Source organism: Emydura macquarii, unplaced genomic scaffold (genome assembly GCF_026122565.2).
Source record: "Emydura macquarii macquarii isolate MOO-44397 ecotype Brisbane River unplaced genomic scaffold, CSIRO-AGI_Emac_v2 contig_2768, whole genome shotgun sequence".
In the NCBI taxonomy this organism is placed as follows: Eukaryota; Metazoa; Chordata; order Testudines; family Chelidae; genus Emydura; species Emydura macquarii.
In genome coordinates this window covers 4361858-4431908 of record NW_027132905.1, presented here as the reverse complement: position 1 = coordinate 4431908, position 70051 = coordinate 4361858, and the positions used below count along the sequence as shown (strand labels likewise).

The 70051-nt window shown below is 52.8% G+C and overlaps 2 protein-coding genes across 2 annotated transcripts; both read left to right on the top strand.

Moving 5' to 3' along the window:
- Positions 1–8563: 8563 nt before the first annotated feature.
- CDX1 (caudal type homeobox 1) lies at positions 8564–32665 on the top strand. The gene is made up of 3 exons (XM_067566540.1): positions 8564–8993; positions 31439–31584; positions 32442–32665. Exons 1-3 carry the CDS (start codon positions 8564–8566, stop codon positions 32640–32642), a joined length of 777 nt encoding a protein of 258 aa, XP_067422641.1. The 3' UTR covers positions 32643–32665.
- Positions 32666–41449: 8784 nt separating this feature from the next.
- On the top strand, positions 41450–69297 carry SLC6A7 (solute carrier family 6 member 7). The gene is made up of 14 exons (XM_067566438.1): positions 41450–41487; positions 49665–49848; positions 51163–51294; positions 53032–53266; positions 54501–54639; positions 55094–55228; positions 56234–56337; positions 57153–57277; positions 59537–59649; positions 59747–59878; positions 60440–60539; positions 61056–61156; positions 63927–64094; positions 68228–69297. Exons 1-14 carry the CDS (start codon positions 41455–41457, stop codon positions 68435–68437), a joined length of 1911 nt encoding a protein of 636 aa, XP_067422539.1. The 5' UTR covers positions 41450–41454; the 3' UTR covers positions 68438–69297.
- The last annotated feature ends 754 nt before the right edge of the window (positions 69298–70051 follow it).

Below are 70051 nucleotides of genomic sequence, written 5' to 3'. Positions count from 1 at the left end.
GAGGCCAGGGCAGTGGGCACCATTTAACTCCTTACGCTCTGTTTGCAACGGATCTGTCCTCGGCTGCTCTGGGGCTAGGCGTTTGGTGGGAAAGGCCAGGCAAGCGGGGCCTGTGGGATCTGTTTGTAACTGGGGCCAGGGGCAGTCGGGTTGAAGGTCAAGGCCGGGTCATTTGCCCAAGGTTGCAGGATCCCAGTAGGTTTTGGCCCCCAGGAGTCTAGCACCAGATCTTCAGCCCAGCCCCACCCCCTTGGTACGGCTGCCGTGGGGAGCTGGCTAATCCAGCCAGAGGGGGATGCCCCTGGCACAGGAAAATCCCTAGGGGAGGTAAAGCTGGTGCTGCTGACTCTGGCCCCCAGCGAGTTAGAGAAATCTGTGCTAAGCCGTGCCAAGGGCGAGCCAGACGCTGCTGCCACAGGATGGGGTGGGGGCAGGAAGGCCACCTATGTCCTCTCCTCCCATCGCAGGTGATCCTGAGGATCTGGCCCCTGGCCCCTCCAAGTCGAACACCCCGGCTAAATCTTCAGCATGCACATCAAAGCTGCTCTGCTTTTCTTCCCCCGCAGGGGGCTGTTGCTTTGTCACCCAGTGAGAGAAGTGCTGCCTTGGAGCTGGGTGCACTGGCTAACCTAGAGAGCCCGTGGGTGCCTGGCCTGTTGGGTGCAGCTTTGCACAGACCGAGCTCCTCTCTCAGCCCCACAAGGGGGCTGGTTTTAGTTCCCGAGTGCATTTTTCCAAACACCGCCCTGAGTGGCAATAAAATGGACGGAAAAGAGACGTTATCATCCCTGGATCTTTATGGCACCATTGTCTTGGCACCATTGTCTTTCTCACGTATTTCTCCCTGCCCCCCCCCCCAGCCCTTCCCACCAAGGGAAACGCCCTGCTGAGGGAACTGCACAGAGTCGGAGGACGGGTTAGCAAGCGCCTGGCAAGTGGGTGCTGGGCTGTAGCTTCCACTTGCTTCTCCCCAGCTGCAGGGGCAGGTCCCTGTGTGCAAACACGCACAAACGCTGCCAAGCTGAGCGCTTGGCTCCCCACGGCCGCTGATGTTCCTAGAGTCTGACAGGAAGGTTTTCCCGAGGCCCTTGGCCATTCCTGGGGGCTGCCTTTGCTTCAGAGCCTATCTCACAGATCAGGAGCTTTGTGGCCTGATGAGGGCAAATTTCCCACTGACTTCTGTGGGAGCCTTTCCTGCGTCCAAGGGGGAGGATCATGGTGTCCAGATGCCCAGGACACGGGAGCAGCTCCGTGGAAAGAAGTGGCTTAGTTTCCTTTCTCCACCTGCGACCCAAGCCCAGCGCTGGCAGTCGGGCTGGTGGGAATGAAGCAAAGGGGACTGCAGAAGGAATGGACTGAAGGGGGAGGAGAACGGAGCAGAGAGCACAGTGAGGTTTGCTGCGTGCGTATCATGCTCCCTGCTTTTATAAACCCCAGTCCTCTTCTCCCCCTGGAGGTGCTTCCTGCAGCTCCCAGCTGGGGCACAGTGGCAGAGGCAAAGGCCTCTGGGCCAGTGGCTGAACTTAAACAAGCGCTTCAGCTGCTCTAACTCTCTCTAGGGCTGGCACATGCCAGCCTTCAGGAACAGCAGCCATACCCAGCTCACTGAACTTCTCCCCTGTATTCTGCCCCTGCGCTGAGTGGAACCTAGCTGCAGGAGAGAATCCAGCCCTATATAGGCACCACCTCACCTATGGCTGAAATGCAGCCATCTCTGGGGAGGAACAGAGCAGCTGTTTAACAGTGTCTAACGTCCACTTGCTCATCCCACTGTTCTTTAGGTTGGTATTTTCTTTTCTTTTCACTCTGTCCAACCCAGACTTTCATCCCAGGCAAAGGAGAAGGAGCTAGGGACTTCTTTGTGTGAACGAGCAGGAGGCGGCAGAGGGCACAGACTCTTGTGTTTAAGCAAAGCTGTAAGGAAGTCTAGGGTCTGGGCGAAATGGAATTATCCTACCTATCAATCAATCAAGCAATCGACCGGTAGATATGAGAGAAAGCAGACACGACGGTGTGGGGATTACTGCATGAGTTTGGATGGTCATATTTTCCTGTGCATGATGGAGCCTGCTTACACTATGCAGAGCATCCAAGGCCCAGTGAAGCCTTTGTACCAGGCCATGCCATCATGCACTCTGTATGTGCCACCTTGATGCAGGGACCACTGGATGAGGTTCTGTGCGATGCAAGAGGTCGGGTTAGATCATCTAATCATCCCTCCTGGCCTTAAACGCTATAGAGCAGCTGTGAATCTGACAAAAACCAACCCAACAAATACATTCTTTGAGGAAAGTTTGACATGTTTTAAATTGGGACCCTTTTTTATACTTTCCACCTGTCAGGCCAGGATCCTCTCCTTACCAGGCTCCGACACCCACCCCCCATGCCAGGTCCATGCATGGGGGTGATCCCTCCTCATGCAGATCTCCTGACCCTGCACAGCGGGTGGGTTCAATCATCTCTGCACTGCTGTCCTCCACCTCCGGAGCTTGCAACGGCTTCTCCACATGTCCGGAGTCTGTGCTGCAGGAGAGGTAGCCGGGTACGGGGAGGAGTGGGTGAGCATTACAGTGGGTGGCATTGGAGGAGGTGGGGTGGATGTATACCATGCCTGCTCTGCCCTGCTGATAATCCCTGGAAAAGGTGGCAGTATAGTCTAGGGTCTCTCTGTGGAGACCCCCTCCTAGGTCTCCAGGGGAAGCTGTGGTTGGGATCTGCTGCCACATCTTTTCCAGCATTGTTTCAGGCTGAGCTGCACTTAGCATTCCCTGAAGGGCACCCTTGCTCTCAGTTACACTGCAGTCAAAGGAGCTGCACAACTCTCCCAGGGCCGGAGGCAGAGCATCACCTAATGTGCTTTTAGAATCAAATAGCCAGGAGCGCATTTCCAGTAGCTTCGTCCCCTCCTGTGAGTCACTCTGCTGCAGGGTTCGCCTTGCAGTCCCATCCCTTATCTTGCCCTCCTATTTCCCTTTAATCTCAGGCTGGACTTTTCACCCTTTCATAGGGAGCCCCTGTGGCTTGCGCTGCTTCCCAGCCAGAGAAGATAAAAATGGGTTTCCAAGCCCGTGAAATATTTGTGCCCAATCTCAGGCTGAATCAGGGCTGAGAAAAGTGAAGGAAACCAGGCTCAGATATGCTGGGACCGCCTCTGAAATGCAGTGTAATGTGCCCACAGCTCCGGGGTTGAGACCTGCTGCTGTGGCCTGACCAGTCTTTAGCCATCATCACATTTAGCTGAACTATTTTTAGTAGCAGGGTGGGATTTTCAAAGGCAGGGGCCGAACTGTGTGCGGCGATAGCAGAGTTAGGCTGACACGGAGCCCCCTGGAAAAATCCCACCTTAAGCAAATAGATAATTGCATCTCCACAGCGTCGCTGGGCGTCTCAGAGCTCTGTACTAACAAAAGACAGTTCAGCCTGAAGATACCTTTGAGGAGAACCTCTTTTATGTGGAGAAGGGGAGAGAGGCAGCAGTACTCAGTGGGTAGAGCAACGGACTAAGAGTTAGGAGGGTGGAGTTTTGTCCCTGCCTGCCATTGATTCTCTGCTTGGCTCTAGGCAAGTCACTGACCAGTTCCGTGCCTCAGTTTCCCCATCTGGAATGTGGGTGTAATACTTCATGAAGCACTTTGAGATCCGCAGATGAAAGGGGTTTATAAGTTATTAATTATTATTATTATCCTTTTAACCCTCCTTTACCCCTACAGATCTTAGGGCCCAGTCAAGCACTTGCAAAAAAATTCCAAGTTTACCATTGTGCTTGGGAGAAACCCTGTGTATCTATTTGTCCATCAATCCAGGGTTTTATACCACCCTCTGTCCTGATCTTATCCTACAGGCTGGATCTCAGGGTTTTATACCACCCTCTGTCCTGATCTTATCCTACAGGCTGGATCTTCAAACAACCAAATAAACACCTGTGCAGCTGGAGGTGGGGAGGGGGGTGACGAGAAACAGCTCTGTGTCCTTGTTTGCATCTTTATTCTGTTTTTAAATGGGCTCAACGGGGCTTGATTTCTATTTTCCAATTTTTTAGGTCCTGTTTCTTTTTTACAGTTAAACATCAGGCCTGGTCTGCTTGGCAGGATGCTCTGGGCCATGGGAGAACTGGAAGAGTTATGACATCACAGACATCAAGGGATCATGTAGGAAGGGGGCAAAGGGGAACAGTCTGTGCACCCTACACTACAGCAGACAGAGCAGTGGCTGCTACAGAACCTGCTCACGTGTTGGTTGTGGCACACACCAGCTCCCAAAAGTCATATGGGAGCAGGGCCCCACATGGGGGGGGAAGGGTACACTTTACCAGGGTCCGGAGGCCCAGAGGGGCCTGGCCCAGGCTGCAACCCCCATGGATATGTGTGTGGGAGGGGGCCCATGTTACAAGTTTGTATTGGGCCTAAAAAAAATTATGCCTGGGCCCTGTATGGGAGAGTTCATCCTGAGTAACCTCAGGCGGGATCAGAGCCATCTTGGTTTTTAATATTCCACCGAGGAGCTAAATTTCCATGCCTGGGGATTATAATCCCTCTCCAGCCTATTACACGGTCAGTTGACCTACACTGTCTATATCCACATAAATGGCACCGGTTTCCCATTCTGGGCCCAATGATTTATTAATATTTAGTATCATGGTAGCACTTAGCAGCCCCTGCCATGGTCCAAAACCCCATTGTGTAGAAAGACAGTCCCTGCCCCAAGAAGCTTCCAGTCTAAGCCCAATTCTGTTCCAGTTGAAGTCAAGGGTGGTTTGCCATTAAGTCTGATAACAGCAGATGCAGGCTCAGTGCAGGAGATAGGAATCTCTTGCTCCTGGCATTGGAATAATTGTAAAGGATTTAAAAAAAAAAAAATCTTCAGGACTTGATGAAAATAATAATTTAATATCTGTGATGGGAATGATAAGATCCAATGGTTGGAAACTGAAGCTAGACAATATCAGACGAGCAGTAAATTGCAGGTTTTTAACAGGAAGGGTAATTAACCATTGGAACAGTTTACCTAAGGATGTGGTGATCATCCTTTGCTTGCAGTTTTTCCATCAAGACTGGACGTCTTTCTAAAAGCTCCGCAGTAGCACAACCAGAAGCTACTGATACAGAAATTGGGCTTGATGCAGAAATTAGTGGGTGAGGATCTTTGGCCTGTGTCATGCTGGAGATCAGGTTAGAACCCTTAGATGATCATTATGTCTCTCCTGGCCTTTGAATCTATGGATCTAGGACACTAAAAAAAGGAAGGAAATGCAAGTGTTTCACACTGTTGGTGCAAAATGACAATGGCTCTGGTGTGGTTTTGTTTTTTAAATGGGGGTAAGAAATAAACAGCAGGGCTTTGCTGTGCTGGGGAACGAACTGTCCCCCAAATCTGCATTCTGAGTGTCAGAAGAGAGAGAGAATGCCACAAGATTTAGTGCTCACATCATTAAAAATGAATGGATTGTTAATGATAATAATACAATATAATACAAATGTTCCTATTTTCTTTTCTTCTTATTTCTGTTTTAGAAAGCAATACAAACTTTTTAAACTGGGGGGGAGGGGAAAGGCTGAGAAAACATTTCTTCTTCACCTTGGCTGAAAAATTCATTCTGCTACACAGATAGCGAGGGTCAAATTCCATCTGCAAAAGCATTTAAAAAAAATATGGCCAGGTACTAAACAAGTTCTCAGACTGGACATAGTGTTCATGCTTAAAGGCTGAGGTGTTCAATCACAATGCTTCTAAGAAACGTAGGTGCTTAGACCTCGCCTTTTAATCACCAGAGGAGTTCAAATAGTTTGTTTGTTTTTAAAGGCAGAGAGTAATAGACATATAAGAGATGCTGTCTTTGTTCTCCAGAGTAATTACATGGCCAATAGCTAAATTATTGCTTTGTAAAGCACATCCAGGTCCTTTTACTATGAAATGTTCAGCCAACTCCAGGTAATCTAATACAGCATAGAATGTATTGGGTCAGGTCCTGGGTTATGCAGAAGGTCAGAGTAGATGATAATGGTCCCTCCTGGCTTTAAAACTCTGTGGATAGATTAGATTAGGCTGGGTCGTCATTACTACGGGCAGAGTTTCCATGTGTTTCTGCAGCACCTTGTTTATTTCATTCTGACACCAGCCCGGGCTGGGTTCTTCCCTTCTCTCCCGCTCGCCCTTTTTTCTGTCTCCTCGGCGCTCGGCGCGTTTCTTGAGCGGACAGACAGACCCACGCACCCTGAGCCCCAAGACTCCGATTCAGTCACTGGTGACCGGCCTCCAGTCCAGCCGGGACGGTTCGGGGAGCAGCGGCTGCTCCCCCACGGAAGTGAACGGGGATGTGGGTTGCCGCGTTCAGGGAGGTCTCCGGAGCCCGGAGCGGTTTGCAGGCGGTGGGGCTGTGTTTGGGGGTCTTCGCCTCTTCTGGGGATGAGCTTTTGGGCATGATCCCCTGGCGGGCCCAGGGGGTGCAGGCTCGGGGCCGGGGCTGAGCGGAGCCGGGGCCTGTCTTGTAATAAACACGCACTGCAGAGAGCAGTGCGGTCGGGACCTGCCTTGCCCGAGCCCTGGGCGAGCGCACGGAGGAAGGGGCGTCGGGCAATGGCTCCGGAGGGGCCCCGGCTCTGCATTTGACGATTTCCCCTGTTAGCACACCCCTCCCTCCAGCCTCGCCCGCCACAATAGCCGGGCTGGGGAGTTGCTCTGGGGCTGAGGTGTGAGCTGCCCCGGCTGGATGAAAGAGTGGCCTGGAGGGCGGGGGCAGGGGGGAGGCTGCCGGGCTCAATATTCCCCGCTCATTCATGGGGCTGAGTCCGCTCTCTCCCTCCATCCACCCCGGCACTGGGTCACCATCAGATCTGAGGGCTAAAACCTCCCCGCCAGCTCCTCTGGCATCCCCCAGGGCTCCGCGCAGAGCCAGTCCTGTCCGGGCACCGGAGCCGGGGGGACGCCCGAGTCAGGAACAGATGTTGGGGCAGCTCCAGGCGTCGATGCCTGTAGTTAGCTCTTATCTGCTGCCGGGTTTGTCTGATTCGGATTTGGACCTCGGGACGTCTAAACGCACAAGCCCTCCAGGAAACGAGAATCCCGTTCTCCAAATCGGTGTGAAATTGCCCCACTCCCGGGCGCGTGGGCGCTCCGGATGGGGCCCGGGAGTGACCAGTGTGGGTGGGTGGGTGGGTGGGGTTCCAGGCAAAGCCCTACGGCCCCGCCTCACAGGCAGGTAACTTCGGCATCCTTCAGCCCGACTGTTGCAGGCGCCGGTGCGGGGCTCCCCGCCCCGCAGCCGGGCCGAAATCCTGCCTTCACTCTGCTCTGCGCCCAGGGATGCCCTGAGTCGCTGTCACTGCCACTAACGCGCATCCATCGCGCCAGGTCTCCCCTGCGGGAGGCCGCCGCTCGCAGCTGGGCAGGCCGGCGTCCTTAGAAATCCGTAGACAGCCCAGCGTGTGTTGGCAGGTAACTGGACAGTGGCAGTCCTACCAAAGCCAGCCGTCTGCAGGCGCCTTCCCTGCCCGGGCCGGTCTGTTCCTCGGTTACTCACCGAAGAGGATTTCTCAGGCCAGGAAGTGTTTTGACACCAGCAACACTCGCCATTAGCTTCCTGGCATTTTCCGGCCCGAAGAGAAAAAAAGGCCAGAAATTGGAGGGATTTTCTGGGGGTAAAAATAAACTGGAATCTTCACTGCGGTTGGGCCCCGGAGCTTTGTGTCTGGGGGTGTGAAGTGGAGACGGATCGGTTCTGTGAGGGGCACCAAACCCCGTTCTCGATGTTCTTAGGAAGAGTGTAAGAGAGTCTTGTGTGCGCATTTCTCTGCTTCCCCTCCCCAGCCTAGCCATCCGCCCCCCCAAGTGGGTGGAAAATAAGACTCTTGACAGAAGCACCCACATTTCCCCAGTTGCTCAGGAGTTACAAGGACACAGAATCGGTGTCAGGCCCTCAGCAAGGCACTGAACCCAAATCTAGGCAGGCGCGTTATTTGGAAAGGGGTTAATATAACCCCGGCGCAGGCCTGATCCCCAACCTCACAGGAGTCAATGGAAAGACCCCACTGCTTTCATTGGGCTTTGGATCAGGCCCTAGCCGTGCTGGGTGCGGGGGCCACCACCAAGGGACTCGAGTCCCTGACAATAATGGAGGAGACTCGTTAAATGTCCTCCGAGCTCCGGTTCTCTCTCTTGAGCTGGTCATTGGATGGTTTTATGGTGCCTGCAGGTCTCTTGTGTTTCCTGGAGCCGCTCGGCCTTTCCCCCACCACTCAAACACACCCCACACCGTGGGCCTTCCCCGCCCCCCCCCCTCCCTTCTCTCTCTCTGGCAGGCAAATTGGTACCGTTTGAATTCGCCCCACTGCCTTCCACTTTGATTCCTGCACTTTGAAATGCAAACCTGGCTTTCCATGCAAATGCTCCAAGAGGTTGGCCCAATAAAAGCCCTTCGTCGGGGAGGTGCTTTGAGAAGTGGGAGAAAGCTGCCCAAGAAGTTCAGGTGAAGCGCTCACCAGGCAGGAGTAGGAGCTGAGTTGCAGGGAACTCGGGCCGAGCCAGAGGCAGTTGCAGAAGCACATTATGCGCGCAGGGCCATCCGGGGATGATGTATGTGGGCTATCTTTTGGATAAGGACTCCAACATGTACCCTAACCCCGTCAGGCACCCCAGCCTGAACCTGAACCCCCAGAATTATGTGCCGGCGTCGCCTCAATACTCGGATTTTGCCAGCTATCACCACATGCCAGGGATTAATGGCGACCCACACCACGGGCAGCCTGCGGGCGGCTGGGGCTCGCCCTACACACCCACCAAGGAGGACTGGCATTCGTACGGGACAGGAGCCGCTTCTTCCACCGCGAACCCGGGGCAGCTTGGATTCAGCCCCCATGATTTTAATCCGATTCAGCCTCCAGGCTCTGGACTCCTGCCTCCGCCCATCAGCAGCTCAGTGCCCCAGCTGTCGCCAAACGCGCAAAGACGCACCCCCTATGAGTGGATGAGACGCAACGTTCCAACCACCAGCAGCAGCGGTAAGGGCAGCCCCCCCACTTTCTAACCCCTTCCCCCGCCTCTCGGGGGTGTCTTCGGTCATCCGGCACCCCAGCACTCCCAGTGACTTCAGGAAGGGGGGGGGGGTTGGGCAGCAATGCTTTGCAAGCTCTGCTAAATGCCAAATGGCGTGCTGGAGTATTTGGAAGGGCGCAGGGGCTGTACGTGCAGTGTATATAGCTGTATTTACACGCACTTTATATCGGTAATTCCGTTCCTCTCTCGGGGGGCTTGCAACGCCTCAGCTCTTCCTGGGTGTCTTTTAACAAGCGGTTCCCCAGATCTGGCCGCCCAGTAAAGCTGCATAAACCTGCCTTGTTCTTGCTCTGTGCTATGGACAGGTAAACATTGCCATCCATTGCCATCCGCTCGGCGTGGCAGCTAAGGGGAACCCTATTCCAAAGACGTCTCTCTTCGACCCCTAGCCCTACCAGGAGCCCACCTGGACTGGAATCCGCTGGGGTTAACCACGAGTTGGTGGAGTTTAGCTCCGCAGTGCGTTTACACCATTCTGCTAAACACCCAAGACCGGATCCAACGCCCAGTGGGCCCCGGAGACTGCCCCAATCAGGGCCCCGTTTTCGAGGGCCTGCGTGTTTTACCCAGTTCCTCATCAAACCAGCAAGGAAAGGCCGGTGCTAGGTGGGCTCTTCCCAGCCTGGGGAACTCTCCTCTGAGCACCCTCAAACCCACCGAGTGCGGGGCGTGCAGGTGATGCAGGATCCGGCCCCTTTCCCCTGTCCTGGGCAGCCGAGGACCATGAAGCGGCCAGCTTCGATTGCAGGCCGGGAGCGGCTTTCCCTAGGCCGGTTGGCCATGTCTGCCACCAGCTCTGAGCAACAGGCTTCTGAGCACAGGGGTGGGAGCTTCTCCCAAGCCCCAGGCCCCCTGTCCCAGCTGGGGCTGGAGAGCTGGGAGGGGAGGGGCTGAGCGACACCCCAAGAGAAGTGGGAGCAGGAGGGAGAGAGTTTGTGATCGCTCCGACCTTTTCTGCGGGGAGATCCCGGCCTGCGGCCTGCACTAGCACCCCCCACCCTGCTGCTGTGTGTGTCTGTGTGTGTGTGGGGCGAGGTTGTGTGTGTGTGTGAAGTGAGGGATGGAGAACGGGGGAGGTTGTATGAGGGTGTCGGGGAGTTTGGGTGTGTGTAGGGGCTGTGGGTGTGGGAAGGGGTTTGTGTGTGTGCGCGCAGGGGTTGTGAGCATTTGTGTGGGAGGCGGTTTGTGTGGGAGACGTGCAGGGTGGTGGGGGGAGGGCTGGGTGTGTGTGTGTAGGGGTTGTGTGATATTGTGTGTGATTGTGAGATATGATTGTGAAGGGGCGTGTGACAGGAGGTTTGTGTGAGGTGTGTGTGTGGGGGGGCAGGATGTGTGTGTGTGTTGTGTGTTTGTCGGGGTGTGTGTGTGTGATCACCTCCCCTTTCCAGTTTGCGCTCTCCGGCCCGTAGCCCCGTGGGAGACGCGGGCTGCGGCTGAACTCCTGACCCTGGAGGCTGGCCGGGGGTCCGGGGCCGGGGGCCGGGGGGTGGAAGTCTCTCCCCAGGCAAACCCAAATGAACACGCTCCGCGGCCGCCCGGCTGCCCCCAGTTCAAAGGCAGCGCCGGTCGTTTAAGGCAGGGGCTGGAAGCGCAGCCACATTTACAAGCGCGGCGCTTTTTGTCATGCAGATCCGGATTGACTCCGGCTTGCAGGAAGGTGCGGGGCGCCCCCATTGTCCTCTCGGCCTTTGTCGCCCCTGCTCTGGAGTTCGCCGGGCGCTTTGATGTGCCCAGCCCCGCCGCGGGGCGAGCTTGGAGCGCGGCTCCCAGCCGGGACCGGCCCCAGAGACATCTCCTGCCCCGCTTCCCCTCAACCCCAAGGCCCGGCCAATGGCCTCCACCCGGGCCCTGGCCCAGCTCCGGCCGCCCCCGAGCTCCATCGCCGCTCCACCACGGCAGCGAGCCCGGCTGGCTAGGACCCGAGTCCGACACAAGTGCGGGAATCCGGGCTGGGCGTTACGGCTTGGACGCCCCTGCTGCCTGCTCCTCATCTCCAGCCACCCCTGGGTTGGGCTTCATCCTTCTCTGCTCCCTTCCCTGCAGCTCTGCCCCGGCCTTGCCTTCCTGGGGGGTCGAATCCTATATATGAGGAGCACAGCCTATTCCCACCGGCTTCACATGCAACGGGAAGCGGCCCAGAGTGAGCTGTGTGGACTAGAGCTGGTAAATTGCCCCATGTAGACAGGCCTTCGGTTGTCCTTACAAGGGGCGTCCAGGGTCTGTTTGTCTCCCTTACTAGGCTGAGTACTGCGGTACTTCTTCCTGGGGTAGTTATACAGCTGGGAAGCACAGCCGCTTTCAACTGGCTAATTCTCCTGGGAGTGGGACTTGTTGCTTAGTAAAAGGAGCAGATCTGGGCAAGAATAAAACTGTTTGCGCCTTGGTCCTGCTCTCTTGAAATGAGTAGGAAATGTTGCCCTTGATTCAAACAGGAGAGAGATCAAGCTGTGTGTAAATTCTACCTGTCTGAGTACAGTTTTCAGGATAATTCCCCTAGCACCCGCTCTCTGAAACATTAAAAACCTTCATTTACACACTAATAGTATCATCTGCACCGATGTGGCCATATCTGGGAGCAGGTAGAAACGTTACAGGACTAATTCCTCTTCTGATCTTTTTAGAATGGTTTTTATTGAATGGTTTGGTAGGGTAATCCAGCAGCTGAGACCGCAGTAAATGCCAGACAAATTAAAACGTTAATTTAAAACTAAACGAAAAATTAGAGCCCTTTGGAAAAATTGGCTTTAGACAGAAATAGTGTTTCAATCTTAATATGGTGCAGTTAGGTGCCACCCTGTGCTACTATGACACTGACTTAGAGTACTACACAGTACGGAATAAATATGGTGGGAAGGGGAGATTCTGATTCAAAAGTTGCTTTGGGGAATAGGTGCACGGCCTTATTTTCAAAAATTCCCCGCACCTACCTGCAATCGTGGATCTCTGAGAGAGCTGCTGGGTGATCACATTTGAAAAGCAGGCCAATCACGTCCAGTCATGCCCCTGATCAGCTATTCCCACTCACTTCCATCCCCATTGTGCCGGTTTAAGTCCCTGTTAAAATTCAGGTAACAAACATTTCCTGGCCAAGAGACGTTAGGAGGTGTCCTTTTGAAAAGGGAATTTTTACAAATCATGTGAAGCTGAGTGGTTTTTAGCAGCCCCCACAAAGTGGAGATGTCACTGCTAGAATGTGAGCCACCAGAAAGGAAGATCTTTTTCATTCATCTACCCAGATGCCACGGGGGTGGTGGTGATATAAGAACTTAAATAAAACAGAATAAAATTAAAGCCAGAATGTGACATGCTCAGTGTCTCATTTGGGCTGTGATCTAAATATTGCACTTCCTATTTTATGCAGCTTTTCTAAGTTTTGACAACAACCCCCTGAGACATGCTTGAGTGCTTTGCATCACATAATGATCTAGTGGATCAAGAGAGCGCTCTGCTCTGCCATGCAGGAGACCTGAGTCCAAGGGAAATGGGCTTTCAGCTGCAATCTCTGCTGGGATGTGGAGCCGGCAGATATGTCCATGTTGGGTCCAGTTGCTGAGCTGTGTTGTCATCTGTTGCTGCTGTCTACACTCAAATATCGTGCTGCTTTAACTGTACCTGCATTATTGCAGCAGTACCAACTGCCCGGTGTGGTATAAAGGCACGAATACTGGTATAGCTTATAGCTATTCCCATACGGGAAGGGGAATACGCCCTACTGGTATAGGACATTTTTATACTGATATAACTGCATCCACACTTGGGATGGCTCCAGTGTAATTATTTCAGTAACAAGTCACACCCCTAACTGACATAGTTCTAGTGACACAAAAACGACACGTAGACTAGGTCAGATGCTCTCTCCCCCTTACAGCAGGATGGGTGCAGCGACTGCAGCTGTCAATGCGTTGGATGGAGCAGTAGCCCAGGATATAGGGATGGTGACTCTTTCTCCTAGGTGACTGGCTTGGCGGAGGTCAGGGTCTCCCCTTTGCACAAGGCCCCTACTCAAGGTGGTGGGGCGGTGTTCTCATGTATGTCAGATGAGACCCTGTCTGCTCTGTGGGGACATTAAGGATCTGATGGCATTTCTCATGGTGAAGGGATACCCAGATATCTTTGGCCAAAAATGCTCCATCCCCTCAGCAGTGTTGTGCTGTGCAAAAATTGCTTGTGCATTTCTGCCCCAGAGGTGATCGCATTTCAGTGGTTCTCTAAGTGCGTCATTCGAGAAACACTTTGAGATTAAAGACGCTATAACAACAACAACTGATTACACAGGAGGAGTCCTAACTGAATTAATTGTATGTATAAAAGTTGACTAGAGCAGAGTCTATGTGAATCTTTTGTGGTATTCTGTGCCCAGTTTTGCATCTTGTTGCCTTCCGCTGGCTTCCGCATAGGCACATTCAGCAAATAGCAGGATTGAGGCCTTGGAGAGGACAGGTGATGAGTGAATCATGATATTACTATCTGGGTGGATGACTCCAGAGCCCCAGTTACCAGGGCAGGAATTTATTCCTGTTCTGATTAGTGCTCACTGAGATCCTGGAATGATCAAAACTCCATTATCCATTATCCTCCATTATCAAAAGAGAAGCCGAGCCAGCTGCACGTTGTAGTTTTGGACTCTCAGTTCAGCCCTTTGAGGAGAAACTTGGGAGGGGACAGAAGCTTGAAACAATTGATAAAGAGAGAAAGAAATCAATTGACATCTTCTTCTGGTGAACTTGCTTAATAATTTTACACCCAGGAGTGGAATTAAGATAAAACAGGGGCTTGAAAGCGCCTCCGATTGAGTTAAATGACAATTGAATTGAATTGTGAAAAATATCATTAGTTGCTCGGTTCATATCTCTTAGATTAAATACACACAAAAGGCCAAATAAAGTAGCCATTGTCTCCTTCAATGCATATTAGGAAATACCCCTCCCCAACCCCCAGCTAATGTCTCAGATCAGGAGGATGTAAAAGAAGCTGTGTGTCTGCCGGTGCATCGCTGGCTTTTAATGGCTTGCTCTCCTTACCCAGGCAAGAGTCCCGGGCAAGTTGGTCCTCCAGGCCTCACTTAAGATAAATTCCCATCAAAGTCAATGGGCATTTTCCCCAGGAAAGAGCTGCCGAACCAGACAATAGCCAGTAACACCAGCTCATTTCGTTCACAGGACAGATTAAAAAATTGGCTTGAATCCCTCTCCCCCTCCTCCATGCACAAGCACTCCGGGTGCAAAACTGGTTTCGATGGGACTTTTTGCCTGAGTAAGGACAGTTGGATTAGGCCCTCAGTAAGAACCTGCAGTTCTATCCTCTGGGGAAATCTTGGGTGAAATCCTGCCCCACCCAGATCAATAGCAAAACTCCCATTGACTTCAGTGGGTTAGAATTGCACCCATTAGATTTTATTTATATACCCCAGTCTTTAAGTGGGATTTGGGTGTGCAGTGTGTTTGCAGAATCGGGTCCTTTATACCTAATGGAATTAAAATATTAAGGGCTTTCCTGGGATATTCTTTTTTAAAAGCTGCAAATGCTTCAGAAACTTTCTTTATTAAGCCAAAAGTAATCAGCTTAGAGGCACAGGTTTGGCACAGATAAGGGAGAAATGCTTAAATGAACTGGTTTATTGCAATCAATAAAATGGACATTAATCAGCCTGGATTGATTAACTACCCACCTTGCTGCAACAGAAATAGGAAGTTAATAAGGGAACGTTTTTTTGCTATAAATATCAACAGTTTCATAATGAGTGCTATAAATCATAATACTTCAGAAGGTTATAAATTATGCCGTCCTCTCTGTCACTCCTTGAATAAACAGCTGCTAAGCTGTAGCTTGAAAGCTGCTGGGAAAGAGTTTTTTCTAGGTAATAACATGCTGTTATTACATCAACTTTTATATGGGAGAAAGGGGGGCTTAGTGTATCCGCAAGCCCAAGATGTACAGCTCAATGAACTCAGTAGAAAGTCTCTAGTGGAGTCATTCAGTGAGCTTTGGACAGGCCTTAAATAAGGGAACATTTTATACAATTATTGCTAAATATTTTCATGTTCTCCTTCTGTTGAACTATCAAAAGATGTCCGTTGTGTGTGTGTGTGGGGGGGGGTCCCAGCTGTCTATCCAGTGCAAGAAATTTGTGAGCATTCAGGGAAGGGGTTGTTGGGAAATGGTTGTATTTGGTTAAGAAACCAAGAATTCAGTAGAACTGAACAAACAATTCATAGCAAATCATTTGTCGAATGTCACCTCTTTTTTCTGTTCATAAAATGTTCACAAGCAGAGTGTGAAAGTCTCACACTTGCTCACGGTTCACAATTATTTGCAAACTTCCTTGTGAATTTCACCTCACTCTATAAAATAGCTGGGAAGGGCTTGCTGAAACTGTGTGAGATCTGAACTTTGAAATTAACATGGTGCTAATTAGCTACATAAATCTTGTGGCATGGATTCTCTTCTATGCTTTGTGTGACTAAGGAACATGATGTGAATGTCAAATGTTGCAGCTGAACGTACAATTAACACTTCACTTTTTGATGCATATATGTGTGTAAAAACGCGCTTTTTGCGACCGTTCATGTTTGAGCGCCTGAATGCTGGTGGCAAGCAAATATTAACATGCTGCAAGCACGGTCAAGTCAAAATGTATCTAAAATTCAAACATATATTCTCCTAACTTTCCCTACACTATTTTGCTCAGCTCTAGTATTAACCCCAAAATCTTGAGAAAAAATACCCTAATTGCTGAGATGAGGTGGAAACATTTTGCTCTGGAAATGCTGCTGCAGAGCGCATCTCTGGTGCTTTTGCAGACAGTCCCAATGTCTTCTTTAATAGGTGGATTTTCTCATCTGAGGAGGTCAATATATTCCTCTCAGCCCGCTAAATTGTGGGTTTTCAGTAAATGATGCACCATTGTTAAAGACCTTAACGCAATTTACGCCCCCCCCACTATATAAACACATGCATGCACGTACACACCCAAACCACCCCCTCCACCCTTAAATTATTAACCCAGGGATTTGTTGAGCAGCTAGTCTCCTGTCCAAGGTACAGACTTTTCAAACTTTCTTAGAATTGACTTTCCTTGAACAAAAAAGGGCTTTCCTTGAACATTAAAGATATCTATGTGACAGGCCAGGCCAGATGATACCCTGAGATTAGTGAAGGGACACTTAAAACCTCTGGCCAATGGATGATGTTTCCTAAAGGGGAACCTTCAAGGATGCCCACCTTAGGGCTCTGTCAACACTGTGGTTTCATGGTGATAAGGGAGCCTGATTTACACCAGTTTTCCACTGGGATCACTCCATGAACTTCAATGGCGTTGCTCCTGATTTGTGCCACTCTAAGGGCAAGGAGAATCAGGCCCTCTCTGGGCAGTTTGACTGCGGAGTTGAGCAGAAGTTGAGAAAATAAGAGAACATGCCGTAAAAATGGGTTAGTATCTTCAGGGACTGACTGCAGCTGCTTTGTAGGATGGCCTGTTTTTAGCACTGCTCCTTCTGACATGGGGTGCAAAATCCTGAGAGGTGCTGGATTAGGGTAGGCTGGAGCCGTAGGTCCATGCTTCATTAGCCAGGGTGTAGTGAACCGTTTGAAATTGATACACAATACACCCACTTTCCAGCTGATCTGTTTGTTGCCTCAACTCTGCCTTCCCACATATGGCATTACACAGTAGGCACGGCTGATGAGAGGTTTAGCAGTGCACTAACTAAAAGCCTGGTAAGCAATCAAAAGAATCTGCCAGGTGCCAAAACCAGGGTTGAACTCTGGGGAACTGGAAGGGGAGAGACAAGTCTGCCTGAAATACATGGCCAAGGTCTGCTAGCACCCAGTTTTACACCAGGCCCTGACCCAGATCTGAATAACTGGCGGAGGAGTGAAATGCTGTCTTCCGAACAGTTCATCCACCTATGTTAAAGAGAGAGCACCATTTTCAGTGCATTTTCCATTCAATAGGGTTGCGTGTGTCGGGGTGGGTGGTGACGGTTAGGGATGGGTGACATAGATCACCGTTGGGGTGCTATCGTTTCCTAGGCTGGATCCTGATTTTCTCTGTGGATTGTATTAAAAAATGCTTCTCCCAAGTTCTTGATTCTTCCTCACTGCCGTGAGACACTTTTAATTCTATGGCGAGTGCTATGCACTATGGACTGAGCCTTTGACGGCCATCTTCTGATAGGCACAGAACTGGGGAAATAATTCACATTTCTGGAAGCATTTTTTCCCCACTAAGAGAAAAGCCATAAAATCAGTTTAGTGATAAAATCGGTTAGTGGGGTCTTTTGTGTTTCCAACTCCAAATCTTGCAGCGCCATCCTTCATGTATTCCGGGGTGCTTTCTCTCTCTTTAACTATAAAGAAAAAAATGCTGGGCTGATCTTTATGCTGGATTGAACTGGAAACCTTCAGGCTCCATCGCATAGTTAAATGAGTGAACAATTCACAATTTATCCAGCAGCCTCTTTTTTGAGCAATATCCCTGAGCACCTCGTGATTTCCCTGAATGTATTTGTGATTAGAAAGAAATCTACAGTTTTGTAAACGACAGATTGACTGCAGCCCGTTCTCTGTGAATAGTTAGCATTGGCGATGTAGTGGTTAATGGTGATTGGTCAGATGAGATGAGTCACGTGGCATTATTTTTGTTCCCTGACTGGATGAATACTTGTGCATATGAAATGAAGGTTTGTTTGTGTGAAAACTCCCACATGGGAGGTTGGAATTTTCCCATTGGTGGACGTGAAAGTCATGCTGGAACAAGTACAATGTTGGCTGCTGGGCACTTTGGACTGGAGGAGCTTTCTTAGTATTCCCACACGTGCTTTTGGCTGCTCCTATGACCTGACATCTCCCTTCCCCTCAGGAAAGTAGATTACACCCCTAGTGTTTCATCCACCATCTTATTTTTGCTACTCTACTTCCTGCAGCAGGAAGCTGAGAAAGAGGCAGGAGAAGGCTTGTGAAAATCTGGCCTGTTGACTCATAGCCAGGTCAACGTCCTTCAACCGTTGTGTGTTTGGCTGTCCTACCCTGTAGGAGCTATTGTGCGAGCTACTCTCTGAAGTCAGCGAAATACAAGGGCAACAAAGGAGAGTGTGTCAGGGTTGGCAGAAATAGGGAAGCCAGCTGCTCCCAGCTGTTCAGATAGAGACCGTAGTATCAACCTTTCTTTTCCTTAAGAAAAAGTGGGTGTATTGACAGGGGAATGTGCTGGTTTGGCTGTCCTGAGGACTGATGTCTGTCCTTTAGCCAGGGAACACTTAGCTACATGGGTAACAGCTTCCCCGTGCAACCTCATTAGCAAATTAGATAATGTGCACGAAGCGTGTGGAATTCTTCTGAGGGGAAGCTCTTTTATGATTATTGCGCTTCAGTGACGACACATAGCCTGGGTTCTCTGTCCTCCTGCTTAGTTCCTGGCCTCTTTGGTGACACTCTAAACGAGGAGGCAATTACAATTATTTCTGGCTGTGATGTGAGCCCGTTTTCAGTGAGAACTGCACTGAGCCCGTCAATCATTCCGCATAAGTTACTGAGCAGCCTTCAGTTGGTAACAGCTTGTGGCTGCTATTGACCTGACGCAAAGCGGAATAACTGGCTGAGGGGTGAAATGCTCCGTATCCCATTATCAGTCCCTTGATAATCCAGCCCCCTACTACCTCAATAATAAAATAATCACCTCCCCCTCCAGGGATAGTTTAGACTTTAACAGGAAACCATATCTTTCTTGGCACATTCCCCTTCTCTCTCAGAGAGCCTATGGAAATACCTCAAGGTACTGATCCATAGATACTTGTGGACAACCCCAATGGATGGTATTGTAAGGGACTGTGATTCTCACAGAGCCTGATTGGATTTACCCAGAGCTGTGGGGTAAGAGCGATAAACCCGGTTGGTTTATGCTCTGAGGATCTATGGGCCTTGTGGAAGAGACTGGAACAAGTTGTGAAGGGTGCAGGCTCAGTGTTGCAAACTCTATAGTGTTGTACTGCAAGGATTGTCGGTCTTGAGCGACTGAAATGCTGCACAAGCAGGACAGCCTAGCTTCTTAGGACCCGGGGTAATGTTGCAACAGTGGAGGCTAGAGTCACTGTCCCTGGAGCGAGTTAGGGAGGTGTGCAGTGGTCGACAGCGTACTGTAGATTTGGCTTCTTGCTGCCTGTGGTGCTGCCGGAAGGGATGTGTGTTAGGGAGTGGCCATTCAAATCATACACTGGCCGAATAGCGCGAACGTCGAGGCTATCCACACTGAAACGGTTGGAAAATGCTTGGCTGCCACATGGGGTTAGAGTCCAAGGAGAGGCCTCCACGCCTCCTGAGAACCAATCAGCGTCTGGATGTGGAGTCTCAGGCACGTGACCGAGGTGGCCGCCATCTTGCCATCACCGTTCCGTCGTTTTGCCTGCTGCTTTCCTCACTGTGCTTCGTGCAGGAGATGAAACCCTCAGGCCGCTCCGATTCCAAACCACGAGAGAGACAACAGTTAAAGCTGGAGGAAGTAAAAGCTGGAGCAGGAGGAGTCAGCACAGGGTTTGGAGTCCATAGTGTCTGAGACCCAGTCCTGACTCTGCCACTGATTTGCTGTGTAGCTTTGGGCAAGTCCCTTTGCCTCCCTGCTTCAGTTTCCCCACCTATACAATGGGGAGGCTAATCACTACTTAGCTACTTCATGGGGTGGTGAGAATTTTAATTAGTCGACATTTGTGCCATGATTGTATTTGGACGTGTACTGATTTGCATCGTTAAAAAAAAATTAAAACAAAAAATGGTACCTAGATGCTATGGAAATGGATACATGAGACAGAGAGAGAGGGTCCCGATGGGGACAGACAGACAGTTCCATGGTTTCTCAGCCTCTTCTGCTGGCTGCATTGTTAGTGCAAGGTGAGGGGAGGAGAAGGCAGCGTTAAGAAGAGGTGGACACAGACACCCCACACTACACCCACGTCAAACACCAGGCGCTGAGCCTGTGCGTTAGCCATTGCTGAGTGGACAGCCCCAGTCGCAGACAGCTGGCTCAGGCGCTGTTGCTGCAGGTTCTGGCTGTTTAGTTTTGGATGTTTCTGACTTTCGACTCCTGGGCTCAGAGAGGGAGCAGTCTATTATCGTTTGACGCGTGTGTCAGGTTGGTGTAGGTTTAGTTTGAGCTATGGCCGAGCGGAGCCACGTATGCAGAGCGGAGCAGCAGTGCGACATGCTGAGGCATACGTGGCTGGACTCGGGGTTTTGTGCTCCTGGCCACATCCACCAGCTGGTGTTCCTCCAGTGCGCTCGCCCTCTTTGGAGTTTCCAGTATTAATTACTTGGGTTTAATAACCTACACCGTGCTCTCCTCACTGGCCCGTGTCCACACAGGGCTGCCTGTGAGAGGGTCCCCACCAGGGGCTGTCACTGAGCGTACAATCCTGAACCTTCAGAACCAGAAACACCAGCCTCTACCATTTGAGCTAACGGAGTAACTCCATGAGCTGGTAGCAGTAGTAAGCTCTTGTCCTCTATGTGGAGCAGCCATTGTATAGGGATCCAACACAACCTGCGCCCATCTGTGTCTCTTTCTATCACTGTGCTCATGAGTCCCTCTCCACCATAAAATGTTACAGTTCTCCTGGCCCCTCTGCAGTGTTTGCTGAATGCCTGTTATCCACCTGCCAATACAATGGTGCCCACCTCTGAGCCATTCCCATTTGCTCTGTCAGCTGTGCCCTTGCTCAGCTAGGGCTGGCTGGATCTCTCTGGTAACTAGCTCTTCAAGGAAACAGCCACCCCTCATAAATAAATAACCAGTCTCACTCCTCCTCTGCTTTCTGCCTGCTTCCCCGATGCCGCTCCTGCCTTCACACCCTTGCCCATCACACTTCAATGCAGTTATTTCCATCCAAATCAGAATATCCCCAAATATTTCCTGAACCTCCAGTTCCCAATAAGCTGAACATGGTTATATTCGCCGATTCCTTCACGTTTAGACCTAACGCCTGGAATCAGTCTCTTCTTTGCACAATTAATTCAGTGCCAAAGTATTCTAGTCTCATGGGCTCCTCGTGGAAGACTCTGCCTTGAAGCAGGAAGATGGGGTCAGTCTTGGGGAGAAAGACTTGAATACTGCTGCCTCTTTGGGCCCGAGCAAGTGGGATCCTCCGTTCACTTTGACCTCACAGAAGGCCAGATTCGACTTTCTAGCCCCAACAGAGATGTCTGAGATCCTCATTTATTTACTGGCCTGACGCGGCTGGTCTAGTCCAGAGTACGGAATAGAGGAAGCAGGAAGAAGTTGTTATTTCACCTTTCGTCCCCTGCTATCGAAAGAGGGAGCGACAAAGCGCGCCTTGTCGGGGGCGGCATGCTTCACAGCAGGTGGATGGAGATCCAGCGCCTCCGCCCGGCCCCAGCCAATCCCAGTCTGATGTGAGATGGCGAGAGGGGGGTTGTTCTGAGGGGATGTGGCACAATGGGGCATGATGTGCTGGGGCCGAGGTCCCTTCTTTGTCTCTGAGAGAGCGCGATGCGATCTCAGACAGCGCCCACGAGGCCTTCGGAAAAGGCCCTGCAGCAGGTGGATGTGAGGTGCAGCTCAGGATCTGTACCCCACCCACCGCCCCCGTCACGAGGGGGTTGTGTGTCTCTGCGGGTTTGCACAGCACATTAAAGCTACTCCCTTATCTAATCGTGGCTAAGGTGCGGGCTATTAGAGTTATACATTAACAAAGATAATGATACCCTCTCCCCACACAGACATTGGCCCTTTCTTGATTCCTGAGGTTCACCCGCCATTATTGTGACAAGGCAGAGAACGATGAAAAACACGTAGGCTTGACATGGCTGGAGAACTTGTGGAGCGAATCCAAGCGGACAGTTGAAGGCTCTAGGCCCTAGGAGGCCCACGGCTGCGCGGTCAGGAGAGCCTGGTTTAAGTCATAAAGAAGAGGGGGTGGATTGGAAAGCAAAGGTGGGGAGAGAGTCTCGGAGGCCAGGCAGCGGGAGCGAGGACGTGCGAAAGCTCTCTGGTTCCATGGCGCACAACTGGGCTTGAATGGAAGCCAGAGATCCCCACAGCTCTCAATTGGCCCAACGTCCCAGTGGGGGCATCCTGGAGATCCCCTCAGACCTCGTGGGGAGAGGGTAAAGAGAAGGGGGGCTGTAGGCAATGTGGCAGACGGCTCCGTCAGCTTCCTTAGCTGGTACGTGCCCACCCATGAATGGCATGGTGGCAAGTGCTTGGGGCCACCTCCGTTGTGGCTTCTGGGCCATTCAGTAAAGTGCAACTTCCCTGCTCCTGAGGCTTCGGAGTGGGCTAGGACACTGGGGAGCATTTGCCACTACTTTTATCTGGCGACTGGGAGCCGCGAGCTGTTAGTTTAAACAGCGATGAAGGGCGCAGAGCGTTGGGACCGAGGTGGTTGTGTTTTAACTGAAGATCCCACGTCTGTGGGTGGGCCACATACGCCATGCACGGGCCGCGGGGGGCTTGCATCATGCGTGCATGGTTCCTGCCTTTTGCCTGGTGTGGCCCGGGGCCCGCGCAAGGTGACAGAAGCTCTGCATTCTGACCCACACTTTGTACCGCTGCGCGCTGGGCCGTGTGCTGGGCAGCTATGGGAGTTGCGTGTAGGGGGAGGAATACACAGGCTGTGACAGAGTCATTCTGCAGCTGCTGTTGCAACACTGAGCCTGCAGCATGCCCCCTTTTGCCAGGAGGAGAGACCTGCAGAGCAACGTATCCTCTGAGGCTGCTCCATCCCAACCCGCTTGTGCCTTGCCCTTCCCCCCCCCCACTGTGTCCTGTGGGGCTGTGGGCTATGCAGAGCTGGGTTCTCCACCGTGACAGGGGAGCACGCCCTTTGTGTGTCCCAGGCCCTTCCTGCAGCAATGTGATGCGACGCCCTGCCAGGGAAGCCTCAGCAGCCACGAAGGAAGGGACTGGACTTGCCCCTAATGGTTTAAATGAAGCTTACACCCCCGGGGGTCCGCGGGGGGGGGGCCACACCTTAAGAGAGGCCTGGATGGGGGAAGATGGAGATGTGGTTTAATTTTGAATCGTGCACCATTCGAGTGCATCGATTAAGCCTCCCATCTTCACGGCTGTGAGTTCGGGGTGGAAATAAAGTCCTTTGGCACCGCACGTTTCTAAAGCTGTGGTCTTTCAAAACAGAGCAGAGGTGTCCTGAGGTGACATCTCGGGTGGCCAGAGGATTTTGTATAGCGCGTGGCTTCCTGCCCCAGACACCAATGATTTAATCCAGTGCAGTGCGACGGAACACATCATTCATCTCTCAAGTTCGTCGCTTTTCTGTTGCAAATAAGAGCTCAGCCCCAGAAATGCCTGAAGCTCTCTCTTTCGACACCCTCCGCTGCTGGGTCTGAGGGTATGTCTGCGCTGTGTTCTAAAACCTGTGGCAGGGAGTCTCAGAGCTGGGGGGGGGGGGCTTGCTAAACAGCTATGATGCTAAAAACAGCTGTGTAGATGCTTGGGCTGTGAGGCCTAGGGGCTCGAACTCGGGGTGCTGACTTGAAGTGGATTCCCTCCTATACAGGGTGTGCAGTTTGGTTCAATGGCTGTCAGCCCCCCTGCTACAAAAATTGTTCCAGCCCCCCGCTGGGCAGTGGGCCTGACAGCCGCGTCCGCACTCCTGCTAAGGACAAAAAGCATTGTAAAGATAGAGTTCGTTCACAGCTCTGCATTTGTATTCAGAGGTGGTTGAATTATTCATTGTGAGTCCTATTTTAGTCTTCTCTTCTGCCTCTAAATCTGCCACAATCCAGGTCAGAATTCAGCACACATGCTCGCATTCGGCCATTTGCTGGGATGAATAACTTTCTGTCTTTGGGTTGGATGTGCTAATCTTTGCTGCTTTATTTAGGTTGGAAGCTCTTTTTGCTCTGTTTGTGCAGCACCTAGCACACTGAGCCCCCCTCTTGGTCGGCCCATAGGCTATAACATAATAAACCAGGTTAATAATAATGTTTGTGGTGAGTGATTGGTCACTCACGTCACATGATATTGTTTCATCTGCCTGCTTAGATGACTGAAACAAAGAGGAGAATTAATTAATGCTGGTGAACAGCAAATAACAATGAATGATGGATTTCCCACATGGACTTTCGCATAAATAATAATTCCTGCTAAAATTCATGGACCATTCGGGATTCACCCACCATCTAATTTCTTGACTTTCAAACATTAATTTTTAATCGTATTTCCTCTCTTCCTAATGTTTTTTTCTTCCACAAACAACCACGTGCTCATAGTGTTATTTTAAATAAACAGCTATCTGACATGCACATTTAACACCAAAACAATGCCTTACAGGTTTTTGTTTGAAAATTTCCTTAATTTTTGAATGGTTAAAAAAAACCCAAAAAACAATGTGAGAAGTTTTGTCGGAACTGCTACAGTCAGGGGCAGAGAGAGTCAGATGTCAGACCCTTCTGGAGCACCTCTAAGCTCTGCAGGACAAGTAGAAGCCCTAGCTTTTGCCTCACTGGTCATGTGGAGTTTGTAACTTCTTCAGGAATCCTTGTGTTTATAAATTCTTGGGCTTGTAAGCCTGGCAGTGCTTATAAACTTGAAAGAAGTCTTTACGTAATAATTTAACTCTGCAAGAATCCCTCACAGAGCTTATAAACTACGCAGAGGACCCTGCAGAATTAATGAATGGCACTGATACATTTCAGGGCCTGGTGTGCCTGGCACAGGTGATGACTAATGTCAGGCTCCCTGCACACCTATGGAGTTTGTAAGGTTAGAGACTTGGAGCAATTAGGATCGCTTTGCTCACAAACTGTGCCTGGGAGAGTTAGAGGCACCCGCTGTTGCAGAGAATATGTGGAGCTGTGGCACCCAGGAGTTCCATTTTCCTGTCACTGAGCTAATAGTTTTTCAATAATCCACTGAGCGTAGTTGAATACACACCTGCACTAGTTCCCTTTGGAGCCCAGTGACTGCAACACTTCCAGCGTTCTCAGCTCGAGATGTTTATTGGTCATTTTTTGAAAGTCACATGTCGCATGCCCAGCGGTGCGATCCACCTCACATTTTGCAAAAAACCTTGCCAAAAACCCCCTGAGGCAGGAGAATAGAGATGCAAATTTCAGCTGGAAAAGGCTTATTCTGTGGAAGTTAGAGGGCGAAAATCAGATTTATAATGCAAATTGTCTTACAAGACTAAGCAGGGATTTGCTATGCTGGGTCCATAATATAATAAGGCCTCTCAACCTTGTTCGTCTCTCTAACTATTTACCCGTGTTGCACACACAAACATAAATCCCTCCTTTGCACAACTGTACTCACTCACATATTGAAATACATTTCTCAAGCGGTCACTAAGTGTTTGCTCTTGCTAACTATGAAGAGGAATTGAGGTAGGGAGCTGGAACTAGAGGTGCAGGGGGTGCTGGCATGAAGTAATAATAGCAACGGAGTGTGCGGTCTCCATCACACGTCGCGTTTAGCGTTGTGTTCAATGGCTTTCAATCATGGTGCTTTCTTCTGAGCAGATATCGTGTGAGCAGGTCTTACTACTCTCCTTGCTTCACTTCAAGGGATGAACGTGATGATCAAATTAGGTCTTTCCCACTACATGTGATTTAGTGGCTATTTCCCGGAGCTAAGAGACTTGGGTTCTATTCCTGGCGATGTTACAGACTTGCTGTGTTCTTCCCCAGCTCACCGAGTTGTTGAAAGACGTAACTGCTCCTTGTGACTTGCTTTGAGATCCTCTGATGAAAGGCTGCATAGATGTACACCTTGCTATTATTATGTAGATGAAAGGCGCTATATGAAATCTAATTCTGTTCGGTCCACAGAGGTGCTCGCACAATCCCGTGTGCCCATATGTGCATGCAGGTGGACCTCTGAACACATATTGACAGAGGGATGCGCACACATTGCTATGTGCACACACACAGGCTCCGCGTACGTGCCCTTTAGTGACCTCATCAGCCAGAGGCCTAGAGGGAGGCTACAAAAGCCTCTGTGAATGATACAGCAATGGGAATCCTGCTTCAGCCTGAAAAGAAGAGCGACTGCTTTTGTATCGGGGAGGGGGGTCCTCAGGTCACATCCCAGCAGGACCAGCCATCTCCCCACACATGCGCACATACGCATGGCATGCAGCTGGGGTCACACATGCGCACAAACGTATGCACATATTTACACATGCTTACGCTCCTGCATTTGGCTGGGTGGTGAGCAGGAAGTAAAGTGCCTGGGCTTGGTTACTCATTAGAAAAGCAGCTGCTTTTTGCCTGGGCGCTCATACACCACCTGTTGTGGCTGTAAATCACTCAGCGGGGTGACCCTCTCCTCAGCATCTCTCCTGCAGAGCCTTCCCTCTGGGGTCTTGTGCCATGGCACCGGGGCTAGCCCCAGGCCGCCACAGAGCCGCTGCCCTCCGGTGATACTCATCCGTCTTTACTCTCCTCTTTCTGTGAAGGAAACAGTTTACAAAATCCCCGTCTAGTTGAGATGGGGAAGGTGGGGCAGAGACACTCCCTGCTGCTGGCGGGGTGAGGCCTCTCACAGCTCAGCTTGTCTTCCACTCCAGAGGTGCCTTCTTTGGTGTACTCTGCAGAGCGTGGGCCCTGCCCTCCCCTCCCCCGTCCTCCATGGGGGCGGCAGTAGAAGCAGGAGAGGCTGGTAGGGGCAACTCGGTGGCTGCAGCCTGCTGGCCGGGGAAAGCGTTCCAGCTGCACAGGGAGCCCTGACTTGGCGTGAGGAGCTTCGTGCTCCCACCCTCAGACACTGGTGCAATCAACACCAAGCCGGAGGCAGGCGAGGCAGTGCAATAACCGCCGGTTAAAAAATCCCTTAGCGGGAAGAGCCTTTCCGTCGCCGTTTGGGGCCTTCCACCGGAGCGTGGGGCCCAGGGCAGCCATGCACAGGCTGCTTCACACACTTAAAAAGGACAGAATTAAATTCCCCCCCCGCTGGAAATGGGCTTGCTCAAATTTTAGGTGAAGGTTTCGCGGGAACGAGGGACCAGTGAATATTTTATCGGCCTGGGTTCACCGCCAGGCCTGTGCTGTCCCTGCACGGCCTTGCCGGCCGCAAGGTACTCAGATACCACGGCGATGGGGGTAAGGTCCCACTTGCTTCCTTTTTAGACTGTGCATAGTGTGTGCGTCCTCCTCTGGGACTGGCTCCTCCGCTGCTTGCTTCCTTTGGTGGGCTACCCTGCTGCGCCCGAGATGCTGTCTGCTAGCCAGAGAACACACAAGTGGCTGAGTGCCACCCTGGAGGCTTTTCTGACGCCGGGCCATTTTAAATTCCCAAACTGATGCACAGTGAACTTGTCGCAGTGGAATCCCCTGAATCCCTCGCAACTGGCTGTGCAGTTTGTTTACTGAGTCCGTTGGATTGGCCCTGCACTCTGCGTGCGAATCCTGCCCCTTTTTTTTCCACTGCCGCTTCTATGGCTGCTGCTAATTCTACTGACTGAGGCCAGGCTAAGTCCCCTTTGGCCAATAATCCTCTTTGGTTTCTGGTATTAATAGTAAGAGAATTCAATCTGCCCCACAGCACATCCTCTAGGACACTTCCACAGGAGCAATATATCTTCATCTTTTTCAGTGGCGGTCAGATACCACGGCGATGGGCATAGTACATAGACAAGCAGCCAAGCGGGCTGTATGTTTGTATTTCTAGCTCTCTTAAGAGCATGTTGCAGTCTGGGCAAGTACCCATGTACCCCGAAGAGCCAGGGCACAGGGAGCTGGGCACAGGGGTGTGAAGAGAAGGGCCTGAGAAGTGCTGTTGACAGGTTCCAGACTGACAGCCCCAGAAGGCTGAGATTCTCTCAGTGGAATGGGCACAGCACTGGAGCTCCACTGAGCAGCAAGCGTCTCCTCCGCTGCCCGCCAGGCACTGTAACGCCTCTTTCTATCTGTAGCAGTGATACTCAGACTGAGCGTCCTGAGCCCCACGGGGGGTCGTTAATGCGTCTCCTGCGGCTCTTCGCAGCGCGTGATCTTAAAACACTGCGTGATTTAATTATTAACCAGGCTAAGTTATTACCCAATCAGGATGCTTTTACTATGTTATTAATCAATGGTGGTTGATAAAATAATAATGCTTGGTCAGTCATTTTGCTGTGAGGATCATTTAAACGAGCTATTCCCCATCATTCTGCTTGCATATGACTATATAGAATGACAGTCAATGAAACCCTGAATTCGCGACTGTGTCTCTTTTGGGTAATGCTGATCGCTAATTTGGCTCCTGCATCACTGAGGTCTGAGTATCACTTCAGCGTTAGTGCCTTGGGCCAGATGTGGCCGGCTTTGTATCCCGTTACCAATCCCCTCCCTTGTCCTGCTCTGTGGGAATGGAGTTTGGTATCCAGGCCTGGATTTTCCACAGCAGTGGTATTGCCAGCGTCGTACACCACTCCCCCATTCCTTCGTCACTATGCCAGTCGTGCCGAGCGTGACTGGGGTCCAGCGCCACAGAGAGATGGCGTAAACAAGCCACACAAGAATCTTCCAGTATCAGACGAAAGGGAATTTTTGTATTAAAGAAGGATAAAGCCAAACAAAACCAAAGCATAACCTGTTCTTTGAAAAAAAAAAAAAGCCTCCCGAGAGATTCCAGTGAGCTGCTCACACCCCTTTTCATGCTCTTTTTGCCCCCGGCCAGATCCCCTGTCCTACAGCCCAGGACGGGGTGCTACAAAGCCCTAAACTTTCTTTCTGCCACTCACAGATTCTCCCTGCACAGAGGGAATCTTCAGAAGGGCAGAATCCACCAGGTTTCCAGCTGATTTGTGCCGGGCAGGGGTGGGCCCTCAGTATAAGGATGTCCTCCTGATTAAACTGACCCAAGAAAATGATACAGTAGCTGTTTATATGGGCGGGAGAGCTGGTTGTGATGATGTATGTAATCTCTTGGGTGCTGACAATTTTCTTAGCGCGGAATGGCTTCACGTTTCCTGTTACCGCTATGGTATTACACTGACACTCTGCTAATGTTATTAATACACTGACATGCTTTTCAAAGTTAAAAAAGAGATATTCTGTCCTCTGAATGGAACAGGCGCTCCACACTTCGGCACCGCCAATCACCATGCACCATGTCTTGAACATAATCCTGCTCTCTCTTATTCTAGATTTGCACCCGTGAAACTTCACGGATTTGTGTGGGGTGACTCCAGATTTACACCAGTGTCACTGAGCGCAGATTTGGGCCCACCACCTTCTTGAATTTTGGAAATCTCTTCGTTATTGCTGTGTCGAGCTCTGGAGAATCTCTGCAGGTCAAAACAACACTTGGCCAAACCCTGTGTTCAGTGACACTGATGTAAATCCGGAGCAACTCAGCCACTGCTCCCTGGTAGAGCTCCAGTCTCTTTGGCAAAAATTTAAGAAAAGACAGACATATACATCTGTTGCCCTGTGTTTTCCAAGAATACACACAGACTGATTCCCAGGCAAAAGGATGTTGAATATGCAGCTGAAAACACCATCATGTCCCTCCTGTCATTCTGGAACAGAACTTATTTATTTATGGAGATAAAACAAATGTTCGTGGCTGAGTTTGTTACCCGCTCTATTGGGTAGTTGCTATTAAAAGCGTGACATTCCTATTAGTAAATCTGGTGACGTGGGTATATCCAGTCTGAACACATTCAAATCAAATCCACCGCTTACAAAGTCCTATCCAACGCCTAGCGAAATCAACGGGTACAAACAGACTTACTGAGGTAACAGGACAAAATGTTTGTGACTAATTATTCAATGAACAAATGCAGACATTCACAACAAATATCCCCAGAGAATATATTGAACTCGCTCAACAAACACACACGTAGCTTCCCCTGCGCTTTGTCTAACTAAACACAGGCCAAAGGGTCAAAGGTTGACAGCTAAGCTGCACCTGCGAAATGTGCCCTTGCCTCTGTTTCATGCAGAAGATCCACGTTTGCAGACACAACTTAAATGCTGACCTTTGGAAAATGTGTCCCTAAGCGCGACTGTCTCGTTCAAACAGCAGAGACACAGACAGGTTCATGGCACGTTCCGTAAGCAGCCCCTTTGTTTCATTATCCTGTGAGCAATTCAGGGCTTGGTTAGGAACACGGCCTGCCTGGGGGTCACTCGCTAGAAGTCACGGGTGGGTATCCAGGAAACCGAGCTTGGCCCTTCAGTGTCTTCACCTGAAGCCACAGGAGCAGCCCTAGCCATTTTGCCAGCCAGGACGGAAAATGTTTTCACACCCCCCCCCCCCGAGCAGCAGAGGGGGAAAAACAAACCAACCCACGGTGACTGGCCAGTCGGTGGAGCGTGAACGGGTCGGCCAAACGCAGCAGAGGGCTGGGGGGGGGAAAGGTCAAGTGGTACGGGCACATGTTGCCCCCTGGAAGCTGGCATCCAGCTCCCTGCTCACTCACCCCTAGAACTGGTCCCCACCAGCTGGCAGTAAACTCATGCACGTGGGCCTGCTGCTGCGAGGGAGCTGCTGGTCCCATTTGGGATCGTGCTGCTATTCCCTGGGGTGGTAAAACCTTAAGCTCTGATGGCATCTTCCCCCGTCACGAGTTTCTTTTCCTGTTATTAATTATTATTTTGGGCCGCAGAGGTGCTTGGAGGCCCACTCAAGATCAGGGTCCCGTTGTGCAGGGCGCTGTACGGACACAGAGCGAGAAACGGCCCTTGCCTTGAAACTCTTACAGTCTCTGTAGACGAGGCTGACAGAAGGGTGGGAGGGGAAACTGAGGCACGGAGCGGGGGGACGATGACTTGCCCGAGGACACCCAGCAGCAGGACTGGGAGGCAGGAGATGTGCCTTCTAGTCTTCTCTCTTCCTGACTCCCGGTCCCGAGTCCTGGCCATTAGTCTCCATTACGCTTTCCCTCCCCGTCTTATACCTCGTGCATTTTAAAATGATCAAACCTGACATTCCTCCAGTAGGCCGGGTTTGGAGTTTTAGTGCGGGAGGGACTCTGGTTCCCTCTGCGTTCTCAGGCTCCACTGAAAACCAGCTCATTCTACATCTCCTCGCCAGTTCCTGTCGTTCCCTTTCCACACCTGTCTCTGGGGCTCTGTCTCTTTCTCTCGCCGTAACGTGTGTCTCGTCTCTGCCTCCTGGGCAGTTAGATACAGCGCAGCTTCCTCCTCCGTCTGTGGTGTCATTTCTCTCTTTGGATGCCCCCCTGCCCAGCTAGCTCTCTCCTTCCAGAGACGGCCTGCCAGCCGGTAGGTGCTCCCCAGTGGAGTGACCTGGGCAATTGCTGGGCATACCATTTCTGAAGGGGCTTGATGCCTCCCTTACCCTCCGGTTATCAGGGCAATGCAACGGCACCACCAGTCCATCGTGGCTGGCCAGCAGGTCCTTGGGGACGACCCGGCCGGTAGGGTTCCCGCTCCAGTCACTGGGTATTGTCCCTCCTGCTGTTTCCGTTAGGCAAGACCAGAACCAAAGACAAGTACCGGGTGGTATATACGGACCACCAGCGCCTGGAGCTGGAGAAGGAATTCCACTACAGCCGCTACATCACCATCCGGCGGAAAGCGGAGCTAGCCACAACGCTGGGGCTCACCGAGCGGCAGGTCAGTGCCGAGCGAGTTGCGAGTCACTGGGCCGGGCTGGACCCCTCGGGTAGCTCTTCCCCCTCTTGCCCTGTCATCTCCAGTCAGTGGGAGGGAGGGTAACAATAGAACCCCGCCCGCAGCTAAGGGCTCCTCCAGCCAATCAGGTACCCGACAGCTGGCACAAGGCGGAAGAGAACAGCTGGCGAGACGTGGAGCCTGCCTTGCGCTATGCCATGCCCGACCGTGCCCATTAAAGTCAATGGGCCAAGGACCCGAGAGCACCGTCAGGCCAATGCTGTGAGCTTTCGCAAATCCCACTCTCAGGGCTAGCCTATAAAACAGCAGAGGAAGCAACCTCTAGGGGAGATGGGGAACCTGCAGTGGAGATGGGACATGGGGTTAAGAATCCAGAGTGCTCTGAGGGGCCGGGAGGTGCCTGTTTTGGCAGGGACTCAAAGCAGTGACTCTGCTCAGAAAATGAAGGCTTCCCTGCCAGCCCCTGGAGCCCTCACGCCACGCCTCCTCCCTCCTTAGTCAGACCCCCTGGCGGAGTCTCTCTGTCCTGCGTGTGCCAGAGGAACAGTAGGTGAAGACAGAAAAACTAACCAGGCAAAGGGCTGACTCTTTACACCGACTCCCTCCAACCCTCTGTCCCCATCACCTCGCTCTGTCCCAACACCTCACACACCCTGTCACCCCCACATGCTCTGTCCTCCTCTGGCCCCGGCCTGCCTCACTGTCACATTTCACACCGCACGCTTCTCCCCTGCTACTCCTTTCCCTATTTCTCTCTCTCTTCCTGCCCCTTTTCCTGTCCCCTCTGCTCCCGCTCCCCTCCCCTCTGCCCGTCCGCCTCTCTCATCGTGTCTCCTCAGGTGAAAATCTGGTTCCAGAACCGGAGGGCCAAGGAGAGGAAGGTGAACAAGAAGAAGATGCAGCAACAAACGCAACCCACGAGCACCACCGCCCCCACCCCGCCGGCAGTCGGCACCCCGGGTCCCATTGGCGGCATCTGCAGCAGCAGCAACCTGGTCTCCTCCTCCCCAATGACTATCAAAGAAGAATTCATGCCTTAAGGCCGGCGGCTAGCTCTGCACGGATATAGGTGCTGTCCAGGGGAGTGAAACCAGCTGGGGAGCTCTGGAGACCGGCAGACCCGTCACAAAGACACAATGCTGGACAGACATGAGCCTGCAAAGCCACTTCCTCTCCCCCCCCGGGGAAAAACAAGCTGGCGTTTTTTATGGATGATGATCCCCCTCTGCGGAGGTGCCCTGGGCTCAGTTCTATGTATAAAAACAATAGGTTAGTTACTGTTACTCTGTGGTAGGAAAGAAACACTGATCTGGCCTCCAATATTTATAACACCATGTGAGAGGGAGCATGGGGGGGGGGGGGGAGACAACGAGGCCCAGGAGATGTCATTAGGAGGGGAATACGTTGGGATCCTGGCTGGAAGCTGATCAGGAATCATGTCCTCTCAGCACATCAGGCAGAATGTGGAGGATGCATCCCACCCATCCTGCTTGGGGTTATTAAAACAAGACAGGACCAAACATTAGGTAGATGAACTGCAGGGAACAAGCTTCTGAATCAGTCGCCGGCATCCCTCACGTCCATAGCTCCGTGGAGAGGGGGCGACGGGAGAGAAGTCCTTTTGTAGGGAATTGTGGGAGGCGAGGGTGAGGAGCATGCAGGAGCCAGGACTGAAGGGTTTAGCCAGTAGAGGACACTCAGCTGGTGCTGGGAGGGAGAACAGAGGAGGGGACAAGCTAGGAAGGTGCCCTGGAGCAATTGTATTCTTGTAAGCCTGATGCATGAAAGTGGGACATGGAGTAAGCGCCATTCCGGGAAAGGTGGTTGTTTTAAACTGGGTGAATTTGGTCCTCCTTGCAACAACAGGCGTTTCATACCGGGCTAGGAGCAGGAACTCTAAGCTCTGCACACCCAGTTCAACCAACATCAATTGTCGTCATCTGCAGCACCCACTGCTATTTTCGTCCCAGACTTGCCACTCGCAGTTCCGCCCATGCTATTCCTGTCCTGCATTTCTCCTGAACAGGTGACAGCCATATTCAATGGCATAGCATGACTTGTAAAACGGACAAACGTCCAGGAGCCAGGCTGAGACCTCCCTCCCACTTTTGCCCACATTTATTTTATTTGTGCTCCAAGCCAAAATTTGAAGCTGGGTTCCAGAGGTGAAAGTTCAGCTCCTAAATCCACTGGGCAACAGGGTCATCCCGCCCTTCCCAGGAGTATCCAGAATAATTCTCCATATGGAATGGGAGTGGCAAGAAACCACCTGGTTTGGGGATGAGCCAGAGGGGAAGGGTGACTGCAGGAACTGCCCGAGTTAACTCATTCTTGTCTTAAGAGATCTTTAAATGCAGAGAGGTTCCGTATCTCGTCTACGGATCTGTCCTCCTGTAGGAGCAGCCTGACCTGTACAGAGAACAAGCTGAGCCTAACGGTATTTGTGGTTGTGTTGGGTTCAATATCGGGACAGCATAACCTAGTGAGATGGAGGTGTGGGGGTCTGGAAGTCATATCAGAGCTCTGTGTGACCAAGCAAATTCAGAATGGGGCTATTACAGAGGCGATGCCAGGCTGGGATTGACCGTGTGTAGTGCATGATACTCACTGCAGTTAGTCTCTGAATTTCCTGCCGGTCATGCTGGTTCCACTGGGCACCAGTCACAGAGCACGTCCTACTGGAGGCTCTCGGGGATTCTTCTATTACAGCAAGGGGCATCAGCCAATAAGTGGAGGAGGCTAAAAATGCACAGGGCAGGCGTGTTTGACGTTAGAGCTTCCCACGGTACGCCGCATAAAAACGAGAACTGAAAACAGCTGCTGCTGCATCTAGCTTGTACGTGACCAGCCCGGTGACCAAGGTGGGATTTCATCCCAGGGATAATGAGGGGACTGCAGAAGCAGTGGCACCTGCATGTGTGGGGAAATGCATGCTCCATGAAGATGCTGTAGAGGTGGTGGTTTTTCCAAAGGTAGTGGGCATGATTGTTTCCCATTTCTCTGCCTCAGTGAAGTCCTACACACCTCAGAGCCACGAGGGTCTTCATCCAATGTTCCCCTAACCACCGCCCCTTGCCCTCTTCTTGCTACAAAGCCCCTTGCCCCTGTCATGCATCTACGCTGAGTTCCAGACGCCTGAGAGACTTTAGTTAATACACACGGCCAAGGTCCAGCCCTCAGTGCAGTGGCAGAGCAATCTGGGCACACAGCTGGCATAACCAGCCTCAGGAAGACCACCTAGCTAGGTGACCACCTAGAAGATCACCTAGGATGGCCCTTCATCCCACTGCGCCACTGTTGTCAGGTTGGCCCCATTGGCAGTTGCCGTAACTTAAGTTAGCTCTTGGGATGCTGTAAGGGCTTGTCTACATGATGCTGGAGTCTGGACTATGGGGGTATGAACTGTAGAGCGCTCTACCTGCTCCATGGAGACCCGGCTGGCATGAACTCAAAGGTCCCTAGTTCACATTAGCATCGGCCTGTTTGAAACGGGACTACATCAATGAGAACGAGGCACCATTCGGTTCATGCCAGCAGGGTCTACCCAGGACAGTTAGAGTGCAGCATGCTAGCACGCTCTGCAGTGCGTGCCCCTGTAGTTCAGACTGTGGCACCGTGTAGACAAACCCTGTTAAACCAGGGGACAGTCCTGCATCCCGCTGCCCTGTGCAGGGGAGCCCTGGGTCCGGCCATACAATGCCCACCCGGAGCTGTGCTGGACACTCCTGTAGCGCAGGATCTGGGCCTACGTACCAAGGTAAAGAGCAAGCAGCTTGACTGAGCACCCGCCGCCTCTACTGCCACAGAAGCGAACATATGAACCCTGCAGACCCAGGAGTCCTGTCCCGCCACATACTGGGCCTTGCAGAAAACCTGGGATGGTGTTTTCTGGGGCAGGCGCTTGGGTCGTTGCAAAGTGCCGGCCTGGAGTTGGGAGGGGATCATAACAAGCCATTGCACCCTCTGTCCGAGGAGGACTGCATGAGACCTCCTTTGTATCCCCCGCCCCAGCATTGCTCTGCCCATCAGTTGAGGGGGGTTGTAGGTGAACACTCTGCATTCCTGTCCCAGTCCCATGGGGCCGCGATGCAGCCAGAACCATCCAGCCCAGACAGCAAGAAATCCAATGGGGGAAGGAAACAGATTTCAGTGATCACACAGAGGGTCCTGGGCCGTTCACTGGGCCAGCCCCTCCTCCTGCGTCCAACCTTTGGTGCAGTTTTAGCTCCCTCCCATCTTGCGACCCGTGAGCATGGCCCTCTGGACACCCCTGCCCGCTACTGTTGGTGGGCAAGACATTGCTGTTTATATTGATTCAGGACTTCAGCTCAGGTTTTTGTATATAAGGTGGAATTCTTTTTTTTTTTTTTTTTTAAAAAGCCTCTTTAAAAATAAAAATGAGCAAGAACCCGGCCCACTGTGAATCTGTTGCTAGCCAGTGCCCGCCCACATTGTCACCATAACCTGCTCAGGCTTGGAGGAAGCTTCGTGCCAGGTTCACGTGACATGAGCTCAACGAACGAGAGTTTTCCAGGTAGCAAACCAAGACACTGGCTGCCACCTCCAGTTTCCGCCCAGCTGCCTGCAGGATGCAGACCATCTCAGCACAGCTCCGGGCCGGCTGGCTGTAGGATTTGGGCAGCAGGCACCTCATCATGCTTGGCTTGGTGGAAGCTGGGGAAAATGCAATGCTCTTCGCCAAGTTAATCCCCCCAATCACCAAGCGACCAGTGCTGAGATCGAGGGGTGGGACGCTCGTGTGACTGGTGCTATCTACTCAGTGGCCCTTTATCCCGCTTGTTGACTCATTTTGAAGTTGCTGTGTCAAATTGATAAAGGGGCCTATGTTTTTTAGTGTGAGCGTTAATACCAGGGTACGTGGTAAGTGTGCTATGCCCCTGTCCCACACAGGCATCTTGCCGGGGCCTGGTGCCCACGGCCCATATGGGCACATTGTCAGTGCCCGGTGCCCCATATTGGCGCATTTTGGGTGCAGTGCATGGGGATGTAGTTCTGTCGGTGCTAGCAAGAGTCCGGAATCTCCATCTCTGGGCTGAGAAGGCCACCCAGCTAGCGTCCTATTTCCCATTTCCCGGGCCCATTTGCTATACCTGGGGAATCTGCCTGACGGCTGTAATCGTGTAATGTCGGGGGAAGGCGAGGGAGGGGTGAAAGAACAAAGAACAAGGCCAGCCACCCATAAACGTGGCAGTCTCCGAGCGGTGTCTCCTCACCTCTAATCTCTGTTTATGGCTGTTCCCAGGCCGAACAGGAATACCCTCCCCAGTCAGGAACAACAAACACAGAGGGAAGATGGAAGCTAGTGCGTGGAACAGCTGGCACCCGTGCCCGGCAGCGTAGAGAGGGGATGGCGAAGGGGGACAGAGGGACAGCGTCTGGCTCTGGGCCTGTGGCAATAGGAGGCCATCCTGGTCCTGCTCCCATTTCCTGTCTCACTGCCCCCCTTCCCCTCACCTCCCACACACCCAGCCCCACAACGACCCCCGCAGACGGCCCCCGCTGCGCTCTTGGTGGCTTTGCTTGCCTAGTCAGCTCCAGAGAGCGGCTGGGGTGAGCGGCGGGCAGAGGGGGAAGGGGAGGGGTGCCAATGTGAGGAGGAGCGGGTGGTTACAAGTCGTTCTGGTTCCACCTGAACCCAGCGCCTTCTGCCGCCTGCCCTGGAGAGATCCTGACCGATGCATCCTGGGGTGGGCTTGTGCATGGGATGCTGCTCTCTGCCCAGCCATTGCCCGTGCCTGGGACTCCGCTCCACTGTTAATCAGCTGTGCGTTTTAATGCTCATTCAGCCCACGAGTGGAGCAGTGGGAGATCAGGGCCATGGGTAACCCAGGGGCCTCTCCCCGGCCTCCCGGAGGCATGGGGTGAGGTGGGACCACGTACCCGGTGTGGGGAAGCTGCCACGGTTGGAATGCTTGGCAATGAAGGTGGGTCTGGCAGGTGGGGGCGGGGGGAAGCCTGGTGGATGTTAGCGGGCGCTTGCTTCTGGCTTAGCGCACGGCATGGCTGGAGGTGTAGAGACGGGCGAACGAGGTGGCGAGGCAGAATGCAGGGAGCAGGAGGGGTGGGCACAGTTTGGGGCGGGCTCTGGAGAAGTGGCCTGACGTTAATATAGAACGGAGGGGGTCGGTGCGTTCTAGGGAGGGGGACATGGCCAGGCTGGTGGGAGCAGAACCGCATCACAGCAGCTGCCTGAAGGAAAAAAGGAAGAGCGTGAGGCCAGCCATGCATGGATTCCCAGGCCAGACAGGACCACTGTGACCATCTAGTCTGATCTCCAGCCTAACGCCGGCCCTGGCGCTTCCCTGCTCCATCCCTGGTGGGACTAAAGCAGATCTTTTAGACGAAGATCCAAGCTTGATTTAAAACCGTCAGCGACGGAGAATCCACGCACACAGTCCCCCCCCTCAGTCGATCGTTCCAGTGGTTAATTACCCCGCTGTTAAAAATCTGCACCTGTCTCTAGTCTGAATTTGTCTAGCTTCCATTTCCAGCCCTGAAATATTTGTATCCCTCGTTTCTCAGACAGAGAAGTGAGATACGGAGCCTGAGGGCTGGCTACACGGGGAATTGACAAGGACGTTAAATAGCCGGGGGGTAAATGTAAAGAGCAACAGCTATTCTGCACGACCTCCTTGTGTGGACTCTCTCTGTCCGTCCTGCAGCAGAGTATCCTACGCCATGCAAAGGCACTTTTAGAATAAGGGTGGGTCGTGTGGGACAGCTATTTGACAGTAGTTGTAGGGGGCTTTCTCCCCCTGGAGATGAGCCCCCAGTGACACACCCAAGGTCCCACAGAAAGTCTGTGACAGAGCAGGGAAATGATCCCTCATTCCTAAGCTCCAGTCTAGCACCCTAACCACTGGACCATCCTTCCACACCTGGGGGGGCATGGGCGGGCGGAGGAAAGGAGATGGGAGCTTCGGGGAGCCGGGGCTAATATCTGCACTAGCGGGTATCTGCCAGTGGGGAGAAGCTGGGCTCGCTCTGAAGGTCTCAGTCTCATAGGAGGGAAGGTGTCGCCGTGCAGGGGCATACTCCCCACAGCTGCCTGGGCCTGGCCCATCTCAAGGAGCCGTCGCCCCTCCCACCCAGCAGGACACGGGCAGGGAAACATGGAGAGAAGGGGGGAAATCACACGGAAGAACCAGGTTTTCCGCTGAATGCTGGGGCTGTGTCATTGGCAGCGTTACTAACGTGCGGGGAGAGCTGGCGGGGAGAGCAAGGCCTCGGCCCCTCTTTCACTGACACACACGCCAGCGGGCGGCTGGAAGGGGTCTTTCCATCTCCCCCCCCACTGGTGCCTCGCCTATCACCCTATTGTTCGTGTGGAGTGAGCAGGTTAATCCTCTGGTCACACTGTGTGTGTGTGTGTGTGTGTGTGACAGGCGGGTGTGCAAGCCTGGGTGTGAGTGTTGGTGGGTGGGTGAGGAAGGGGAGGGGGGCGCCGACCGAGTGCAGACACAGGAGCAGTAGGGGCATCTTGGGGAGCCAGGGGTGGGGGGCCGGGTCTGGGACAGGGAGGTGGTGGGGGAGGGGAAGAAGACGCTTTGCTGGCGGGGAGTTCCTGCGCTCCGTTGGTGGGATGAAATTCCACCTGATACTCTATCAGGTGCTGGCCTGTTTGCATAGGAGGGTAAAAGTCCATGGAGCTGCAGGCTGTGCCCTCGGGTTCCTGCCGGCCGTGTGTGCGCAGGAGGCGGGCACCTTCGGGAAGTGGCCATAAATGCGCCCCCACCCCCCAGCACACACCTTGACCTGGGAGATGAACTGCATCTGTCCCGGTCCCATGGGCCGCCTCCCCCCGTATCCTCCTGCTGAGGCGCTTTAGGTGTCTGAAGCCGCGGGAGATTCCCATGTGCCCTGAACCAGTCAACGGCTGTAGTGGGAGGAAAAGGCAAGAGCAATTTTACGGTGCGTCACGGAGCTAACTGCCCCTCGACAGACATGCACACACAAACTCCCCCTCGGAGCAGCTCCTCCAGATGCCACGTGTCACCGGGACAGTCCGGCCAACAGCAGGTGGCAGGCACTCACTTTCCTTTCCCAGCGGCCGCTGCGTAGCTCGGCTCCCAGTTCATCCCAGCGCTGGAAGGGGACTGGACGGAGACTGGGCTGCTGGCACCACAGGCCGGCTCTGAGGAAGGCCAGGATGTTCAAGGAGCACAGCCACACTGTGTGTGTGTGTGTGTGTGTGTGTGTGTGTGTTGTATGTTTGTATGTGTGTGTGTATATATATATATATATATATATATATATCAGCACCTTAAACATCAGGATTTTAGATGCTCCTAGCTGCATTCAGCACCTTTTCCTTCATCTCAGGCTGCCCTGGTAAATCATTGCTTGGAGACGCCTTCTTTACAAAAATAAACCCAGAAAATATATTTAGCCCAGCACGCAGCCGCCCTGCCAACAGGTACATTACCAAACAGTGACTAACTGGTGCCCTGACATGCCTGTCGCCTTTCTTAAGTCTCTCAAAGCAGAAACTGAAGTGTGACCCTCATGTCCTGAGATCAGGCACTCTCCACAGCTTGCAGGAGGGCTGGGGCAGGGTAACAGAGCAGATAGATCAATCTGCTCAGGACAATGCAGTTTATAAGCTCTCTGGGACAGAAAATTTGAAAGGCCAGATTCTCTGCTGGAAGAAATGACCCTAGCATCCGTCATGTCAATGGAATTTGGTCTGTTCACACCAGCAGAGAACTGATATTTTCTCATCATACCTGGCTGTGAAGCACCTATCACGTTGCTGGAACTACGTAAATGACAAAAACGATACCCCCTGCGTGCCCAGGGTCTGCGTCAGCTGGGGTCAGTATAAGGGGCCCAGAACAGATGCTGTATGTTTTCCCTGCTCCCCTCCCATTCCACAGCCCGATTACGTTGACAGAACAGGCCAGCTCCTCAGTGCTGATTTACATCCCGAAGTAAATCCCTCCAAAGGAAGAATGTGGAGGAGCATCCTTCTTCACCCACTCACAGAACTCAGCCATTCACCGGACAGACTTGTTTTCTTGGCCATAAATGGCATAAACTGCAACAAGGCCAGTTCAATTCCCATTAAAGCTAGGGCAAGTCTGGGATTTCCCAGCTGGCCAAAGGCCAATCTTGTCTGGACAATGCGTGGCAAAACGGTGAAATGTCTCGCTGTTGTTGCTGGGATCGGCCCCCAGCAGGGCAAATATTTTCAGCCCAGCCCTGCCCGCAGAGCTATGCCCCTTGGCACCACCTCAGCTGACAGCGCAAGAGGAAGCAACTTTCTCTCCATGTGCTGTCACAACAGCCAAAATCGGCAGCCACGTTCTCACCTGCGCTCCCTAGCGGTGAACACCTGGGGCGTGTGCAGCTGTGACACCGACACCTCGGGGTTTAAGTGATTCGGTGTCCCTGGGCAAGTCATTTCCCTGCTCTGTGCCTCAGTTGCTCCATTTGTAAAATGGGGATAACAATGCTTCCCTCCTTTGTAAAGCACTTTGAGGTCTATGGACGAACAGAGCTCGGTATTATTATTACTATTCTGAGATGTACTGCGTCTTCCAATGCCTAAGATTTCTCCCCATGTGCAGTGTGCGGCGACCCAGCACACTCATTGCACATGTGAGGCTGTCCCACCCAAGGAGCATCCCCCGCTCCGGGGTACCGAGGAGCCCCCGTCCCTGAGCCACGGGGGCTTGTTCTCATTGGAAGCAGCCCGCAGCCCCTGCCCCGGGGAAGGAGCTCTTTTGATTGATAGCCCAGCCGCAGCCAGCCGGCATTCATCCCCTCCCCGCTCGCCGCTCGCCACCCCGCAATTTCCAACTCGGAGCAGAGCCGGGCGCCAGCAACAGGATGAGGAAGGTCCAGGAGCATCGTCTCGGCGAGGTAGGAGGCTGCAATCCCCGGCGTGGGAAGCCGAGGAAGGGGAAGCCGGGGGGGGCTGGCAGCAAGGGCGGGGTTGGAGGGGAGGGGGGGGGATGCAAACCAGGCACAGCCCCCCCGCCCTCCATCTCCTCCCCCCGCTGGGGCAGCGGTGGGGGGGTTTGCAAACGGGCCGGTTTTGCGATGCGGGCGGGCACGTCACACCGCGCACCCCCGGCTCAGCTACTTCGGGGAACCGGCGGCGCCCGGCGCTGCGCAGCTCCTGGGAGAGATGCTTTTCCCAGCGCCGCAGGGCTCCCCGGGAGGCGCCAGCTTGTGCCTGGGCGGGCGGGCGCGCAGCCTGCGGGGAACACGCTGTCCCTGCGGGGGGGGGGGGCACCCCCAGGCATCGCACCCGCCGGGCACAGGCGAGGCGAGGCGAGGGCAGGCGCTCTGGGAAGGAAGCAGGCCCGAGCTCGCTTTGCTCAGCCCGGCTTGGGATCCGCAGACGCGCCAGGGGACTGGATTGAGAAGCTGTTTGATCCTCCGGCGCGCCCCGCCCCCTTCTCTCTCTCTCTCTGACTCTTTTGGCTCCTCCCCCTTCACTTGGCTCCTCCCCCTGCCGCCTCCTTTGTGGCTTCTCCTCTTTGGGCAGAAAAAGTTCCCAGGGTCCAGAGCCGCCCCTGGTGCCTCCTCCTGGCGACTCTGGGGGTTCGCTCTTGCCAGGAGATGCCCTCCTTTGACCCTGTCCCTGCCCGTCCTGCCCGTCGCCCTGCCGCCCCTCTCCCTTCCGGAACTGCAGCTTCCTCTTCGTGGCAGGTCACAACGGTCCTTCCCAGTCCCGGGAAATCAAAGTTCTTCCAGACCAGCTTTCTGGCTGGCCTGTCCAACACCCCTGGTCTACTTCCCTGTGGCTGGTAGGGGAACCAGACCTGCCCTCTACGCTGGGTTCCAGCGCAGGGATCCGACAGCAAGTCTGTACCGGCCTGCCACCCCCTTGCTGCTGTTTTCTGGGCCTTCTTCCCCCTTATCTGGCTTTCCCCCCCTTCTGGGGTTGCCAGCCTGAGCTCCCTCCTCCCAGGGAGCGACTTATAGACCACTGTCATCCCTGCTTGCTGGGAGTGGCTTTCTGTCCCCTTCTAGAGGCGGCTAGACCAGCTCCCACCTTGGCTCTAAGACATATCTTTTAGGTCAGTCGTGGACCCGTACAGGGGCGTCGGCAGCTGGGATCAAACCTGGGACCTCTGGAGCGAAATGCAGGGGCCTCTGCAGCATGAGATAAGAGACACTGCTCTGTTAGGCAGGGCTATAGCAGGCTTGTTGCTCTCTCAGAGGCAGGCACATGGCACTGGTCATCTCCCTCCCAGCCAGCTGCTCTTTACTTGGCTGTGGTTCCTCAGTTTCCATCTGCTGGACTTTCTGCCGATAAAGAGACATCCCCCCGCCCCCGAGACTAGCCGTTGGCACTGGAGTTCCCCTCCCAGACAGGGTCAGGTCCACAAAAGAGAACCAATGCTCCATTCGCCCTGGATCGGATTCTGGCATCTGCGGTGAAATGTCACACTGGTGGCAAGGGAAACGTACGTTCACAGCTCTGTGGCACACTCCTGTCGGGTTCAGTAGCCCCCTTGCCCATGCGCTGGAGCTTCACTGCTAGCCAGCTGCAGCGCGCGCTTTCCTGCTCTGGGACCATGGAGAGCATTTTGGCCAGATTGCAGGCTTCTTTGCCATTCCCAGGTTGTGCAGGGAACATCGGGAGACCGGAAGGGAGACCTGTGGGATTCGTTAAATGACTCCACCTAACGACACACAGAGAACACTGAAGGGCTCTTTGGTAAGCAGCTGGCCTCTTTACAGAATAGTTTTAAATAGACCAGGCCCTTGTCTCACCCCGTCTCATCTTTTCAGTCCTCCCCTAGCTCTGTCGTCCCCTCGTGGCCCCTTCCCCCCATACTGAGGAACCCCCTTTTTCAGAGACTTGCCAATCCATCAGCAGCTTCCCCTTTCCCCTCAGATCTCCTCCCCTCCCCTGCCTGCTGTGGGACCACCCAACGGAGCGAGTGTGACGGGGCAGTGGTGCTGACCTCCCTGTGATGGAAGGAGGAGTGCAGCAGCCATTTCCTGGGTGCAGTGGCACCACCAGCAGGAGCAGGAGGGAGGCTGGTGTCTCGCAGCCCCAACCTCAATGTCTGCTGAGTAGCTTCACCGGTGAGAGCAGCCTGTCGCCCTCCAGCGACTCTCTTACCCATCCCTCCCTTCGCTTCCAGACAGGACTGAGCCCTAATGCCTGGCTACGCCGGGCCTCACGCAGGGAGTTTTCTTCAAACAAGGTGGGAGTTCTGAGGGGTCTGTCATCCAACGGGCGCTAGGCACTCCACTCCCTCTCCGGCCCCTTTGGAGGAATCCACACGCACACAGGCTAGGCACCTACTACTAAACCTCCGCTTGCAGGCCCTGACTTTGCAGACTCTGTCTCTCCCTCCATGCCCTCTTCCTCTTGCTTCCCGGCTCTCTCTCTTCTCCATTGCTCTGTTTCTTCTCTGGCGTGTGTGTCACTTTTCCGTCGGCACCAAGCCCTTTTCTCGGCCCTGTTCACCCATCCCCGGCCTGGCCACACTTTCAAAGCCAAAGCCCAAGCTGCTCCTGTGGCGCCATTTTGGAAGCCTCCCAACCGCCCATTCGAAAGAGAAGCGGGCAGGGCCTTAAGAAGCGTGGGCTGGTGCTGCTCCCGCTCGCTTTAGCGCGCAGCGTAATGCCCGTCTGAGCGGATCACGAAACACTCGACAAGGGTCGCCAGCACCCACTCAACTTTTATCTTCATCCAAACGCTGGGCATCACCCTGGATGCTCATCCTGCCTGTCTCTTCCCGCTAGAGCGGATTACAGATTGGGCTCGGCCACGTCTTCTGTAGCGATGAAAAGCCCAAGCAGTTTGAGGGATGAAATGGAAAACTGGGGTGTTTCAGGCATTGTGAAAGAAGTTCCTAGGGCCCCGGGACATGTTATGAGAAACTAGGCCTGCCCTAGTAAAACGAAGACATACGGTCGCTCTACCAGTCTCTGCCGCTTTGCCCCTGGCACTCACGTCTCCCCTGGAAGGCTTGCTTATCTTTTCCTATATATAGTTATTGCTTCATTGATTTTGTCTCAAATAATGATAGTTGAATTCACTGAAAGTTAAATTCCCCCTCTCTGAAAATGAATGACCTACATAAACATTCTCTCTCTCTGTTTACACCGGCTGCCCTCACGGTTTCATCCCACCGTGGCCATTTCCACCCTTATACACAGCTTCTCAAATTGTGCTCCATCGACCTCTGATGGTCTGCAGAGACCAAAGCTAAGAACATAAAAATGGCCATGCTAGGTCAGACCGTTGGTCCATCTCGCCCAGTATCCTGTCTCTGACAACGGCCGGTCATTCAGAGTGAATGAAGAGAACAGGGCAGTTATTGAATGATCCATCACCTGCCACCCACTCCCGGCTTCTGGCGGTCGGAGACTCAGGGACACCCAGAGCATGGGGTTGTGTCCCTGACCATCTTGGCTAATAGCCATTCATGGATCTATCTGCCATGAGCTAGTCACATGATCCAGGCTTCTCTTTATTTCTAGCGGCCAATTCACATTACAAGACAGCTAGACAGATAGTCGAGTGATATTTTCTACATCGGCAATTCCTGTAGCTGCCGAGGGGACATGGTACAACTGGGAATGGGAGGGGAGGTGGGGATGAACTGTAGTGAATGGGAGGGGAAGGGTTTAGTAGATAATCTCGCTATTGATATGTAGTCCACGCCATGAAAAGGCTTGAGAACCCCTGCTCTAAACAGTAACTAAGTCTAAATTAATAGATTCCAGGGCAAGAAGGGACCATGGTGGTCATCTAGTCTGACCTCCTGCCACAGAATTTCCCCAGAATAATACGCTTAGTGTAGATCTGTTTAGAGAGCAAAAGTAAAATCACCTCCTTACCCATGATTCTCTGCCCATTGTAAAAGTCACTGCCTAGGTCACCTTTTCCCTTACTCTGCCCAGCACAATGGAAGACGTTTTTCTACGTTTTTCCCCTCCGAGGTTTCAAAGCAGGAGCCAGCTCATGTCCAGCTCTTCCCATTCATGCACTTTCCCATAAATTACTGCGTTGGATGACAAAGTGACTGGCAGAGCCATTAAAAGTTCACACGGGCAAGTTGTTCCTACCCCTTCCAAAATCTCCGTAGGCTCCTATGAGCCAGCACTGCAGCTGATCGAGATCTGTTTTAACCTTGATTCAGAGACTATTTAGTTCCTGAAATAACAGCTCACACGGAAACATACGACTCCAGAATTGTTTTCCCCATTATGCATGCTGTTTTGCTACAGAACATTTTGAGCCCGATCCTGGCAAAACTCTCATTGAACTCAATGGCAGCGGGATAACAGGATCAGGCCTTTGAACCTTTCCACAATCCCATGTGTTCATAGTCACCTAGAACCTTGGAACAGTTGTTATGTCTTAAATCAAGTTTCCTCCAAGGAGCCCACTACAATTGCTGGAAGGTTTTACAGTGTTGGCTTCAGGGCCACGTCTCTGCTAGTTCAAGAGCTTTTCCCTTTGATTTTGATCCAGTTTCCCTCCAGGAGTTGGGCGTTTAAGGTCTTTTCCCCAGACGTGTTTGGAATGGATGGAAGTTTAGGTTAAACAGAAAACAAGACATCGCTTGTGCTCGATGGATTTCATTCCTGATTTTCCTTAACTGCGTTTCCATAAACGTCTGAGTTGGGTTTTGCTGGAGATGGGCCCACGCTATAGAATTCACAGCCAAAGCTGGGGGTTGGCTTTGCCCTGTCACAGAGTCATGGGATTTGGGGGGAATCCCAGGAAGTTCAGAGCGTGGCTGGGATGTGAGGTTGGGTCTGGGCCCCTCTTTTACCCTCAAGCCTTTTTCTAAATAACCCTAAGGGGCATTGCCAGTCAGTTCCTGTCCTGCTTGTATTTCACTACGCCCATGACCCGGCAACGCTGTATCCCGTGTGCCAGGCTGCTGTGCTTCAAGGGAGGCTACACAAGGCAGGAGGAAAGCTAAGCCTGACGTGCAGCCCCGTGCACGGAGCAGAAATGTCTAAAGCCTCTCTGCATGCCTGCTGCCTTGCTCGCAGGAGCCCAGGGTAAGACAGAGGCTGGGCTTCGACAGAGAACGGACGTTGCTGAGGAAAGAGAGTCTCAATCGTGACCGCAGCATGTCCATGAGGTGCATACTCCATGCTTCTTTATTAGGGCTGGATTCAGTGCCCATTCATGTCAGTGGGAGACCTGCCAGTGATTTGAGTGGGCTTTGGGTCAAGCCCTCAGGCTGGCTTTCCTTGGCAGCTGGGCAGCAGTGCTCTCACTGATACAGGATCAGGTCCCGCTGCACGTCCCATCCCCCTCAGCACTTCTTACGGCCATGCCCTCATATATGCAACCCCACGCACCTGTGCTGTGCTGGGTCGGGCCCCACAACTCACAGATCTCCCTGTCTGAAGCAGGTCCAGCGTTCGATGAACCCCCGCTTCCCCCCGGCAACACACATTTAGCATCCCCATTGAACTTCACGAACGGTGCCTAACACAGGTGCCTCTGTGAGCAAAAGTCCCCTCTGCTTGTGTGTAGTGTGGTAATTAGTCGATGCAACCATGCCCCAGGGAGGTCTCTGAACTGAGGGGCTAAGTTAAACAGCCGTGGTCAGTGCTGTGTTCCAGCCACTCATCTGATGTATTAACAGGGCGGCACAATATCCTTAGTATGAATTTCTGGCGATTTTCATTTAGCCCTTGTATAGTTATAGGGGCATCCAGCAGGGACTGGTAGGTTTTTAATGGTGTCTTCAATAATCATTGCATTTTTTCTTTTAGTCAAAGCATTTTGGTCTCAATCTAGATTTCTCGGGTTGGTTTTTTTTGGTAGAGCTCTTGAAAGAGAAATATCCAAACTGCTGGGTGCTGCTGCTTCTTTTCATTAGGTTTATATTCTTTCCTGGCAATGTGTGTATATATGTGTCTTTGCACACGGGTCTGCAGACGTGTGTGTGCGTGCATGAGGCATGCAAGTGTGTCAGTGCAGGTCTGTACGTGTTAGGCAGGTGTGAGGCACATCGGTATGTAACCATCTGGGCAAGCACACACGTACCAGGCGGGTCTGTTGTTTAATGACCAGTTTGGCGACATCACACATGCTTTCTCCATTTGAACAACTCCTCGTCTCCATGGAAACTGAGCAGCAAGAACTGTGCAGCTGTAACTCAGCAGTTGAGCTAGAGGAAAGGGCAGCTGCAAGAAAGGGAGAAAAATGGAAGGGGGCAGAGGGGCAGGATGGGGGCTTCGTCAGCTTTACACCTGCTGGGAGGGCTGCCGTCTGAGAGCCGGGAGGGTTTGGGCCAGGTCGGGGCATGGACGGCACGGCGCTTTCCAGCCACCTTTTATTTGCTGCTCTGTTTTTTTCTGGGGTGCAGTCCGAAAGGGGTTCTGCATTGGGAGATGAGCCCTCTGCCTCTCCACCCCTGTGCAGAAAACAAACACACAACCCAGACGGGTTCTAGACCAAGACCAGATGCCCCCTGCTGATCCCCCCATGTGTCATCTGTTCATGCAGATGTTTCCCAAACCCATCTGGGTTTTTTTTGTAAGAGACCACTACAAATTTTGGAGGGGCTCGAACTAGGAGGACCTACAATTCCACTGTCCACGTGTATTCTATTGGCCGGTGAGTTTGTCTGTGGTCCCATTGCACCTGTCACCTTGCTGGACTCCGGTGGCTCTTTGCCATCACTGTTCGGGCCATGACATACGCTGCAGCTTGGTCACTGAGAACATTCAGCCTGTAGCTGAGCAGCGGCCAAGAGACATTTGATCCACAATGCCTGCGGGTGGCAGAGAGCCCTCGCTGGGGGACGTACTAGCAGAGGGATGACATCGCACAATGTTTTGTCAGGGAGGTTGGGTCATTTGGTTGCATGGCTTCAGATGAAGTAAGGGACACCCTTCATCTTCTAGCCCAGTGGTTTTCAACTGGTGATCCGTGGACCCCCGGGGGTCCGCAGACGATGTCTAAGATTTCCAAAGGGGTCCAGACCTCCATTCAAACTTTTTTCAGAGGTCCACAATTGAAAAAAGGTTGAACACTGCTGTTCTAGCCAATCCCTTCAGCTTTACTAAGGCTCTGCTTTCTTCTTGGCTACAGAAAGCGTCTCTCACCAGGAAGGGTTGGGTATCTCATTGCAAAGCCAAATATCCAGCCAGAATTTCAGATCAAAGCGCACAAGCTCCTCTAAACAGCCAGACATCTGGGGGCTTATCCAAAGCTAGCTGTGTTTTAAGGTTTGCCTCACAATCCCGCTGAGCTGCGGCAGGGCTTTGAGATCTGGGGGGGAAAGGAAAGGGTTCATATCCTGCCATTTGATAGCAACATGCACTGTGCAGATTAGGGGTCAGATTCCATGAGGTTGGAAAGTATCTTACACCCCAGTCACATGGTTATCACTGAATCACTGTACTTCAAGCCAACAGGAATGCAAAAAGCATGGGAAAGAAATACAGCCTTTTTAGCATGGAGTGTCCCACACCGCAAAGGGATTTAAGCAGGGTCAACCCCAGTTTTCGCCAGCAAAGGCTCTGTGAGTACATCACACGCTGGGACAATGCAGCGATCATTCGTCTCATTCTGTCCTAAGTACGTTGGCCTGTGCACTGCAGGAGGTCAGACAAGCTGTTCAGAATGGTCCCTTCTGGCTCTGAATGTTCTGGTTGGGAAAAGCCAGCAGGATTTGTGGTTTGTGATTTCCCCCTGCGCTTGGCGAGGAGTGGGAAGAAGAAAGGCAGCAGGGATGGTATTGCACTGAACGACAGCAAAGGGGCTCTTGGAAGCGTCTTGCGGAGTCACTGGTGTCAGCCTGCCCTCTGGGAACTGACCGTGCAGGGGGCTCTGACGGGACCCTTTCTTGGGTTTAAAAATATTTAAGTCGCCAGTCTTGGAGACTCGGCAGCATGAATTCTAACCTTGTTTTGCATGCCTCCTCCCTTTCCGCCTGCTCCATTTCCACAACAACCCGTCTGCCTTTCTGTCATTCTCCCATCACTTCATCCTCGCTCCTGCACTTTCTTCTCCCATCCTTTATTCGTTCTCTCTTTCGCCTCTCTCCAACTCCATTACTCCCCTCCTCCTTCTTCTCTTTCTCTGTCAGCCCATAACTCCAGACCTGCTGATGAGCCCCAGCGACCAAGGAGATGGGGACCTGGAGATGGAGTACCCAGCAGACAGAGGGAACTGGACCGGGAAGCTGGATTTCCTTCTCTCCTGTATTGGATACTGTGTGGGGCTGGGGAATGTATGGAGGTTTCCATACAGAGCTTACACCAATGGGGGAGGTACATGCTTGATCATCCCCTTCAACAGGCTCAGTTGCACCACTTCCATCCCCTTGATGAGAGGGATTCATGTCGGAATAAAGCCTCCCTTATGTCCCTTTCTCCCCTCCCCTCCCAGGCCTGGGAATCTGCAGCCACTGTTGTGTTGGAAAGTTCTCGGCTTTCAGATGGTTTCCCCCACATCTGTCTGGTCTCTATTCAGACTGGCCAGAAGAGACAGCCTGGGATTTATCTCAGTGGACTGGTCCACTTCTGTGAGGCTTGGTATCTCAGTACAGGACTGGCTTCCCATGGACTGGGCATGACTTCATCTGATGATGCCCTGGAGCGTTATACATGGGAAGCCCCACTCCATCTGTAACTACAGCATCCCAAAGTGCCTGCTATTCAAAGACCTTAAAATGGAAAGGCGGATGGGGCTGTGACAGGCTTAAGATCTAGGAGTCCCTCCTGGCCTTTGGTACCACCTCCGCAGCCACTCCACGTTGGTGTTGGTCCCGTCCAGAACGCTGTAGATCCTGGCAAACATTCCCCATGAATATTCATCCCACGTATGGAACAAATGTGCATCGTCTGTAATCATGCCCTTTGTGCAATCACTCCCTGTGAATGGCCTGCCCCAGCCTGCAGGCTGCCCCAGCATGAATACTGGTGCAACCTCAAATGTCACACATTCTTTGCAATGCAATAACTAACCAACTGTGTCTCTTGACTTCTGCAAGACAGGGTTGGTCCTGGACCCCTCTACCACATCCCCAGGATGCTGCAGTAGGTGGTTATGATTCAGGAGACAGCATGCTTCCCACTGAATTCAGTATCCAGCTAGCATAACATGAGGCTAAGGGGCCCCTTGCTGCTGGAGGTGCCATCTTTGCAGAAGAGATGTAAAATTAAGGCTGTGACTGCTCACTAAAATGTCCCTGGAACTTTTCTCAAGCGTGGGGGTGCTAAGTCTGGGGTCCCGACCATATTCCCACAGACAATAATTACATTCTCCCTGCTGAAATTGCCCCAGAAGTTGAATCTTTGACCTAAGAACTGAGGCTCAGTCGCGATGGAATTGCATTTCGCTGTGGAAAGGCCAGTATTGCAGGACGGGATCCCTACATATCTAGGGCCAAATCTTGAGAGGCCCATGGCGATTCCAACCCCCACTGACTTTAATGTGAGTTGTGGGTGCACATCACCTTCCAGGCTTTGGTTCCGGCCACTTTGAGATCCTTCAGGCTTCCAGGAGCTTTATAACTGAATTGATCTCCTGTCCCAGCACCAGCGCTCCAGTCTCACCCTCAATGCCTTTTTTGTCTCCTATAGGAGCTTTCCTTGTTCCTTACTTCATCATGCTGGCTATATGTGGCGTCCCCATCTTCTTCATGGAGCTCTCCCTTGGCCAGTTCTCCAGCCTGGGGCCACTAGCAGTCTGGAAGATAAGCCCACTCTTTAAAGGTGCGTGACCTACTCCAATCCTGCCCTCTCCTCCCTCCTTCATCCTGCCCTCATAGCAGAGAGGTGAATTGGCTGGTGGTGAGATATGGTAGCATCACCATCCTTTGATCTTCTGTGAGAACTAAAGGCTAATTAGGGGGAGCTCATCAGTCTTTTAGGTTGACTAGCTGGTATCTATCCATCCATGTCCTCCAGGGCTCTGGGCCCATGTTACTTATAGAAAGAAATGTGACTCGGTGTCAATTTTATAAATGTTATTACAACTATTTAACAAAAATAAAAATGGAGAAGACATGTCACCAAAGGTAAGCTGTTATTACTAATGTTAAACTAATCTAAGAATAAAGCAATGCAACCAGCAAATCAAGTTCAAAGCAACAAGTTAGTTTCACTATTGGATTGGAATTAAATCACATTTAGTTAAATCATCTGATTAGTACAAGAAGTAATCAACCCTTATAAAGTCTAAGGTGGCATCTAAGGAGCTGGCTGTCCATTTGGTCGTAAACCCCAGCTAAAGTGCTTCACCAAAGTCAATCGAATCTGCAACTTGGAGCTTTTTAAATATTTCGACACGGAAACTAAATTATTATCTGACACCTAAAGCCCAACCTCAGAGCCAGTTACAAAGCTCCTTCCGTCACTTTCAGGTCTTGCGTGGCCATGCAACTTGGTCCAATCAGGTTTGAGCTAGGTCATCCATAGCGAGACTTTGGAGAAAAGTCCTGCTTAAGCAATTTAAAAAATACCCACTGTTTGTCTACCACAGAGACTAAGTCTGTGACAGCCCCCTGGGGCCCTCAAAGGTCAAATGTACAGAACACAAGATCACTTTGGAGAAAGCTGACATGGCCTCATCTGGGTGAAAAGAGCCCAAGGTGGCTTTATGTCGCCACTTTACGGAAAGGTTGACCCCAAATCCTGTAAAAATAACTGATGGAAAAGACTGTAGCGACAACCAGCCACACAACATTCATCCAGCAGCAAACTTAAAAATAAACGGGAACATCTTATGACCGGATCGGTGTAGACAGGGCCTGGGCAATAAGGTAAACACATCTCTGAAAGTTTCACCTTGCAAGAGAAAAGTTCCTTTTTAAACCTCTCAAGATGAAACCCCATGTAAGAACTAAAAAGAATGGAAGTTTGTATGAAGTCCGTGTTCGCATGTACGCTGTTTCTCTCACACAATGTAAAACCCCAGTTCACTGCTCAGCTTTGGAAAGGGAGTTTTGACAAGGGAAAAGGAGCCTGGAGACGGGTGTCTCTGGCTGACACTTGGCTACAGGAAGCTAGAGTAGTTCTCTCCTCCCCACTGGAGGGCAGCTTCCCCTCTGTATAGATCACATTTCTGCTCCGGTACCTGTGATTTGAAAGCTACCTCAGGAGGAAAGCCTGGAGCAGAGTTCTCAGTACTAGGTCTGAGCCAGGAAAAGCCAAGCAAGCCGTGAGCCTGTTGGAAGATGCTTCATGCCCTCATGCAACATCCCACCCTGTGGTGGGTAATTTTCCTTCATGCACAGTTTGCTCTAGCGGCTCAGCTTTGACCTAAGTTCATGACTGTGGCTTAGGATTCATTTTCGACTCCTAACAGCTGGTCTGCTTGTACTAAGGGCTGTGCCCGCCACTAGGATGCCAGCGGTAGCATCGCAGGAGCTGAGCAGTGCCTGAGAGAGATGCCTGGGTGTCGTGTCTCTGCCATCGCACTGAGCTGTGTTTCCATCTCCCCTTCCTTAGGTGTCGGGATGGGCACGATCCTGATCGTCTCTCTGGTGGCCATTTACTACAACATGATCATTGCGTATGTTCTCTTCTACCTCTTCGCGTCCCTGACCAACAACTTGCCCTGGCAGCACTGCGGCAACTGGTGGAACACCGACCTCTGCCTGGATCACCACTTCATCCAGGCCAGGAATGCCGCCGTCCCATTCAACATCACGAACACGGTCAGCCCTAGCGAGGAGTACTGGAGGTGAGGGGGCGAGGGCAGAGCGGGGCAGGGGTCGCAGAGAGTGAGGCTGGTGCAAGAGCTGCGGTGACGGGTCTGCAACACACACACTATGGCTTGATGGGCACCTACACTCTCCCAGGGCGTGGTGAGTTATGGGGCTGTTGCCATCAGCACTCACCAGCGCGTCGGCGCAGCCTGGACTGCATCACTGCACTGAGACAGTGGTCGTAGATGTAGTACGCCGGATTAGCACCCGGGATCACGGTGCCGTCTCATGGCTGGCTCCACCGGCTAACAGGCTGCTATTTACTCACAGATACAGGAAGCTGTAGCTTAAGTGGTTGGGGCACGTGGTGAAAGGGGACCTGGGTTTGATCGTGTCTGTCTGTAAGTAATCGCGGTTTGTTACAGGTGTATTTTTCATTCCGTGAAACCTGTTTGTTAGTCACCAAAGGCCTGGGTATGTTGCTGGCTGTTCTGACAGGTGGCTGCGTAGTACACTGAGATAACCACCGGTGGGATTGAAGTTTCACTGGCCGTTACGTAGGACAGGTGGCCAGGGTTAGTGGATGACCATTAGGACTGGCTCCACTGTATTTTATACTCACTCCTTCTCTGTCCCTCTCTCATTCTGCTTTTGACTCTTTAAAGTCTAGAATTTGAACAGCTTTTGTGGCTGTGCAAAACACCCTGCGCGTCATTTTGAAATGTGCCCGTTCCAGCACTGCTAGGCAGCTGGTGTGGGGCCAGACACTTGGGTGATCGGGCCATAGGAAATTCATGCCACGTCAGGTGCCCATTCGGGCAGAGGGAAGGTGGAGGAGGGATGTTCTCAGTTGCTCGGTCAAGAACATCTGAGCTCTCTGGCCATGTTGGTGTCTCACGTGGTTCGGGATGATCATGTGACCCAGCAGTAGGTTTAATTTACACGGCCTTGTGGGTATGGCACACGTAGCCTATGCAAAACAGTTTCTTTGAGACAATTAACCTAAAAACCAGCCTTTCCCCGGGGACCTCTCAGTTCATTAACCCGTGGTCAGGAATGCACTTTAAAGCCCCGCACACAGGAGTCAATCCCTGGCTGCTGTTATCCAAAGGGATTTTCAGTATCATTTTTATTGGCAGAGTCAAGGTTAGATCCAGGTTCTAAGTTGCCGCAGCATAAAGTATGGAATCGAAGGAAGAAGATCTGGTCTCTGGTATGTGCTGGAGGGAGGACACTGCCTGCTTATTAATGGGTCTCCTTTTGCCCTAGTCGCTATGTTCTGCATATCCAAGGGAGCTCTGGGATCGGGGATCCTGGGAGAATCCGCTGGAATCTGTGCCTCTGCCTCCTACTCTCCTGGGTCATTGTGTATCTCTGTATCCTCAAGGGAGTCAAATCCTCCGGCAAGGTAAGACCAGGAGTCACTATTCTCCTGCGGCCCCCAGCCTTTCGCTCCACAAGAATGAACCTGGTGGTGTTAAGTGATCTTTTCAGTCATCTATCATTTGGAGAGGGTGGTAATTTGCAGATCATCAAATGCCTACCCAGCGTTCAGGGCTAGGCTGTATTTACTGACACATCTGTGCTTTAAATGGAATCAGCACGGCCTTGTGCCACAGTAAATTGCATGGATACCGCACAATGACCCAGGCAACCTTGTGCTGCACGGATCATAAACCCACACAGCAGTGAGGTGCAAGTGAAGCAGACTTTAAGTTGAACAGAGAAGCTCCCCAAAAGGTTCATCTCTTCTGCAAGTGATTCTGGTGCTGTGCCGTGAGCAAGGATCCCCTCCCTGTATGTCAGTGTGCTAAGGGACGGTCTCGCTGAGCTTCACTCAGATCCAGCCTCTCTTCCTGCAGGTTGTGTATTTCACTGCCACATTCCCTTATTTCATTCTGCTCATGCTGCTCATTCGGGGCGTGACACTAGAGGGGGCCTGGAAAGGAATCAAGTTCTACCTCACACCCCAGTTTGATCACCTGCTGTCTTCCAAGGTGAGAAGGCGGGTGGGGGGAGGCCGGGCATTTTTAAGAGACGGTGGGATTCAGTTACCAGGATCAGGCTGGGATCCGGCCTTTTTGCCGCGATCCAGGCTGCTGCTTTCAAGTGATGACTGCCCGCAAAGCAGATCTGTGACCTGGCGAAATCCCCACAGCTGACGTGCGTAAAAGGAAAGCCTCCGTTGTGTGAGGACGTTTAATGCCGTGGTAGGTCAATCTGGTTATTATGGGCTCTAATTATCACTCCTGCCAGCTGACTGACATGCAAAAAAAGATGGAAAATCATTCCCTGGCTTTGAAAGTAGCAAAGAAAACCTAGGAAATCATTTCCAACCTGATCCCTGCAACCTGGGCCTCACTGAGCAGCGTACAGTAGGGCAAACACATCACACCGAGAATAGCAGCTGTTGGAAAGCCCAGCACAGGCTGCACTTAAAGATGAGCTCAAGCCTGAATGAACCAAGAGGCCGAATGCAGTTCTTCTCAACTGTCCGCCTTTGGGTTGCAGGCCAATCGGGAAGCCCCTTGATTGGATTCCCTTCTCCCTTCTTTAGGGTGCTGGTGCAGCAGTCTAGGGAACGGTAATCAATAAGCAATTAGGCTGAATTCCCTCCTCCTTGTGGGTATTTCCAGATCCAGTGGTTCTTCATTTCAGAGCGAGGTGAAGATGTCCAGAGATGGACTCCAAACCCGTGGCTAGGGTAGATCCACCGGGTCAGGGCTGGATTCTGCTGGAGCATGTTGTAATTCTCTGTGAAGGAAGCCGGGAAGTGAAGGTCCACGGGAGCTGCACTCACTTTACCCAGGAGCCCAGCATTGGCTGGAATCAGCGTTGGTGGTGCAGACACAAAGGGTGGAGATGTGCTCCTTAGAAGGCAGTCAGCCTGTCAGTCAAGAGCAGAGGGATCATGGCCTGGGAAGCACTATCCTTCAGCGCAGAGCTGAGCTTCGCCGTCCTTTCAGTGCAGTGAGCTCTCCTTTCTTGTTTTCCCCTCCCAGGTGTGGATAGAGGCAGCTCTGCAGATCTTCTACTCCCTTGGGGTGGGCTTTGGGGGCCTGCTCACCTTTGCATCGTATAACACCTTCCATCAGAATATCTACAGGTGGGTTTCCAATCCTCACGCAGAAAATGGCGGGGAGCCCTGGGGGGTGATCCTCACGGTGGGGTTCAAACTGACCCAGGCCCTTGGAGTTAGATACGACCCCTCTTCCCTGAATGGAAGCTGCAGATCTTGGTGCACCAACAGGCTCTCTCTTTAAAGAGAATGGCTGGGCCAGGATAAGGGAGATACAAGAAGGAAGCAGGAAGCCAGGGATACACGGAACTCAATGGCAAGCTGTAAGGAGAGACGCCCACATCCGCAGAAACACGCAGGAGGGGCCCTTCTCCTTGCACAAGCCAGGCACTGAATGCTGCTTTCCCGAGCGTAGGCCGAGGGACGGCTTGCCCTGTCGGCTGCCTTGAGGAGAGTTTCACAGCTGAGCTGAGAACCAGGTGTGAGCTGAACTTTCTGCCCCCAGCATGGATTTTCCCTGATGTCAGTTAAGCAGGCTGGGAAGGTGCCCCGTGTTGTCTCCCTCCTCGATGGTCCTCCCAGCCCACACAGATGCCCTGCTTACTATGGCCCCTAGATGAGAATTACAAATTGATACCAGGGCCATGTGGGTTTGCTCGCTTGCTTTCACACACACGCACGCTTTTAGTTTCTCTGTAAGTCGAGCTGCCTCTAGGCTCCCGAATCCTGAACTTGGCAAAGAGAAAAGAGAACGCCCCCGCTATCTAAGGCACTCATCCCAGCTCATAGCAGAAGGCCAGCTTGTGCCCCAGCAAACCCCAGTCAGCATCTGCCTCCTCTCACGTCCCTGGAAAACGCGTGACCTCTCAGCAATACAGTGATGGAGCTGCTGTATTCTGCAGGGATACGTTTATCGTCACCCTGGGCAATGCCGTCACCAGCATCCTAGCCGGGTTTGCCATCTTCTCCGTCTTGGGCTACATGTCGGAGGAGCTGGGTGTCCCTGTGAACCAAGTGGCAAAAGCAGGTCAGACCAAGACAAAAAATTCCTTCCCTCTTTTCTTGTTGTGTGTGTACGTGTGTGTGTGTGGCTCTGTGCAGGCTGGGGCGTGTATGTAGGGCTGGCAGGTTTATAAGTGCCTTACAAGACTCAGGTGTAATAGTTGACAGTAATAATAACCACGATACTTTGCACTCATCCTCAAGAGCCATTCCCAGGAGGATCTCAAAGCACATTACCACGGTGGGTGATGTTGGACCATGCAGCAAGCCCCAGGCTGCGCAGGCGTTAGAGCCCAGGTCTCCCGTCTCCTCCTCCTCCTCCGCGCATCCATCCTAAGCTCCCGCTGAGGGGGTCAGAAGCGGCTGCCTCAATAACTTGCACAAATGGGCACTTACCCGGGCAAACCGGGTAAGCCGGCACCCAATGCCCTGCCGCGAATTCAGGATTTGGAAGCACGGTTTAGGCGGCCACTTAATGGGACCTGAAATGAGTGTGTAATGTTGGCTGTTTCCCTGTCGTTTTCTTTCTCCTCAACTCCCCAAAGCGGTACCTTTTGTGCCGTTGTCAGGCTCTGAGCCTTTCCCATGTGCAGGGAGCCGTCACGCCATGTCCTAGCTGCTAGCCAAGTGTCAGCGGGTGTGTTATGACTGTAACAAAGGGGGTCTAGGTTGATAAAACAGCCAGGGCCAGCTCAGGGAGTCCCACAGAGGAATCTGGGCTCAGGTGGGCCATACGTCTCCTTGGACACCTGTCGGACCAGGTGAGCCACTCGTTGAAGCAAAACCAGGCCAGGTGTCATTGAAAGCAAGGAACACCAGGAGGAAGAGACGGGCAGCTTGAGGGTGCCATGCCAGTCCTTCATGCTTCCACGGAGAGACAGCTGGGGAGCACCGTCAGGCCCCTGGGACGCTCATTGCCTAGCGTGCTGGAGACAGGCATGGCCCAGAGGTGGAGGTGCGGAGGGTGCTACTTACAGAGGGGAGGCTCTGAAACATGGAGGGAGGGAGCAGGACACCGGCCTCGCCTTCCAAATCCAGGCCAGCGCACGGAAGCAATCGTCAGCCTGCAGAGCCTGCTTCTCGCTCCCCGCGGCTCTCTGCAAAGGCCGTTCCTGGCTGCGGGCCAGGGGCAAGCACCTTATGAGAGACATCAGCCACCCACGTGCATCCGTGCAGGAGCTGCTGCGACGGGCCCCACAGGAACGGGCCCTGGGTGAAAGGCCTTGGTGCTTACTTAGTGAGACACGTCCCACGATCTCCGGCACGTGCAGCTGCAGCTCCCAGGACAGACCTCGGGGGTGGGGTGGGGGGAAATTTGCTGGGGCGGGGGCTGCGACAGACAGACAAGCGGCTGAATACAGCAATATGGCTCCGTAAGCCGGCACTGCCTGTTGTATCAATGGCAGCTCGGTACAGATGAGTGGGTTTGGAGGGGAGTGGAGCGCTCATCATCCTCAGCTGTCTTGTTCAGGGCCTCGACGGGTCGATAACAGACCAGGCAGGGCAGAGGTTCCCTCTCTGGAGATTGGGATCCTTCAGCTTCCCTTTTCAAAGGGCTACAGTCCGTTTCCACACTGGCTTCATCCCAGCTGTTGGAGGCCTGCACTCTTGCAGTGAGCGGGTAGAACGGAGGCTCTGGTGACCTCCTCCGTCCTCAGCCAATGCTGCTCCCGTGCCTCCAGCTAGGGCAGGCTGGGACGGGAACAGCTTGGAGCTCCTACCAGCCAGTGGCTCCCTAGATAGTCTGCTGAAGCGGTGAGTGCCTGAGCTGCTCACCCTTGTGTAGCCTCCCCTACAGTGCCTCCTGCTAGGGAGAGGCAGCCCCCCCCAGTCTGTGCCGCTCCAAGGTTGTGTGGAGCGTACAATTCTGTACACAGCCTGGGGCCATGGGTAATAGGGGAGCCTGGTAAGAATGGGATACCTCGCCAGCAGGATGGAGGGGATGACATGCTTGTTGTGAGCGGGGATGTCCCTGCCTGTAGTGCCCTGTGCGACACCTTGGGTTATCTAGAAAAGGCAACCGCTACTTTTTACCTAAAACAACAGCATTAAAAAAGCCTGGTCCTCTGCCCCATCCTACGGCGCCGGCCCTGCCTGCTCCTGCTAGATCCCATGCACGGGAACACCTCTTGTCTGCTCCTGTAAGACACCTCTCTCTCCCCCTGGGCTGCCACACGCCCTCCGCCTGCCCCACAGTAACAGCCGCGTCGGATACGGATGGTCCCAGCCCCTGCCCAATGCCGTACAATCCTATTCACTGTCCCATCCTCTGCCTATCCCCTAGGTCCCGGCTTGGCTTTCGTGGTGTACCCCCAGGCCATGACGATGCTTCCTCTGTCTCCATTCTGGTCTTTCCTTTTCTTCTTCATGCTACTGACCCTGGGCTTGGACAGCCAGGTAAGGACACGGTGTGCCAAGGTAGGTACTTTGCCCACCCCCCCCAGCCAGCACACAGCCCGCTGGCTCAGGGCATCCTATTTTCCCTTATGTGCAGTTTGCCTTCATGGAGACCATTGTTACCGCAGTGACAGACGAGTTTCCGTATTACCTGCGGCCCAAGAAGGCTTTTTTCTCAGCCATCATCTGTCTCGCCATGTACCTGATGGGGCTCATTCTCACGACAGAGGTATGCAATCTGTCCCACCAGCCGGCTTGTCAGAGTTGACTTGGCCTGGAGTTTGTGCGCTCTGTTAGGTGAGGATTTCCAGGGGAAAGTGTGTCAGATCCACGATCGCTTGTGACTCCGACTGAGTGGGAGAAGGGCCAGGAAGAGAGATGGATGGAGCGTCCCACCCGATAGGGCCGTGGGAGCAGAGAGGGTAGGTGATATCAGTGCCAAGTGAATCATTCTCAGGATATAATTTATCCAAGCAGCAGAGCCTTTGTTTATTAATAATTTGCACTGCGTACCCCATACTCGAGATTCAAAATCTGATTGGTTTGATACATGCCATCGCATTATTTCTGGCCCCTGATTGGATGAGCATGCAAGCAGGATGGATGTATTGGCAGGTGCCTTTGGCATTAGCTTCCTGTGAATATTCAAGCCCCTGAATCTCGGCCTCCCAGCTGTGACCAGGAAAGGGGCATGAGAAAATTCACCCTGAAAGACGAGGCAGGGTGGGTGGGAGATTGCTGACCAGCTCTAGCGAGGAGGGGTGGACTGCTTGTTGTTCTCTCTTTCCAGGGAGGGATGTACTGGCTAGTCCTGCTGGATGACTACAGCGCCAGCTTTGGACTCATGGTGGTGGTGATTACAACCTGCCTAGTGGTGACACGTGTCTACGGTAAGGAGAGCCAGCCTCCATGGACTCTCCTGAGCAGGGGACATGGTGAAACACCTAGAGGTTCATGCTGAAAGGGCATGGGAGCCAGAGCCTGCGGAGGAGAAACTAGTGGATTCAGTGGGTGTCTGCACTGGAGCAGGAGGTGTAATTTCCAGCTTGTGCAGACAAACCCCATGACAGAACACTAGACACCTCCACTCAAGGCTCTTGCGGCTTCCCAGGTGTTGATGAGGCTGGGTGCAAGTTCCAGATCAAGCCAGAGACCTTTGTGTCACAATGGCAGAGGGCAGGCGTGCTGGCGAAGTTTAAACCCCTTCTGTGCTCCCCGAGCTCAGAGCAGAGGAAATCACACCATCCAGAAGGAGACTTGTTCAGCTGGCTCTCTCGGCCCCCGTGGCAGACACAGCCCAAGCTCTGAGCTCACACAGCATATGGCGCGCCTCCATGGAGCCCAGGGGACTCTCGAGCTAGAGGTGCGGGCTGATGTCTCATGCCATCTCCTCCTCCTCTCTCTAGGCATGAAGCGGTTCTGCCGGGATATTCACATGATGCTGGGCTTCAAACCAGGGCTGTACTTCAAAGCCTGCTGGATGTTCCTGTCCCCGGCAACGATGATGGTAACTGGTCTGACCTGGCCAGCGTTTGCTGAGCTTCCCTTACTCTGTCCAGGCCCCATCGTTATGGTCTCAGCTCCATTTGGATTAGTCCCTTTGCGGCAAAATCCTCCCCAAGAGCCCTGGCTCCTCCTTTCCGCCAGCAGCATGGAACGGTCCTTTTACCTAGAGTCAGCATGGGCCTCCAACCTGCGCTGTCTCAATGGGGTCCATGGAGCCCCTTCTCATCCCAGTCTGGGAAGCCCAGGTTACTGGGGGGGGGGGGCAGTGGGGGAGGGTGTTACTAAGTTCTAGGGCTGAGCTTGAGTGTGAAACCCCCAGAGGATTTTGGATGCCCCACCTGTGATGGTCCTCGGGGTACCCAGGTCTGGGTGTCACCTTGTTACCCCCCTGCTGCCAGCATGAGGGTGTCTTGGTTGTGCTTAATGGGGTATCAGCTCCCTGCCATCTCCAGTGTATTAGCCACCCAAGCAGTCGCCTCTGGGCTACACCAGCCCTTGCTTTGCCTTGCTGGTTAACAGTGGGTGCACCCCAGCCGCCGAGCCCCTTTGAAGCATTTCCCCTGTAGCGTTCAACCCCCCTTCTCCACTGAACACTCCCAGAAATGCCAGGTCTGCCATCCCCCAGGGCACGATACAGACACTAGCTTGTCAGATTCAACTCAGGCCCAGCACTTCGCTTCACACCACCGCACCGAGCTACACGGAGCATGAAACCAGTCACTCGTTTATTTTCAAAGAGCCAAGATTCAAGTGATAGCGAGTAAGGGGACTGGAGACAAAATCGCAGCATGCTTTCTAGAGACTAAACTTAACTGTCAGGTTAACCTCTTGTCTGATGAAGTTGATCTCACCCAAAGCCTTTTGCAACATCTTCAGCCCACCTTGGCTGCAATCCTGGTTTCATGAATGTAACAGCTCTGCCCGTTTACTTCCTAGGGGCAGGATAAGAGGGTGTCTTCTTTGACTTCTGCTTATATCCCCAGAGTTCGTTATCTATCCTCAGAGGCAGGATAAGCCCCCTGGCTTGTTTGCCTGTGTGCTGCTCCCCTGTTGACATCACCACTCTTCAATAATTTTGTATGTAAATGGGCACCCAATGGGCTAGCTACAATGCCGAATTCACGTCCAGAGATCAGATTTGCAGACCTGTCTCTGCTGCTGCAGTGATCAGCACCCCCCCCCCACCACACACCCGTCAAGATCCATGGGTCCCCACACATGCCTGTCACAACATATGGTGTCCCTTATCTAACGTACTAAATGCCCCAGCAACAACTCTGTGAGTGAACCCAGTCAATCACTATGCTCACGAATGAACGCTCACGGGAAACCGATACAAGACAAAAGCACTCTATCACCGGCGGGTGAACACTTTCCACCAAAATGAAAAGTTCCAGTGGGGTAGCCGTGTTAGTCTGTATACAGCAGTGCTACAGGACTCATGTTGGTTTTACTTTCCGCCAAGTGATCACGCTATAGTTGCCTTATCAGTCCCCATTCTCAAAGGAAACCTGCACGGCACTTTCAGAAGGTGAGCCTGGCAGCTGACTTTTGTAATTCTGCTAGACACTAAAAAGCAGGGTCTAAAGACACTGGATTTATAATTTAGTCCAGCAACCTGTAACCCACTAAGCCCCCTTTTGGCCTGTGACTACAGGGGTGTTAATGGGTCACTTCACCTTGAATGGTCCCTTAGAATATGTGCTAAATACTTATGCTAAACGATCTGTCCAATCGTGTCTTTAGCTGTGACCCTCTGGCCTGGTCTGCCCCACACCATTAGGTCAATAAGCTGCCTTGCCTCGACCTGGCTGTGGAAGTGTCTTCACTTACGTTTGTCTCCCAGCGACGTAAGGGACTCTCTACCCCGCTTCAGTAACACCCCCTCCCCGTGCGGCGTAGAGTCACAGTCAATGGAACTAGGTCAAGGCAGTGTCACTGTAGACGCCGCGCTGCTTACATTGACTGGTACTGGCCTTCAGGAGCTTCCCACACTGACGATACACGCGCACCTGGTGAGGACGCGTGCCACCGACACACGGAGCCAAGCGTGCACACACACAAGCGATTGCATGGGTGGCTATATGCCGACATAAGTGAAGGCGACATCATTTTGTTGCATAGCCGTGGCTTCTGAGTACCTTTCCCTGACCGGAGGACGATCTCTGCATAGCTCAAAAGCTTGTCTCGCTCACCAACAGAAGTTGGTCCAGTAAAAGATATTCCCTCACCCACTTGGTCTAGCCAACGGAGATACAGGTGCATACCCAGCTTTCGGCTGACAGAACACCTGCGTCTCCACCTCAGCTGCAATACAGACTCTAAGAACATATTGTCAGTGTCTACACTGTCCTGATGTAGTCTCTGTCTGGACCGCTCACAAAGACATGCGTGATCAGTGTGACCCCAGCTTTCATTTGTGATCTCACGTGCTGGTCTTTGGTGAACTGACGTGCACATCCCAGCAGCAGGAGGTTCCTGTCCCTCGCCCGCTAGCTGGCACTGTGGAGTGCTTGGGTCACACACAGCCCAGGAAGGACTCATCCCTTTGACCCTCTCCAGGGCTTAAATTCTCTGATATTATTTCCCAGACCCCACCCCCACCCCGTACCTCCCCATTCGGGGCTCCAGGCTTCAGTTGCGGGGCAGGGGTCTCGGGGCTTCTGCCCCGCGGGAGGCACTGGGGCTCCGGCAGGTTTGAACATATTTACTGGCGCGCTGCTCCAGAGGGCTCCAGCAGAATATAAACCCTGACTCTCCCTGTGTTGCAGGCCCTGCTGGTGTACAATATAATCAAGTACCAGCCCTCAGAGTACGGGAGTTACCGCTTCCCATACTGGGCCGAGGTCCTGGGCATCCTGATGGGGCTGTTTGCCTGCCTGCTGATTCCCGCCGGGATGGTGGTTGCGGTGCTCAGAGAAGAAGGGACACTGTGGGAGGTAAGTGGCGGACAAGGATCCAGCATGCGTGCGTGCAGCAGCCTGTCAGAAGGGATGGGCCTCTGCTCCTCCAGGGCTTCTCTTCCCTTCCCTGCGTTCCCCAGCTTTCCGCACGGCCAGAGACTGTTTTCTTGTGTCATGAACTCTTGCTCTTTCAGGCCTACTAGGTGAAAGACAACCCTTTCCTGCTCATTTCACAGCCGTCTAGCCAGAGCTCAGAGAGGGCCGGTCCCAGCTGTGAGGGCTGAGAATTGAGCATCATTTCAGTCTGGGCTAGCGTAGGGCTTTCCCCACCTGCAGCTGAGCGCTGCAGCCTGCCTCCTGGGGCAATCCTGCTGCCCTCAGGGTTATCGCGGCTGTCTCTGGGTCTGTTCGCTCTCCCACCAGCCCTGCCTGGCCCTAGGGAGAATGCCAGGAGTCGAGCGCCCCGGCATGCCTATATTTTCTGACCTTTGCAAGGGAGGATTTAATGGATCTGCCCCAGCTAGGGCAAAGGCCTCACCTGGGAAGTACTGGGTCTAATCCCGCCTGCCCTCCTAGCCATGAATCCTGGGAATTGGTGTGCAGGACAGCACCTTCCAGTGTATTTACAGTGGTGTGTGGCACCCTCTAGTGCTTTGCATAGGCTAGGGCAGCACATCCCATCAGATTCCGAATGCATCTCACATGCAGGGAGGGTGCACGGATGTGCCGGAGCTCGCCCCTATTTTGCATGCAGGCTAATACTTGGGCGTAGCTGAATGTGGGTTCCTGGTGCATGCTGCACAGCAGAAAGCAGGGAACAGCACCATGTGTGTGTTTGACTCTCCATGAGAAGTGTCCAGTAGCTCTCGGGGCGTTTTGAGACATTCATTTAGCAGGCTATGCAATTCAAACATGGAAAATCAGTAGATTGGCTTCAGGAAAGTGAAGTTCTGCTGGCAGAGGCTAGGACCAGGTATAAAGAGGTGGTACAGATTTCCATACACAGCTCTCTCAAGCCTCTCTATTCCCAGCCCGGGGCTTTCCCGAGTCAGAGAATCATAGGGCTGGAAGGGACCTCAGGAGATCAGCAAGTCCATCCCCCCGGGATGAGGCAGGACCAAGTAAGCCTAGACCATCCCTGACAGGTGTTTGTCCGGCCTGTTCTTAAAAACCTCCAGTGGTGGGGATTTCATAACCTCTCTTGGCAACCTGCTCCAGTGCTTAACTACCCTGACAATTCGAAAGTGTTTCCTAATATCTAACCTAAAACTCCCTCGCTGCAAACTAAGCTGATTACCTATTGTCCAGCCCTTGGTGGACATAGAGAACAACTGATCACCATCCTCTGTAGAACCATTTCTATCTTTGAAGACTGTTCAGCCTTCTCTTCTCCAGACTAAACATGCTCAACTCTTTCACCCTCTCCGCACAGCTCAGGTTTTTCTTAACTTCTTATTATTGGTGCTTTCCTCTGGACTCTCTCCAATTTGTCCGTATCTTTCTCCCAGTGTGGTGCGCAGACCTGGACGCAGTCCTCCAGCTGTGGCCTTCCCAGTGCCAAGTAGAGAAGGACAGTCACCTCACGTCTTAGTTATCACACTCTTGTTAATACATCCCAGAGTGACCTTTGCCTTTTTTGCCCCCACATCGTACAGTTGACAGATGCAATTTGTGACCCAGTCTAATCCTTTCCAGCAGCACTGCTGCCTAGCCCGTTAGTCCCCAGTGTGTAGCTATGCATTTGATTTTTTCCTCCCTAAGTGTAGTACTTCCCACTTGTCTTCATTGTCGTATGGCCTGAATAACGAAGGGTAAAAATACTGAAATAATACATGCAGTTAGTTTGCTCAGATATAAGCCCCCCCGCCGATATCCAAATGCTGGGTCTTAATGGGTCAGTGTTTAAGGCTCCGCAGGGTCAGATATTCATTACCCACGGGGGCTCTTCTATTGCCTCGAAAGCCAACGCCCCTTTCAATGTAAAACAGTTACTATCTGCTGAAACCAGAGATGGAGAGAGAGAGAGGTCTTGGAGACCTCTGTGAGCAGGGCATCTCTGAGTGACAGCTGAGCACATGTTCCTAGGAAGGGCCCTGACTGTGCGTGGGGGTGGACTCAGACACCCAGGTTTTGCACAGCAGCAGGGGACGGGTGTGCGTGGGGCCCATCAGACCAGCGGTTTCTGGCCCAGGCTCCGAAGTGACTGCTACTCCTGTGTAAGTTTCACAGCATTCCCCCTCCCTGTTGACAGGAACTACAGTCACTGTGTAGATAACACTAAACCATAGCAACTGGATCTCTGACTCCAAGCAACGCATCAACACTCCAGGAGCCCACACCCTTCCTGACTGCCCAGAAGCAGAGACCTGTGACTCTGGGCTACAGCCAAACATCCCCTGGGACAGTGGTTCCCAGCCTTTTCGAGTGTGCAGACCCCTTTTTAACCTCCATCTGCTCCTAGTTTTATTTGAAATTGTACATTTCCTTGGTGAGGATGTTCTTTTTCTTTCCCGCAGACCCCCTGTAGTAGCCTCGCAGACCACTGGGGGGCCCTGGACCACAGGTTGGGATCCACTGCCCTAGGGTGTAGGGAGAGAGCACAGATCTCCAGTTCACTGTGGCCTATGCCCCTGTAGCACCCCAGCCCGGCTCCCAGAGGCTGTGTCAAACGGAGAGGCAGACCCCTGCTCCTTGGGAGCGCTTGTTCTTTCTGTGAATTACTCCCATTCCCTGACAGAGGAAAGCACACCCCTGAGAGGGCTCAAGTGACAAAGCATATCTGGAGTCAGGCTTCTCTCCAGCTTTGGCAGCAGAAGAGGCAGGAATCTGGGTTCTTGCTTTGGCCCACTCTTCATACAGACTAATACAATAAAAGGAAAGTCCCTATTAGGTCCCTACTTACTACATAGCAGAGCCACAAGCCCTAAGACAAACGATAGCAAATAACAAGCCACTTACTTCTGACCCCCAGCCTCTCCCCATAACCCTCAAATAGCTGCCTGGAAAGTTAACTGTGGGGGTATTTTATACTCAGCTGCCTTCCCATCATGCCTTGGGACAAGACTAGCCCTGCCTCTCCCATCCTTAATTGAAGGGTGGTTCAGCCAATCTCTGCCCTCTGTGCCTGAGTGGGCGTCTGCTGGTTGCTTGCAGCTGGGAGCAGGTGATTACTCATTAGAGCCATGCAGTGCGGGGGAGTGGGGTGGTGATTTTCCTGCACTAGGCTGGTTCCCCCTGAGCCCTGCTGCTCTCATCAAGCAGAATAATAGTGGGCAGCTGCTTCACAGGGTGCTGCCCTCCTCAAAGCCTTTCACCCTGCCGGTTATCCCTGAGGCAGAGCAGGCCATGACCTGACGGGTAAAGCATAGTACCTCAGACCCCTGAGCAACAGGTCCTGAGTCCACTGGCTCCTGATGCGCCGGGATGCAGGGTCATTCACTGCTCTGGGAGTGCTTCCAAACAGGGACGATGCCCCTTTTTCTTCTGCAGGCGGCCTGTCCCTGGAGAATTTCTGCAGGCAGCCTTAGGCCTGGCTTCGCCAGGGGAATCTTCCAGCATCAGGGCAGCACCAGCAGGGGTAGTGATGCAGCTGGCACGAGTGTTCCCTGGCAATTTCACCGTGCTCCGGGCCAGGTTAGAGAGGATGGTGGGAGAAATGGCAGTGCTGTGTGTTAGTGCCGCACCAGCGCTAATGAGACAGGGGGATGGTCCGAGGAGAAGCCAACACAGACCCAGCTGCTGGGAACAGGGCTCAGGGCAGCAGCAAACCCTCGATCCCACACAGGTGGTGGCTGGGGCAACTTTAGAGCTTCAATTGCTCCGTTCAGGCTCAATTTCCAGATTCCCTGTGGGCTGGCTAGCGGTGATCTGGTGCCCTTGGTGGTTACACGTGGCTGGAGACGTCTGGTGCCCCCCTTGTGATGACAGCGCCCCCTGTGGGCTGGCTGGAGAGGTCTGGTGCCCCCCTTGTGATGACAGCGCCCCCTGTGGGCTGGCTGGAGAGGTCTGGTGCCCCCTTGTGATGACAGATCCTGTTGGTTCTGGAGCTGTAGTCCAAAGCGCTGGTTGCTGGGGCAATGTCTAAAGCTCACGTGGTGTGCTGTCACCGCTGCTGGGCCCTAGTGCCTTGCAGCTGTTTCTGTAACACAGATGTTCATCTCCAACCACAGAGAATCCAGCAAGCCAGCAGGCCAGCCACGGACTGGGGCCCTTCCCTGGAGGAGAACAGAACCGGCATGTATGTGGCTACCTTGGCTGGCAGCCAGTCCCCCAGACCCTTGATGGTCCACATGAGGAAATACGGAGGAATTACCAGCTACGAGAACACGGCCATCGAGGTGGACAGGGAGATTGAGGAGGAGGAGAACGCCATGATGTGAGGAGGCTGTGAGCCCTGCAGGAGCAGAGAATGGGGGGACCGCCCCCCTGAACTCGCACAGCTGCACTCAAGCACTTTGGGCCGGTTAACAGGCCTTTCTGCTGCTGCCCTTCCAGCATCCCACGGGACGGCCTGACTTTGCTCAGCGGTGAGTCGGCCGAGTCCGTCGCATGGGAGATCGCTGCTGAGAATTCCCGTGTCGCTGAGGTTTTCGTTCAGTGTGGCAAGCTGTATAATGAATCCATGTGTTAGCACGCCAGTGTCTGCTACCGGCTGCCTGGACCCTACCCTGCTCCAGGCTGCCCCGCCCCCGGGCTCCCTCTGCCCGGAGTTTTTACTCATTGACACCTGTAAAGACAGTGCAACATGCACCCACTGTGCACTCCTTCTGCACAGACATCAATGAGCTCCCACGGGGCGAGGCAGCGGAGAATAAGGCTTCTTCTTCTTCTTGTTGCTAACTCCTGTTTAACCCCAGTGACGCACGGACATTGTGGAGGGTTGTGAGCTTCCAGCAACACCAGGGAAGAACCAGAGGCGCCATTCCTGATAAATAAGCCTAGGGTAAAAAACACACACAGGGAAAAGAAACCCCCTATTATAAAACAAACCAACCCGGCCCCTTCCAGGCCTTTCTGCACGTGTCAGAGAAAGGAAAAACCTGGGCCTGGGTCTGTGGTAAAGCAATCCTTCGCAGGTTGCTCTTAAGAGCTACCATTTGCACTGTGCGTCTGGGCCCCTGTTCACACACACAGGTGACTTCTGAACCTCTCCAGGGACTGCAGCTGGTGGTGGGGCAGACCCTCTGGCTGTGGCTGTCCCTCTCGGAGGGAGCAGAGTGGGGGCAGGGTCCAAGCATAATTTTTTCGGGCCCAGTACAAACTTGTAACACGGGCTCCCTACCACACTCCCTCATCCCATACATACCAGCTCATGAGCCATGAACATTTTTTTTCCTCATGGTAATGGGGGTTGCAGCCTGGGCCTCCGGGCCCCGGTAAAGTGTGGGGGCCCTGAGTGGGGGGCAATGGGGGGTGATGTCGAATCTCAGCAGTGCCCCCTAGTCACACACGCTGGGAGCAGAGTGCAGGCCGGGAGGCCCCGCTTGCCATGCGATTGCGGTTCTTTTTTCCATTCGTTTGCAATGCGATGGACTCGGCCGACTCACCGCCGGGCGAAAGATGCCACAGGCCCAGCCAGGCACTCTCTGGCATTGGTGCTCCCTTGTCCTGCAGCGCTTGTGCTGAATTACACATGAGGAGCTATTGGATGTGTTACTAAAATAACTTCCCTGAAAAGAATGGAAAAAAACTCTCTGTGCCTGGGCTCTCTGGGCCCAGAAACCCTGGGCTAGGGGCTGCTTCCAGAGTCCTCTCTAGGCAGGGACAGAAATCCAGCCCTGCTTCTTCTCCTCCAGCACCAGAGTCCACTCAAAGCGGGCACAAATCCCCTTCCTTTCGTTCCCTTGTAGTCTGCTGCCCTCCCCTTATCTCACATGGGAACAGGAGAATTCTGGACTGGCAATCAGTGTTTGCCCCACCTGGAGTATAGTTCCACGAATGTCCTGATCTGTATCAAAGACGCCAGGAAGTTCTCGCCCCAGATGGCCTGTTAC

Coding starts and splice junctions, on each gene's coding strand:
- SLC6A7 (XM_067566438.1), top strand. CDS start 41,455: ATGAGGAAGGTCCAGGAGCATCGTCTCGGCGAG. Junction 54,640..55,093: donor GAGTCAAATCCTCCGGCAAG/GTAAGACCAGGA, acceptor CTCTTCCTGCAG/GTTGTGTATTTCACTGCCAC. Junction 61,157..63,926: donor TGTCCCCGGCAACGATGATG/GTAACTGGTCTG, acceptor CCTGTGTTGCAG/GCCCTGCTGGTGTACAATAT.
- CDX1 (XM_067566540.1), top strand. CDS start 8,564: ATGATGTATGTGGGCTATCTTTTGGATAAGGACTCCAACATGTACCCT. Junction 8,994..31,438: donor TCCAACCACCAGCAGCAGCG/GTAAGGGCAGCC, acceptor TGTTTCCGTTAG/GCAAGACCAGAACCAAAGAC. Junction 31,585..32,441: donor TGGGGCTCACCGAGCGGCAG/GTCAGTGCCGAG, acceptor GTGTCTCCTCAG/GTGAAAATCTGGTTCCAGAA.